This window comes from Oncorhynchus tshawytscha, linkage group LG12 (assembly GCF_018296145.1).
Source record: "Oncorhynchus tshawytscha isolate Ot180627B linkage group LG12, Otsh_v2.0, whole genome shotgun sequence".
Lineage (NCBI taxonomy): Eukaryota > Metazoa > Chordata > Actinopteri > Salmoniformes > Salmonidae > Oncorhynchus > Oncorhynchus tshawytscha.
The window spans coordinates 26,210,046-26,281,121 of NC_056440.1; the positions used below are offsets into that span (position 1 = coordinate 26,210,046).

The window sequence follows — 71,076 nt, forward strand, 5'->3', positions numbered from 1 at the left end:
GATGCACCTGAGCTCAATTTCGAGTCTCATAGCAAATGGTCTGAATATTAATGTAAATCAAATATTTTTTAATTAATTTGAAAAAATTATAATTGTCATTATTGGGTATTGTGTGTAGATTGATGAGATGTTTTATTTATTTAATCAATTGAAGAATAAGGCTGTAACGTAACAAAATGTGGAAAAGGGGAAGGGATCTGAATACTTTCCAAATGCACTATTCATGTCAGTACATACACACAAGTAAGTCACTCTTTTGTCTCTCCTGTGTGTGTAGGGAGTCTGAGGACACTGCTCTGCTGCTGCTAAAGGAGATCTACGACAAACTGGGTGTGGCCTTTGAGCAACCACAGCAATAACAAAGGCTTAATAAACACAGAGACCGGTATAAGGCTTCATAACAACACATGAATTCCGTGGAGATGCACCAATGAGGCCCTTTGCTTTATTAGGAGCTGAAAGGAGTAAGGCAAGTAAGTCAGTAAAAACACAGAGATATAAATATTGAATAACCACAGAGTTTTAAAGGCTTTATAAACACACAGAGAGGGCTATAAAGTCTTTATACATACACAGAGCGTTATCTATAAGTTACTAAAATGTAATGAAAGCAACATGAAAAAGGACATGCAGCCACTGCTCTCTCCCAGAATTCCTTGTGTCTGAGCCTCACAAAACCGTTGAGTCACCTCCTCGGACAGATGGCGTCTGCCTCTGAGTGTGTGTGTGTCAAGGGTGTGACAGAGAAGTGCTCCGTGAAGAACCAAACCTGTCCCAGCTGACATGAAGAGGACTGGAGAACCCATTGGAGATGAGCTCTCTAGTGCATTTCTATCTCTGAAATTTCTCATCCTGTGACCACATGGGCAGCAACATTGAATACTATCCAAGTGAGCCCTCTACCCAACTCTATGGGAGAACCATAGTGAAGACTGGTTTTCGATTTTCTTAAAACCACACTGAAGGATCTGGGTTTGAGCCGCTGGATCCTCCTGTTGAAGGGGCAGACTGCATTTAACATGTGTGTTTCTAAAGAATCAGATCCTGTTTGATCATGTCTGGATCATAACTTTTATATATGTCATTTTCAGGTCATTTCTTTTTACTTGGCCTTAGACTTGACATGTCCTATAATACATTTACAACGACAGATCATGCAGGATGATAATTCCTCTTCTGTGTGTTTAGTGCATGTCTCCAGAAGGTTGTATACCAGTACGTATCAGTACGTACTTGACTACCAAAAAGGTAGCACTTTACTTAGGTGCTGCTTAAGGCTTAGAAAAGCATTTTATAAAGGGCATTACAACTCTTTACGTCATGCATATGAAGGCTGCATATGAAGGCTGCATGTCACTCTTAAGTAAAGTGTTACCATAAAAAGTACTCAACCCATAATTCCAGTGCAATGTGATGTTCTGATAATCTCACTCCTCTCTAGATGAACTGACTGACTATAGATAATTACATTTTTGGATTTATTTGTATCATGTAAAAGCTAAGTATTAAAATTATTGTAGAAAATAACATGATATATCTTTAATGGAACTGACAAGACATTTTTCCCCCAAGTACTTATCTTAGAGGAAGGTATGTATGAGGAGAGAAAAGGGACAGGGTTGTTTTCTTTCTATGAGTGTGTGTATAAATCCCCCCCTCTGGTGTGTGCCAACCAACCTCTTTAAACTGTGGTTAGGGCCAATTTTGCTCGTCAAACATCTCATTCCCAAATCATGTGCGTTAATATGGAGTTGAGTTAGTTCCCCCCTTTGCCTCCACTCTTCTGGGAAGGCTTTCCACTAGATGTTGAAACATTTCTGCGGGGACTTGCTTCCATTCAGCCACGGGCATTAGTGAGGTCGAGCACTGATGTTGGGCGATTAGGCCTGGCTAGCAGGCGGCGTTCCAATTCATCCCAAATGTGTTCAATGGGGTTTGAGGTCAGGGCTCTGTGCAGGCCAGTCAAGTTCTTCCACACCGATCTCAACAAACCATTCTGCATGGACGTTGCTTTGTGCACGGGGACATTGTCATGCTGAAACAGGAAAGGGCCTTCCCCAAACTGTTGCCACCAAGTTGGAAGCACAGAATCGTCTAGTGTCATTTTATGCTGTAGCGTTAAGATTTCCTTTCACTGGTACTAGCCTGAACTATGGAAAAACAGCCACAGACCATTATTCCTCCTCCACCAAACGTTACAGTTGGCACTATGCATTGGGGCAGGTAGTGTTCTCCTGTCATCCGCCAAACCTAGATTCACCAGTTGGACTGCGAGATGGCGAAGCGTGATTCATCACTCCAGAGAATGTTTCCACTGAGTCCAATGGCGGTGAGCTTTACACCACTCCAGACGATGCTTGGGATACCCCTGTTTTCAATACCTCACCTTGCGAGGATAATGGCACTGAGCCTTTTTCTAAAAGGCTTTATGAGATTAACAAAATGGTTAATTGACCACAAAATCAACATTTTGCAATGGCCATCTCAGTCTCCGGATTTAAATCTCATTGATAACCTGTGGTTTGAATTGAAGGGAGCAGTCCATAAGAGAAGATGAATGATATGCAGGATCTGGAAAGATTATGTATGGAGGAATGGCCTAAGATCCCTCCCCATGTAGCCTCCAATCTAAAACATTTTAGAAAAAGTCTCAATGCTTTAATACTCGCAGGGTAAGGTGTTGAAAACGGGTGTCAATGCTTTTGACCCATATCTTTTTTAGATAAAAACATATATATTATTATTACATTTGTACATGTGTGAAATATGACACATATAAGCACCCACCTAATTATTATTATAATATAATTTCCCTTTTTTTGATTATACAATATAGCTCAGTATTTTAATTGTAATTGTAATCTTTATCAAGGGTGCCAATCATTTATGTCCCTACTGTATCACTGACACTGGTTTCACTGTCAGTCAACCAGCAACAAACCTGCAGTCCTTTAACATGGCATGAATCATCACTGTGGTCCAATCAGACCATGGACCTCCTCCCTCCAGCTAGCTCTGTCAGCAGAGGGGAGACAATAGCTTTGGTCCAGGGTGTTAGGTGTGGCTTACTGCGACAGCAAGCCACATGTAAACGCCCTGGACAGGACCTAGCTGAACAATAGATCTTAGTTTTCTAATCATTCTACAACCACAGAAGAGGCTTTGAGGTTCTGATTAGGCAGCTTGACTCCCTGCTTAAAATGTGCTGTGTGAGATATCCCTCTGACCCCTAAACCCTGCTTTGTGAGCACTCATCCTCTCTGCTTCACTCCTGAATGATGTATTTTGTTCTGTTAACCTCAAGTTTTGCACTTAGTGACATTGTATATTCAAACCGCCCCCAAAATATAATATTAATGACATTTAATGTCAGCTGACAAGTATACTTTAATACTTGAAATAAGCATGTATGAGCCCTTATTATGTCTTATTATAATAGTTTTACTGACTCAATGGTTGTACTTTAGTCAGGATTATTATGAGATAAGATGTTTATAAGGAGGTCATATAGCATCGTAATGCATTAAACCTGTCATGTTACCATTTTTTATTTTTTATTCAACCACAGTACCATACATAGGCTATACAGTGTGCTTACATATTGTTTATGTCATAATAAAACTTTAAAAGAGTCTTTTTGTCACAAGTGTTTTTTATTTCATTGTTTGACAGGCTATCGGATTGACTTATTCATATAAACTGGTTTACAATTTAATCTTACAGAGACTAAGAACCATATATAGTCGTGGCCAAAAGTTTTGAGAATGACACAAATATTAAATTTCACAAAGTCTGCTGCTTCAGTGTCTTTAGATATTTTTGTCAGATGTTACTATGGAATACTAAAGTGTAATTACAATCATTTCATAAGTGTCAAAGGCATTTATTGACAATTACATGAAGTTGATGCAAAGAGTCAATATTTGCAGTGTTCACCCTTCTTTTTCAAGACCTCAGCAATCCGCCCTGGCATGCTGTCAATTAACTTCTGGGCCACATCCTGACTGATGGCAGCCCATTCTTGCATAATCAATGCTTGGAGTTTGTCAGAATTTGTGGGTTTTTGTTTGTCCACCCACCTCTTGAGGATTGACCACAAGTTCTCAATGGGATTAAGGTCTGGGGAGCTTCCTGGCCATGGACCCAAAATATTGATGTTTTGTTCCCCGAGCCACTTAGTTATCTCTTTTGCCTTATGGCAAGGTGCTCCATCATGCTGGAAAAGGCATTGTTTGTCACCAAACTGTTCCTGGATGGTTGGGTGAAGTTGCTCTCGGAGGATGTGTTGGTACCATTCTTTATTCATGGCTGAGAAGCAACCCCACACATGAATGGTCTCAGGATGCTTTACTGTTGGCATGACACAGGACTGATGGTAGTGCACACCTTGTCTCCTCTGGATAAGCTTTTTTCCGGATGCCCCAAACAATCGGAAAGGGGATTCGTCAGAGAAAATTACTTTACCCCAGGCCTCATCAGTCAAATCCCTGTACCTTTTGCAGAATATCAGTCTGTCCCTGATGTTTTTCCTGGAGAGAAGTGGCTTCTTTGCTGCCCTTCTTGACACCAGGCCATCCTCCAAAAGTCTTTGCCTCACTGAGATGCACTCACACCTGCCTGCTGCCATTCCTGACCAAGCTCTGTACTGGTGGTGCCCTGATCCCGCAGCTGAATCAACTTTAGGAGATGGTGCTGGCGCTTGCTGGACTTTCTTGAGCGCCCTGAAGCCTTCTTCACAACAATTGAACCTTTCTCCTTGAAGTTCTTGATGATCCGATAAATGGTTGATTTAGGTGCAATCTTACTGGCAGCAATATCCTTGCCTGTGAAGCCATTTTTGTGCAAAGCAATGATGACGGCACATATTTCCTTGCAGGTAACCATGGTTGACAGAGGAAGAACAATGATTCCAAGCACCACCCTCCTTTTGAAGATTCCAGTCTGTTATTCGAACTCAATCAGCATGACAGACTGATCTCCAGCCTTGTCCTCGTCAACACTCACACCTGTGTTAATGAGAGAATCACTGACATGATGTCAGCTGGTCCTTTTGTGGCAGGGCTGAAATGCAGTGGAAATGTTTTTGGGGGATTCAGTTCATTTGCATGGCAAAGAGGGACTTTGAAATTAATTGCAATTCATCTGATCACTCTTCATAACATTCTGGAGTATATACAAATTGCCATCTTACAAACTGAGGCAGCAGACTTTGTGAAAATTAATATTTGTGTCATTCTCAACTTTTGGCCACGACTGTATATGTGTTTAGAAAAATATTAGACTTCATGAATCATGTTTTGATAAGGAAGCATGTGTCAGTGGTTTATAGTCCTTCTTGCACCTGACCCTTTGGTTAGGGTTATTGTAGTTTCTCACGCCAGATCAGGGGTGCTCTGCATGCTCCACCCCAGCTGAGGGAATAACTGTCAGAGAGACCAGAGGAATGTGTATCTGAGCCTTACCAGGAGGCAAACATGTACCCACTGCTGCCCAATGTCTAGAGGAACGTTCAGAGGAAAGTTCAGAGTTAGTTTATCAGCATCTCATCCACTGCAACGATATTCACATGCTACTGCTGGTCTTTGTGTGTGGGAGCCGGGGTTCACAGAGATTAACTACATGTTATAAGAATGGCGGTGAACTGTGAAACCTGTCTGACTGTTAGTTATTATTAAAGAGAGTTAAATGAGAACTAGGACAACTTCTTTCATTCAACAACACAACAGTTGACATGAAGCAGTGTTAAGGGCTGCCGGGTTTATGAGTAGAGATGCAGTTTACTCATCTCTCCAGTTGGGGTTCAGGCTTCACATAAAGGAAAGGCGGATGGATGTGTTTCCTAAACAACAGAGACATTGGGGGCCCAGTACTCAACCATCTACACTGAACAAAAATATAAACACAACATGCAACAATTTCAAAGATTTTACAGTTCATTTAAGGAAATCAGTAAATTGACTTAAATTCATTAGGCCCTAATCTCTGAATTTTACATGACTATGAATACAGATACTTATTTTCCACCATAATTTGCAAATAAATTCATTAAAAATCCTACAATGTGATTTTCTGGATTTTTTCTCTCATTTTGTCTGTCATAGTTGAAGTGTACCTATGATGACAATTACAGGCCTCTCTCATTTTTTTAAGTTGGAGAACTTGCACAATTGGTGGCTGACTAAATACTTTTTTGCCCCACTGTACATGTTGAAGGTCTTCGTTGGGTATCTCTGTTGGGCCCAGGCATTCGTGGAAAGGGTTCCGCTTTGTGAGGAGGGTTGATTGGGCCTTCTCCTTTGGACAGCGTTCTCCTTCGTTCTCAGGTGTAAGTCTCTGATTGTCCACAAGAGGTCACAATGTCCTTCTTAGTTGTCTGTTTACTTGCACTCGTTCTGGAAGAGTGGACAGCTAATCAGCCGTGTCGATGATCGATGTTTTGTTCCGGGCTCGTCACTATCGTAGAGCTCACTGCAGCCTGTGTTCAATTTAAATATATATATATTTTTTATTACCCCTTTTCTCCCCAATTACGAGGTATCCAATTGGTAGTTACAGTCTTGTCCCATCGCTGCAACTCCTGTAAGGACTTTGCATCCTCCAAAAGACAACCCAACCAAGCGTCACACTGCTTTTTGACACAACCCGGAAGCCAGCCGCACCAATGGGTCAGAGGAAAATCCGTGTGAGCATTGCGCCTGGCCCGCCACAGGAGTCGCTAGTGCGCGATGGGACAAGAACACCCCTGCCGTCCAACCCTCCCCTAACCCAGACTGTGCATCGCCCCATGTGTCTCCCGGTCACGGCCAGCTGCGACAGAGCCTGGACTTGAACCAAGATCTCTAGTGGCACAGCTAGCACTGCGTCACAGTGCCTTAGACCACTGCGCCACTTAGACCACTGTGCCACTCAGGAGGCCCGTGATATGTTAATTCTTAACTCCATCTTTGATACCCTTGGATAAAAAGGAGCGTTTATGTCATACTTGACATGCTCTTTGGGCTCCCTTGGGTGTGGCTAGTTACGAGAAAAGGTATCATAATTCACTATGATCTCATTAGAGAACTAATATCACAATCTTATCATCACAAAAACATTCTCTTTATCCTTAATATTTTCTACACAATGTAAAGGATGTAAACCAGATATACACAGTGTAAAAGTTCTTCAAGTTACAATGACATCACAAAATAGACATTCCCAACATTCGGATGTTGAAATACATTGTCCAAGTGTTCATTGTTTGATGTTGAAGTTTTGGGTGGGAAACTCTTCTGTAACAAAGACATTCCATTCGCCCAAACTAGAAACTAAAAGGAATCGTCTGATGCCTACAATTTAAGATCGACGTGAGATGTCATAGAACCCCCACATCCATCCCTCCCACCTCTGCGGGTGAGAGGGCTCTATTGAACGCTGATCCACTGTAACTTGATCCTTGGATCCTCACAGGAGAGTCATGACAGTAGTGTTAACTCTTATTTTATAACCTGTTAGCTGGCTCTGTGCTGTGAGAACAGTCTCCATTGCAAATGGCACCCTATTCCCTATGTACACCGGAAAAAAAGCTTATTTGGCTTTCCCCATAGGAGAACACTTTGAAAAACCCTTTTTGGTTCCAGGTAGAACCCTTTTAGTTTTCATGAAGAACCCTTTCCACAGAGTGTTCAACATGGAACCCTAAAGGGTTTTACTTGAAACTAAAAACAGTTCTACTTGGAACCAAAAAGGGTTTTCCTATGAGGACATCCAAAGAACCCCCTTAAAACCCTTTTTTTCTAAGAGTTTAATGCATTACTTTTGACAAAGGCCCATATGTTATGAACAAAAGCTTTTTGTGACAGTGTTTGTAAGCGTGCAAAAACTGTCACATCCTAACAGGAGGAGATCTTAGTCGCACAATTTTAAGTAAGGTGTTTGGTGCAGTGTTCCTCAATGAAAAAATGTGCATGAAAACGAGTCGTCTCTCGTTGAATGACAATAAAGACTTTATTGAAGAATCCCTACTGTTGACCAATCACCGACGAAGGGGCGTAGACTTCGGATCCGAACTTCAGCTTGCCTCCATAAAATATGTGCCTTAACAGCTGAAAAAAACCCTCATCGAAGTCCAAAATGAACAAAAGCATCACAAAATGTCATCATAATATATGCGCAAACTCTTCCGAACTGTTTCGGCTGGGAAGCATACTTAAGGATTGAGGACCTTATCTACTTCCCCAGAGTCAAATGAATGTGTGGATAACATTTGTATGTCTCGTTGTCCAGTATGAAGGAAGCTAGAGGCAGTGTTGCCAACTCCTCAGTAAGGAAAGTAGCTATTGGCTGTCCTAAAATTCGCTAGAAGTTGCTAAATTACTTCATGACGTCATTAATAATTTCTGTGCACTTTGAAGTGGGTAGCAGCAGTGGAGTCTGAGAAAGCAGCTCTACATGCTTCTCCAATGTGATCACATGCCATCATGGAACAGTGTTCAGCGATGGCTAATGCCATGGTGGCCTCAGCCTTTTTTGCAGAGTACATTTTTTTAACCTTAAATGGCAGCTTGTTTTGGGTGGAACTGTTATAAGGCTTTGCCTTTTGAGTATGTTTTTGAGTTTTCATGTGTTATTTTACATCACTAAGTTTGGCGTAGAACCAGCCTTTACAATACAGGCAGGATGCCCGTGTATCATCTCCAATAAACAGCTTCAACCAGCCTTTACAATACAGGCAGGATGCCCGTGTATCATCTCCAATAAACAGCTTCAACCAGCCTTTACAATACAGGCAGGATGCCCGTGTATCATCTCCAATAAACAGCTTCAACCAGCCTTTACAATACAAGCAGGATGCCCGTGTATCATCTCCAATAAGCAGCTTCAACCAGCCTTTACAATACAGGCAGGATGCCCGTGTATCATCTCCAATAAACAGCTTCAACCAGCCTTTACAATACAGGCAGGATGCCCGTGTATCATCTCCAATAAACAGCTTCAACCAGCCTTTACAATACAGGCAGGATGCCCGTGTATCATCTCCAATAAACAGCTTCAACCAGCCTTTACAATACAGGCAGGATGCCCGTGTATCATCTCCAATAAACAGCTTCAACCAGCCTTTACAATACAGGCAGGATGCCCGTGTATCATCTCCAATAAACAGCTTCAACCAGCCTTTGAATTCAGGGTTTGATTCCCACTCCTTTCTGTATTTTTGAGTGTACAGTTTAATGATGAGCTAGGCAGCTAGATGTTTAGCTTATGTCACAGAGCGGCGCACACACAGTGGACAAGGTAAGTAAGTGATTGAGGCTGTGTGAGTCAAATGCAGCAATTTATTTTTGTGCATTGATTTATTTTAGACAAAGATCATTTTACATTTACATCCCTCCCTGAATGTAAGCCAGGGCTAGATCAGCCAGCGTCAGCTTCCCGCATGCGCGATTAATTTGCAGTCTGGACGTGGAGGGGTGAACATCTCCTGCTCTGACTGCAGCTGGGAGGGACTGCTGCGCAAGGACTGTGAGTGCTTTGGGCGGTGTGGGGCCCATTGCAGCACCCAAGCTGCTCTTTGAGAAGAGTAAAAACGATACGTGCTCTCACGTCAGTCTCCAAAAGTCTCCAATAACACCAGAAAAAGTCACTAGATTTGTCGCTAGTCATTTTTTAAAAATGTGTCGCTAGAGGGGTCTGAATACTTGTTAAATATAGCGACAAAGTTGCTAAGTTGGCAACACTGGCTAGAGGTAGTTTTGCAAGCCAATGCTAACTAGCGTTAGCGCAATGACTGGAAGTCTATAGGTATCTACCAGCATGCTCACCCCTCTTTTCTTTCCCTCTCTCTTTCTCTAATGCAGTGGGCTTTATCGGCATGGGAAACATGTTTACATTGCCAAAGTAAGTGAAATAGATAATAACAAAAGTGAAATAAACATCAACATTTTTAAAAATGATTTCAGTAAAAATTACAGACATTTCAAATGTCATTATGGCTATGTACAGTGTAATAACAATGTGCAAATAGTTAAAGTACAAAAGGGAAAATAAATATGGGTTGTATTTACAATGGTGTTTGTTCTTCACTGGTTGCCTTTTTCTTGTGGCAACACGTCGCAAATATTGCTGCTGTGATGGAACACTGTTGTATTTCACCTAACCGATATGGGAGTTTATCCAAATGTGATTTGATTTTCTAATTCTTTGTGAGTCTGTGTAATCTGAGGGAAATGTGTGTCTCTTATATGGTCATACATTTGGCAGGAGGTTAGGAAGAAAAGCTCAGTTTCCACCTCAGTTTGTGGGCAGTGTGCACATAACCTGTCTTCTCTTGAGAGCCTGGTCTGCTAACGGCGGCCTTTCTCAATAACCAGGCTATATTCACTGAATCTGTACATAGTCAAAGTTTTCCTTAGTTTTGGGTCAGTCACAGTGGTCAGGTATTCTGCCACTATGTACACTCTGTTTTAAGGGCCAAATAGCATTCCAGTTTGCTCTGTTTTTTTGTTATTTCTTTCCAATGTGTGAAGTAATTATCTTTTGTTTTCTCATGATTTGGTTGGGTCTAATTGTGTTGCTGTTCTGGGGCTCTGTTTGTATTTGTGAACGGAGCCTCAGGACCAGCTTGCTGAGGGTACTTTTCTCTAGATTCATCTCTCTGTAGGGGATGGCTATGTTATGGAAGGTTTGAGAATCGCTGGATTTTGATCATTAGCGGGTATCGTCCTAATTCTGCTCTACATGCGTTTGGTGTTTTACATTGTACACAGAGTATATTTTTTGTAGAATTCTGCATGCAGTCTCAATATAGTGTTTGTCCCATTTTTGTGAATTATTGGTTACCCCAGACCTCACAACTATAGAGGGCAATGAGTTCTATAACTGATTTCAAGTATTTTTAGCCAGATCCTAATTGGTCTCTCTCTCATCTCACCACCCCCCTCTCCCTCCTCCCATCTCTGTCTGTTGTTCAGTGACTAACAATAGGGCCGAGACTCCCTCCGGACAGTACCCTCACCCATACCAGGCTAGCCACACCTCCCCATCCCCCTCCCCTCTGCCAAGCTATCCTCCCCCGCCCTCACTCCCAGAGCTTAGTGGCCTTTAACACTACCCCCTCCTTCCCACTTTCCCTCTCTATCTCTTTCTCTAGAGAATCTCTGTAATTCCTTACAAGTGACTGTAATTGTGACAAGTGACTGTAACCAAATTTGCTCCTTACATGAAGCAAACCAGATGACATAATGTTCTTGTTTTTACATTTACAAACAAACGGGCACACAGACATAATTTACAAAAGCAGTATTTTTGTTTAGTTAGTCCGCCAGATCAGAGTCAGTAGGGATAGCAAAGCTTTATATTGTTAGGTATGTGAATTGGACCATATTGCTGTCCTGTCTGAGCATTTGAAGTGTAAGTGTAGTACTTCTGGGTGCCAGGGAAAATGTATGGGAGTAAAAAGTACATATTTTCTTTAGGAATGTAATGGAGTAAAAGTAAAAGTTTAAAAAATATAAAAAGTAAGATACAGATACCTCCAAACAGTACTTAAGTAGTACTTCAATACCACTGCATGCACACGAACACACACGCACAATGTCTGTCTATAGACAGCAAGTTGTAATGTTGGCGATTTAGTACTGACAGAGAGGTGGAGAGGAACAGAGGAAGAGGAGAAGAGGTGGAGAGGAAGAGGGAGAGCTTCAGGCCAAAGATAGATCAACGTTCTACATTCTGAATAGGCTCTAAAGATCTGATAGGGGGTGCTTATATTTGTCCTGTTTCACACATGTATAAGTGTGTAACCTGTACAAGTGTGTGGTGTGAAATGGAAGTGAATTTTTTTGTATATCCCACTCCCCCTGAGAAACCCTCCAAATGCAGGTCACTCTCAACTCACAATAGGAATGAAAGAGATGGAGGAGGGGCAGTGAGGGAAGGGGGATGAAGAAATTAGGAGTCAGATTTCTGTTCCACTTAAAAATGATGATTTGCTTGAAATAGATCAGCAAATAAGAGCCACAATCTTATCCCTCATAGCCACACGCAACTGCTTGGCATCCGACCGAAAAGCGCTATAGGGTAGTACGTATGGCCCAGTATATCACTGGGGCCGAGCTCCCAGGCCATCCATGACCTCTATACCAGGCGGTGTCAGAGGAAGGCCCCATAAATTGTCAAAGGCTCCAGCCACCCAAGCCACAGACTATGCTCTCTGCTGTAACATGGCAAGTGTACCAATGCACCAAGTCTAGAACCAACAGGACCTTGAACAGCAAGACTGCTAAATAGCTCATTAAATGGCTACCCAAACTACCTGCATTGACCCTTTTTTGCACTAGTTCTTTTGCAACGACTAATCACACACACTGGACTCTAAACACACACTCACACACACTTACACTGACACCTCAACACACACACACACACACACACACACACACACACACACACACACACACACACACACACACACACACACACACACACACACACACAGTAATACAGTCATGGTTTGAGTACATGTTCAGCACACACAGATTGAGGGGGAAAAATATTTTTAATCAATAAGGTTGTAACGTAACAAAATGTGGAAGAGTGAAGGGGTCTGAATACTTTCCGAATGTACTGTAAATTGTTTGTCCTTCCCATTCACCCTCTGAATGGCACACATACACAATCCATATCTCAATTGTCTTCAGGCTTAAACATCTTTCTTTAACCTGTCTCTTCCCCGTCATCTACACTGATCTGAAGTGGATTTAAAAAGTGACATCAATAAGGGATCATAGTTTTCACCTGGTCAGTCTAAGTCATGGAAAGAGCAGGTGTCCTTAATCTTTCAAGATAATATGTCTAGACCTCTGTGTAGTAGAGGTTGTACTGATCCTTTCATCTATCATTTGTGTGTCAGTATGTGTTTTCTGGGGCCTAAATTAAATGTGCAGATGTTAGTTATCTGCAAACTATCTCGGGGATGCCTCCCAAATTCACCATCAAAGGACTGATTGTAGCACTATCTGCACTTGTCTTTCCTACTCATGTCTCTCTCTCCCTCTCTCTGTCCCTCCCCTCTCTCTCTCTATCTCTCTCTCTCTCTCTCTCTCCCTCCCTCTTTCGCTCTTCTCCCTCCCTCCCTACCTCCCTCCCTCTCTCGCTCGCTCTCTCTCTTTCTCTCACCATCTAGCACAATTACAAGGGCTGTTGTTGGAGTATAAGATGATGCAATGCACTTCAGACTACATCCCCAGGATGATGATGTAATGTCAGCTGGCCTGGTTACTTGTAACCATGCCGACAATAGTCATTTATATTTAAACACCCGTCATGATGATGCTCTACACACACGCACATACACAAGCATGGGAGAAACTAGGTTAAAGCATTACTGCATTCAGAACAGAGTTGTACAACAGTATTCAAATTTCAAACATGGTTAGTACTGCCTGAGGGGGACTGAGAGAGACATAGAGAGACTGAGAGGTACTGAGAGAGAGAGAGACAGAGAGGGACTCGTAGAGACAGAGAGGGACAGAGGGGGACTCAGAGAGACAGAGGGTGGGTGTACTTAGCACTCTAAACAGTGATTTTCTCTCTCATTCCTGTGTGTTTCTGTCTGACTAAAACAGAGCCTCTCCTCCAGACTGACAGTTAAGAGACTGGACCTGGTCAGAGACCACTGATCACCATTAGATGGAGCTCTCCTCTTGCACAAGACAGACAACATTCATGTGTATCCACCACAAGTTCACATGGACAGTTTGAGTGTTGTGTTTTGTGATCAAACCATGAATAAAACTGTTAGGGTGCTGTAAGGTGCTCAGTGTTTAGGTATGTATGGCCTTAGACTGGAGGGACTGTATCACCAATGCCGTGGTTCACCACTACATTATAGTATGTAGGCCTACTTGCCCAGAAGGGAGATATGTTGACTTCTATTGACCACCAGATGGGGTTGTTGAACCTGTTTTTGTCTCAGTGCCACGGCTTCACCAGGCAGGCCTGCTATTATAGGAAAGGCAAATTTACTGTTCAGATCATCATTCAGAGTCATGGAAGGGATTAAAACGCTTTTGGTAATCCCCATCTGTGTGTCCTAGCCTGCTCAATTATCTCATACGGTATATCATTCCTCATGTGGCTACAATGAATGTTTATCATACTAGTTATATTTAGCTCCTAACCACACACACACACACACACACACACACACACACCTGTCACTTTCAGTCACATCTTAATTAAATGAAAAGGGATGATAGACTAGGCTGTTCGCACGTACACAACACACACACACTAGTCTGCTAGTTGTCTGGGGGATAGGGTTAGGATGTGGTCAGACTTCCAGACACAGGGAATGTTACCATCTGTGTTTACTCAGGGAATGTTACCCTCTGTGTTTACTCAGGGAATGTTACCATCTGTGTTTACTCAGGGAATGTTACCATCTGTGTTTACTCAGGGAATGTTACCCTCTGTGTTTACTCAGGGAATGTTACCATCTGTGTTTACTCAGGGAATGTTACCGTCTGTGTTTACTCAGGGAATGTTACCCTCTGTGTTTACTCAGGGAATGTTACCATCTATGTTTACTCAGGGAATGTTACCATCTGTGTTTACTCAGGGAATGTTACCATCTATGTTTACTCAGGGAATGTTACCATCTGTGTTTACTCAGGGAATGTTACCATCTATGTTTACTCAGGGAATGTTACCATCTATGTTTACTCAGGGAATGTTGCCCTCTGTGTTTACTCAGGGAATGTTGCCCTCTGTGTTTACTCAGGGAATGTTACCCTCTGTGTTTACTCAGGGAATGTTACCCTCTGTGTTTACTCAGGGAATGTTACCCTCTGTGTTTACTCAGGGAATGTTACCCTCTGTGTTTACTCAGGGAATGTTACCATCTGTGCTTACTCAGGGAATGTTGCCCTCTGTGTTTACTCAGGGAATGTTGCCCTCTGTGTTTACTCAGGGAATGTTGCCCTCTGTGTTTACTCAGGGAATGTTACCCTCTGTGTTTACTCAGGGAATGTTAGCATCTGTGTTTACTCAGGGAATGTTACCATCTATGTTTACTCAGGGAATGTTGCCCTCTGTGTTTACTCAGGGAATGTTACCCTCTGTGTTTACTCAGGGAATGTTACCCTCTGTGTTTACTCAGGGAATGTTACCCTCTGTGTTTACTCAGGGAATGTTACCATCTGTGTTTACTCAGGGAATGTTACCATCTGTGTTTACTCAGGGAATGTTACCATCTGTGTTTACTCAGGGAATGTTACCATCTGTGTTTACTCAGAGAATGTTACCCTCTGTGTTTACTCAGGGAATGTTACCATCTGTGTTTACTCAGGGAAAGTTACCGTCTGTGTTTACTCAGGGAATGTTACCCTCTGTGTTTACTCAGGGAATGTTACCCTCTGTGTTTACTCAGGGAATGTTACCATCTGTGCTTACTCAGGGAATGTTGCCCTCTGTGTTTACTCAGGGAATGTTGCCCTCTGTGTTTACTCAGGGAATGTTGCCCTCTGTGTTTACTCAGGGAATGTTACCCTCTGTGTTTACTCAGGGAAGCTGAAGTTATCTATAGTCATAAATGTGACTGGCTGTATGTCTGTTACAATTCTAATATCCTTCTTTACTCTATAGAAACAGCCTCTGTTTGGTTTAAGCTCTGTGAAGCTTCATGGAGTTAGACCTTTGGTGTTGTTCTAGAAGTGTCAGTGTGAAGTGTCAGTGTGACGTGTCAGTGTGAAGTCTCAGTGTGTTCCAGACTGCATGGGTTCTAGACTAGAGTATGGCTATATGTCTGTGGCTCCGCCAGTGTTCCATGTGTGCTGGTCTATTTCTGGATGCAAGGAAAGGAGTTACGTAAGACCTGACTATTCTTTCTTTCACTCTGTCTTCTCTTCATCTCCTTCTCTTTCCTTTCCTCTGCACATTTTCCTGCCTGTGAGTCAAGGCACTCTCAACCTCCGCTCTGTCAGACCTAACTGTGTTTGTGTGTGCATGCGTACGTGTGCTTGTGTTTAAAGTGGACTGTTTATCCCACATGTAGTCTGGGTGTAGCCTTGTGAAACCAGCCTGAGCTCGCAATAGCTCACATTCTGAAACAAATCTTGTGTCTGCTTGACCAGGCTAGTGTGAGTGGACCCTGGTCTATACAGATGTAGAGAGAGGGTGTTGACATGGTGATAAGGGATGTGAAGGCTGTGATAAAAATGGTTGAATAGCTCCCCCAACAGGTCTGTCCTGCCTGCCACAGACAGCAGACAATAGAGAGGGGAGGGAAAGCTATGCCAGGCATTCCTGATAGACATGACAAAAAGTCCTACCAAAATATAGAGAATACGCAGTACCCACCCTCGCGCTCTCTTCTGCCCTTCCTCTCTCTTTCTCAAAGGTCTACAGTGGGGTTTGGTCTGAGAGGTTGAGACGGAGAAGGTGTCAGAGGGAGAGAGGGTACCCTTTGTGTGTCTTTGTGTGTTCTCCATCTTGCTGATCACGTCTGAGCAGAAGAGAGCAGAGTAAAGAGGACATGAAATTGGAGATAAAAGAGAAGCTGCCAACTGTTTCCTCTCTCTATCCATCCCTCGCTCCGCTCTTCCACAGTAGAAAATGGTTATTAGATTAGTCATGGTTGATGTTTCTCATACAACACATCTCATTTGGCTTGGACTAGTTTGTGTGTTTGCGTGTTTGTGTACAGTGGGGCAAAAAAGTATTTAGTCAGCCACCAATTGTGCAAGTTCTCCCACTTAAAAAGATGAGAGAGGCCTGTAATTTTCATAATAGGTACACTTCAACTGTGACAGACAAAAAAAGAAAAAAAAATCCAGAAAATCACATTGTAGGATTTTTAATGAATTTATTTGCAAATTATGGTGGAAAATAAGTATTTGGTCAATAACAAAAGTTTATCTCAGTACTTTGTTTTTTACCCTTTGTTGGCAATGACAGAGGTCAAACATTGTCTGTAAGTCTTCACAAGGTTTTCACACACTGTTGCTGGTATTTTGGCCCATTCCTCCATGCAGATCTCCTCTAGAGCAGTGATGTTTTGGGGCTGTTGCTGGGCAACACAGACTTTCAACTCGCTCCAAAGATTTTCTATGCGGTTGAGATCTGGAGACTGGCTAGGCCACTCCAGGACCTTGAAATGCTTCTTACGAAGCCACTCCTTTGTTGCCTGGGCGGTGTGTTTGGGATCATTGTCATGCTGAAAGACCCAGCCACGTTTCATCTTCAATGCCCTTGCTGATGGAAGGAGGTTTTCACTCAAAATCTCACGATACATGGCCCCATTAATTCTTTCCTTTACACGGATCAGTCGTCCTGGTCCCTTTGCAGAAAAACAGCCCCAAAGCATGATATTTCCACCCCCATGCTTCACAGTAGGTATGGTGTTCTTTGGATGCAACTCAGCATTCTTTGTCCTCCAAACACAACGGGTTGAGTTTTTACCAAAAAGTTATATTTTGGTTTCATCTGACCATATGACATTCTCCCAATCTTCTTCTGGTTCATCCAAATGCTCTCTAGCAAACTTCAGACGGGCCTGGACGTGTACTGGCTTAAGCAGGGGGACACGTCTGGCACTGCAGGATTTGAGTCCCTGGCGGTGTAGTGTGTTACTGATGGTAGGCTTTGTTACTTTGGTCCCAGCTCTCTGCAGGTCATTCACTAGGTCCCCCCGTGTGGTTCTGGGATTTTTGCTCACCGTTCTTATGATCATTTTGACCCCACGGGGTGAGATCTTGCGTGGAGCCCCAGATCGAGGAAGATTATCAGTGGTCTTGTATGTCTTCCATTTCCTAATAATTGCTCCCACAGTTGATTTCTTCAAACCAAGCTGCTTACCTATTGCAGATTCAGTCTTGCCAGCCTGGTGCAGGTCTACAATTTTGTTTCTGGTGTCTTTTGACAGCTCTTCTGTCTTGGCCATAGTGGAATTTGGAGTGTGACTGTTTGAGGTTGTGGACAGGTATCTTTTATACTGATAACAAGTTCAAACATGTGCCATTAATACAGATAACGAGTGGAGGACAAAGGAGCCTCTTAAAGAAGAAGTTACAGGTCTGTGAGAGCCAGAAATCTTGCTTGTTTGTAGGTGACCAAATACTTATTTTCCACCATAATTTGCAAATAAATTCATTAAAAATCCTACAATGTGATTTTCTGGATTTTTTTTCTTCTCATTTTGTCTGTCATAGTTGAAGTGTACCTATGATGAAAATTACAGGCCTTTCTCATCTTTTTAAGTGGGAGAACTTGCACAATTGGTGGCTGACTAAATACTTTTTTGCCCCACTGTATGTGTTTCAGTGATTGGGATGGTTGTTAGTCAGATTTTGTCACGACATGTGGTACTCAGTGCTGTGTGTCAGTGTGAGTGTGTCTGTGTGTGCACATTTTGTGAGTTATGTAAGCCATCATGAGCACCCTTCAGGCTTGTGGGTGTATATATTCATGTGTTTTTGCATGTGTGGTTCATGTTGTGTGTGTGTGTCTGCAGAGATGGGAAAGAGAGAGTTTCCATATGGTTGACAAACCACTATAGAGAGAACAGGTCTGGGGGGTTGTAAGGATGGTTGTTGTCTATTCATGAGAGGAACTAAATGTTTTAGTTGGATTTGTTTTGATGTGACAGATGTAGTAAACTGTAATGATGAGGATAGAAGAGTCAGTGGAACAAATACAGCAGTAGCAAACTGAATGTTGTTAATGTTATAGAGATAGATGGATCTATCTATCTATCTACAGTTGAAGTCAGAAGTTTACATACACTTAGGTTGGAGTCATTAGAACTCATTTTTCAACCACTCCACAAATTTCTTGCTAAGTCGGTTAGGACATCTACTTTGTGCATGACAAAATCATTTTCCCAACAATTGTTTACAGAGAGATTATTTCACTTATAATTCACTGTATCACAATTCCAGTGGCTCAAATGTTTACATACACTAAGTTGACTGTGCCTTTAAACAGCTTGGAAAATTCCAGAAAATGATGTAATGGCTTTAGAAGCTTCTGATAGGCTAATTGACATGATTTGAGTCAATTGGAGGTGTACCTGTGGATGTATTTCATGGCCTACCTTCACTCAGTGCCTCTTTGCTTGACATCATGTGAAAATCAAAAGAAATCAGCTAAAGATTGTATAAAGATAAAAATTGTAGACCTCCACAAGTCTGGTTCATCCTTGGGAGCAATTTCCAAATGCCTGAAGGTACCACGCTTATCTGTACAAACAATAGTATGCAAGTATAAACACCATGGGACCACTCAGCTGTCGTACCGCTCAGGAAGGAGACGCGTTCTGTCTCCTAGAGATGAACATACTTTGGTGCGAAATGTGCAAATCAATCCCAGAACAACAGCAAAGGACCTTGTGAAGATGCTGGAGGAAACAGGTACAAAAGTATCTATATCCACAGTAAAACGAGTCCTATACCGCTCAGCAAGGAAGAAGCCACTGCTCCAAAACCGCCATAAAAAAGCCAGACTATGGTTTGCAACTGCACATGGGGACAAAGATCGTACTATTTGGAGAAAAGTCCTCTGGTCTGATGAAACAAAAATATAACTGTTTGGCCATAATGACCATCGTTATGTTTGGAGGAAAAAGGGGGAGGCTTGCAAACCGAAGAACACCATCCCAACCGTGAAGCACGGAGGTGGCAGCATCATGTTGTGGGGGTGCTTTGCTGCGGGAGGGACTGGTGCACTTCACAAAATAGATGGCATCATGAGGAATTGAAAATTATATGGATATATTGAAGCAACATCTCAAGACATCACTCAGGAAGTTAAAGCTTGTTCGCAAATGGGTCTTCCAAATGGACAATGACCCCAAGCATACTTCCAAAGTTGTGGCAAAATGGCAACAAAGTCAAGGTATTGGAGAGGCCATAACAAAGCCCTGACCTCAATCTTATAGAAAATTTGTCGGTAGAACTGAAAAAGCATGTGTGAGCAAGGAGGCCTACAAACCTGACTCAGTTACACCAGCTCTGTCAGGAGGAATGGGCCAACGTTCACCCAACTTATTATGGGAAGCTTGTGGAAGGCTACCCGAAACGTTTGACCCAAGTTAAACAATTTAAAGGCAATGCTATCAAATACTAATTGAGTGTATGTAAACTTCTGACCCACTGGGAATGTGATTTAAGAAATAATAGCTGAAATAAATAATTCTCTCTACTATTATTCTGACATTTCACATTCTTAAAATAAAGCGGTGATCCTAACTGACCTAAAACAGAGATTTTTACTAGGATTAAATGTCAGGAATTGTGAAAAACTGAGTTGAAATGTATTTGGCTAAAGTGTATGTAAACTTCCGACATCAACTCTATCTATCTAACTCTCTATCTATATTGTGTCTGGTCAGGTCTGACAGAAACATGTGTACTACCTGTCGTCCTAGTTGTGTTAGGTGTCTTCCTCTCTCCTCCTCCTCCTCCTCTCCCTTCTTCCTCCCTCTCTTTCCCACTCCTTGGGACACTCGGGATCTACCACTCTGTGTAAACAGTCAGCTGACTCTTAAAAATCCAACGGCTCTTTTGAAACAGGAAACTTGCTCCCTTCCTTCTCTAACCCCCTTCCTTCTACCCTCCCTCTCTTCTCCCTCCTCTCACAACATGCCTCTCTCCATTTCACAATAGAACAGCCTGAGAGAGATGGGGGAAGGGGTGGAGGGCTAGGCAAACTCTCTTTGGGTGGGAGTGAGAGCAGACGAGGGAGGGAGCGGGGAGAGGAAAGAGGAGGGAGCAGTCTGGCAGCCAGCTGATTGCTGGTCTAGCATTCAGAGTTGGAGCGGAGGATAGAGAGAGGCAGAGAGAAACCGAGAGAGGCAGAGGAAGAAGAGAAGAGGCTACTGATGCTACATTAATCTGTAATCTGACAGAGAGTCAGAAACCAACAGCGTCATCACAGAACTGTCAGCCTCTGTCACAGTTTGTTCCGGAAATCAACAATGTAAAAGAGCAGGCTGGGAAACTAGAGCAAGAGGAGGAAGTGAAGAGAGAAGAGAGAAACGAGAGATGCCATAAAACCAACATCCTCTCAAAGAGAAAGAACACACACAACAGCTCAAAGAGAGAGCTAGACAGAAGGAGAAGAGAGAGAGGTAAACATACTCTGTGGTGAGTCACTCCTCCTCCCCCTCTGCTTTCCTTTCCGCTCCTCTCCTCTGGTGTGTTGATGCTGATGCACAGAGGAGCAGCAGAACTAAGAAAAGAGTCCGATCCAGAACACTAGCTGAAGACGAGAACTGGACTCTGTGTGGGAGTAGCAGAACCGACAATGGAACTGTAGAACCATCAGGTTACCAGAACTAGAACCAGGAGTATCATCAGAGCCAGAGCGGTGGAACCGTACCTAAAGGGTTGTGTACTGTATAAAGGAGTGGTAGTGGACCTGGTGTGTCTCAATAAAGATGTCCTGGGGGTCTCTGCTGTCTCCGGTCCAGTGGGCCAAATGGACCTGGTCAGCTGTACGGGGAGGAGGGGAGGAGGAGGACGGAGGGCCCAGAACCAAGGATGAAGGCGGAAAGTAAGTAGGCTACAGGTGTGTATGTGTGTGTGTGTGATGCCTGTCTGGCACACGAGCGAGGGAGAGGAGAGACATTGTGTGTGTGATGCCTGTCTGGCACACGAGCGAGGGAGAGGAGAGACATTGTGTGTGTACATGTGCAGAGAGATTATCAGCAGACTGAAGTAACCTGTCCGGATGACTGGGGGGAATTTTATGTTTTTATTCATACAGACAGAGAGAGAGAGAAAGAGAGGAGGGAGAGGGCAGAAACCTAGAGGGAAGGAGAGAGAGACAGAAACCTAGAGGGAAGGAGAGATAGACAGAAACCTAGAGGGAAGGAGAGAGAGACAGAAACCTAGAGGGAAGGAGAGAGAGACAGAAACCTAGAGGGAAGGAGAGAGAGAGAAAGAGAGGAGGGAGAGGGCAGAAACCTAGAGGGAAGGAGAGAGACAGAAACCTAGAGGGAAGGAGAGAGAGAGAAAGAGAGGAGGGAGAGGGCAGAAACCTAGAGGGAAGGAGAGAGAGACAGAAACCTAGAGGGAAGGAGAGAGAGACAGAAACCTAGAGGGAAGGAGAGAGAGACAGAAACCTGGAGGGAAGGAGAGAGAGACAGAAACCTAGAGGGAAGGAGAGAGAGACAGAAACCTAGAGGGAAGGAGTAAGAGACAGAAACCTAGAGGGAAGGAGAGAGAGAGAGAAAGAGAGGAGGGAGAGGGCAGAAACCTAGAGTGAAGGAGAGAGAGACAGAAACCTAGAGGGAAGGAGAGAGAGAAAGAGAGGAGGGAGAGGGCAGAAACCTAGAGGGAAGGAGAGAGAGACAGAAACCTAGAGGGAAGGAGAGAGAGAGAAAGAGAGGAGGGAGAGGGCAGAAACCTAGAGGAAAGGAGAGAGAGACAGAAACCTAGCGGGAAGGAGAGAGAGATAGAAAGAGAGGAGGGAGAGGGCAGAAACCTAGAGGGAAGGAGAGAGAGACAGAAACCTAGAGGGAAGGAGAGAGAGACATAAACCTAGAGGGAAGGAGAGAGATTAGAAACCTAGAGGGAAGGAGAGAGAGACAGAAACCTAGAGGGAAGGAGAGAGAGACAGAAACCTAGAGGGAAGGAGAGGCAGAGACCTAGAGAAAGAGAGTCAGAAAGAGAAAGAGGGAGATGTGATGTTGTTTTGACGTGGTCTCTTGTTCTTTGCTGCCGCTCTGCGTAACCGTGATTAGATCATGTCATGTCTAAAAGCAGGTGACCACTCATACACACTCAGACAGCCCCTCCTTCCTTCTGGTAAAACTGTTTTTGTAGGTACTGTAGCTCTGTTTGCTTTCTTATGGGACAACAAATAATCTGTCTGCTTTCATAATATGTCTGTCTGTGAGAGAGGGCCAGGAGGAGAGGGTTGGTGGAAGGTTAGGGAAGGTTGGAGGAGGGTTGGGGGAAGGGAGGTTGAGCTTTCTAAAGATGTGGGATTTTTTTGTGCCAGTTTCTAGTTTCCAAGTAACTGTCCAAGATCGCAGTGTAGAGGCCATCGCTGGGACTGATTGTCTGGGACTGCTTAGTGTGTGTTTTTTAAGGATTACCTCTGTGTGGTTTAGATGTGATGTGTGTGATATATATAGAGAGAGGGAGGGAGGGCTGACTGTCTGTGTTTCAGGAGCCTGTGTCTTTGTTCCCCTGAGCTGTTTTTCATTAGTGTGTGGACGGTCTGATGTGCATTTAAGTGCCTGGGAAAACACACACAAACACACCCGTCTCTGGGTCCCAGACACCAGGCCCAGACTTATTTCCAAGCTGTGTCTGTGTGGACGTGTTTAACTATTCTTGTGGGGACCAGATGTCGACAAGTGTGCCGACAAGGTTAGCTATACAAGACTCTGTGTGTGTGTGTGTGTGAGAGAGTGAAAGAGACCGAGAGAGAGAAAGTGGAAGAGAGCGAGAGACTGCGACACAATCTGTCCTTGTGTATTGAGGACACGTTGGCAGGGTGAGGAGGAGGCTAGTGGAAGCAGGTGGCCAGGCAGGGTTCATCTCCCTTCCTCCCTCTTTCCCTTTCCTCCCCCTTTACTTCTCTTACTGTGACACTCCTTATAAACTCTATTGGCGGGCTGTTGAAGGAGCCATACAGAGCAGCAGGTGGTACACTAACATGACAGGATATGAGAAGATACCATACCATCATAGAGAAGGTATGACCTTACTCCACCAGACATCCTGAAAGTTCCAAGGAAATAGATCAGTGTACTGACCTGTAATCTCTCTCTCTCTCGCTGTCTCTCTCTCTCGCTGTCTCTCTCTTGCTGTCTCTCTCTCTCTCTCTCTCTCTCTCTCTCTCTCTCTCTCGCTGTCTCTCTCTCGCTGTCTCTCTCTCTCTCGCTGTCTCTCTCTCTCGCTGTCTCTCTCTCTCTCTCGCTGTCTCTCTCTAGTTCAGATTCAGAAGGGAACTTTGAGACACCAGTGGCGGAGTCTCCAGGTCTGCAGAATGACCTGACCCAGCTGGATAACTCTGCCGACAAAGGTGAGACTCCATCCTCAGCTCACTACCTATGTATCAAACCCCTATCCTGCTCAGAGGGAAAAAATTGACAGATGGCCACTGGTCATAAGCTAGTCTATTATTGCTCAGTAATGCCACAGAGACCAATAAAGACAACTCTTTTTTGGGTCAGTGGCAACAACAGAAATGAGAGTGCCCCTCTAACAAACACACACACACAGACGCACGCACGCACATACACACACACACACACACACACAGACGCACGCACGCACATACACACACACACACACACACACACACACACACACACACACACACACACACACACACACACACACACACACACACACACACACACACACACACACACACACACACACACCAAACCTACAGCACACACGGGTCATATGAAACAGATTGTTGACCATTGTGGAGTTTGTAGACACACAATGTTATCCTATTAAAATGAACTGCTCTGTGGCGTCTTGGACCGGATTAGTTGATTTTGTTTTGGATTCATTATCCTATATCTAGACACAATGCAATCAGAAGATGGCATTCTATGATCCAAATGTACTACATCTCTGTCTCTGTAGACAATAACAACCCCTCCTCTTATAGAACAGCAGCCAATCACATGCTGCTTGTGTATATTTGGGTTAGTGCCCTAAATAAAACATTCACTGAGAGACAATTCAGTCTGGAGGAATAATCACAGTCTACTTGACTACGTCACCTCAGGGAGCAATCTGCATGGTAACAACAACACTAGATGTCTGATGTCTGCCCACATGAAAAAATAGTATACTATGGTTGAATACAATAGTATTCACTGTAGTGTTTTTGTGGCCTTTACTGTAATATACTGTACTATTTACAGTTTACTATAGTAGAAGTACTGCAGTAAGAAAAATAATAGTATATACTATAGTAATTACAGTAGTGTTTTTGCAGACTGTAGTATTTACTACAGTATACTACAACATTATATAGTAAGTACTACATATGATCGAGGCATACTACAGTGTGTAGTATAGTATTCTGTAGTATACTACAGTTTACTATAGAATTCTATATTAAGTACTCTCTCTCCCTCTCATCAGTGTGGTACCCTGTTAAAGACTAGTAGATATTTTTTAAACGTCCCACGTTGGGCTGGATGTGTCAGTATGTAGTTCATACATGCATAATCTATGAGCAGGATTTACTACTAGCAAGATGCACACACTGCAGAGCGAGCGAGAGAAAGCACTGGCGTGGTGCACATGTCTGCATTTATGTGGCGTAGTACGCCATTTTTGTGGGCCACTTTTGTCTCAAGAGCCAAACTTCTGGCTAAAAAGATGACAAAAGTACCGGAGAATCTCTTTAAAATGTTTAGAAGCTGGTGTAGGCTACAGTGTGAGGCCTGTTCTAAAGGGCAGGGGTGAGGTTGTCCTGCTCTACTCCCAGATAATTCTGGTTAGTTAGGGTTAAGGAACGTTTCTTCGTTCTGACAGAGCATACATTTGGGATTGTCATAATGACTCTGTTTTACACATCCACAGAGGGCACTTTAACTGTGACATGTTATTGATATCTCTGAGAAAGGACAATTGAAAGATGATCTGACACACCCTATCTCTCTGAGAAAGAGAGAGCAATATCACAAGGGTGTGTGTCTGTGTGTCTGTGTGTCTGTGTGTGTTGGTGTGCGTGCGTGTGTGGATGGCTGTGTAGTCTCATTGTTCTGTGTTCCTGAAATCTGCTGGATTTCTCTGTAACAGCGAGATCACTGTACAGCAGTATGAGTCTGCAACCCTGATGCGCACGCACACGTGCACACACACACACGTAATAACCCAAGGACACTGACTTGTGTCTGTAGAGCTGCATGTATCCCAATGTTAATGAGACATGCAGGACATAGTGGCAGGACTGCTCAGCGATGCCTTCTCTCTGGAGCCTAACCCCTCAAATGTGGTTGATGGGGGCCTGGGCTAGAGCCCCTCTCAGCCCAGACTGGAATGAGCAGCCCCGGCCCCCAGAGAACAGAAGCACATCAGGGGCCTGGGCTAGATCCCCTCTCAGCCCAGACTGGAATGAGCAGCCCTGGCCCCCAGAGAACAGAAGCACATCAGGGGCCTGGGCTAGACCCCCGCTCAGCCCAGACTGGAATGAGCAGCCCCGGCCCCCAGAGAACAGAAGCATGTTAGCAGCATTGCAGGCTGTCCTAAACACAACAGGGTCCTGGGCTGAACATGTACTCAAACCATGACTGTATTACTGTGTGTGTGTGTGTGTGTGCGCGTGCGCGCACGTGTGTGTGTGTATCAGTGTTTGCTTTTGACGAGGTGTTTGTTGACACAGGGATCATTGTAAGGTACCATTCTTAGCATTCTAGAAGTGAGGAGCCATTGTGAGTGTTCTAACAGGAAGTGAGAGGATATTCAAACATACCTCAGTCCATACATGCTTTTAAATAGCCATGAACTGAGGCGGTGGAGCTGCAGTGGTCTGAGTCACTGTAGGGTTTAAAGATGAGACACCATGCGTCCCAAATGTCACCCTATATAGTGCACTATGTAGGGAACAGGGTGTCATTTGGTATACATACACCGAATGCCCCATCCTATTCCAGAGATGTTTTCCACCCTGCGCACTGGGGACTGAGGAGCACTCCCACACATTTTATGAATGTGTTTTACAGCAAGACTTTAAATGCAGAGATGTTTCTGAGAATGGGAGAGTGCCCCACAGTCACATCTAATAGTGATTACACAGGAAGCTCTTACAGCCCAGGGTCACTGTGTCCTTGGTGGAGAGAACGCTGGCAGGAAATCTGTAGCACATTAAGGGAGAGAGACTAACACACACATAGACACATAGAGATGCACGCACGCACACACACAAAAGAGAGAAGAGGACAAACGTCTTGCTTTTCTCGATAACATGACAGCAGATTTACGCTTGGAGAGAGGGAATAGGCTTTAGAGAAAATATAAGCTATAGAGGGATTGGTGAAGAGAGTGTGAGAGAGAGATGTACACTTTCTGTAGTATATTATCTGAAACAAGATACAGAGAAATCTTATATCCCCGAAAAAAACTTTTGAAGAAAGGTTGCTGTCTTGCTTGTCTCCAGCGTGAGATACTGACTCTGCCTCTCCTCTCTGCAGCCCTCACCAGAGATGACGGACAGCTGACGCCCCGTGCCTTCCTGGACAGGAACTCCAATCAGGATGTTTATCCCGCCTCCCTCCAGGAAGTCCAGGATGCCCTGAACAACCTCAATAGCCCCTCCCCCTCCCAGAGCAGAGCAGGTTTGGACCAGAACCTGAACCTGATGTTTACCTCCAGACCTGGAGAAGATGGTATCTCCCCGTCCCCTCTGCCTCAGCCCCGCGCCTTACGTCCCCCCTCGCTCCCCGTCCACAACCCCCCCGTCCCCGCTGAGTTTGAGGATCTCGCTCCTATGACCTCTGACCCCAATGGCAACATCAACTCTCACCCCAACAGCCTGACTCCTGAAATGGACAGACCAGAGGACTCAGACAGACAGTCACCTATGAAGAGCACAGGCATCACGTGAGTAACACTGTTATAAGACATCTTATCTTACAGTATCTTGTGTTGCCTATCATTCAGTCCTAACACCCTCCCCTTCTGGTTTAAGGAACCAAACTAACCATCCTGGCTCTACGAGTACAGTTCCCTGCCTGACCACTTAGCATAAAATCACATGATCTTATCTCTCCCTTCCTCAACCAATCCCCCCACCCCCTCTCCTGTCTCCCCCATACTCTGTCCTGACCTGTCTCTGAGTCTCTTTCTGTGTGGCATCAGGACCGCTGAGCAGGTCCGTTTCCTCTGTATGACGCTGTAAGTACTGTTTACTGTATGTCTATGTAGGCCCTCCACTAGGCCTCAACCACATCCCCAGACTCTTTGTCTCCCCCTGCCCAGTTGAGCTACCTCTCCCCCTGCCTGTTCCTCTCCCTGCCCCCATGCATGTTCTCCTACACCACAATCCTACAGAGAGCAGCCCTGGTCAGCACTCTCTACTGCAGTCTCAGGTTGTCGCAGTCATCAGCTTCTCCCAGGCGGGGCTAGTCAATTACATCATCTACCTGACCTCAATACCGAGAAAAGGAGAGAGGTGACCTCATAATACCCTACAGCAATTTCACAGATACTCTCTGTATAAGCATAGTCATGCTCTGTGCAGTGGTTTGGTGACCCTGCTCTTATTCTATTAGGCAACAGCCTGTCATCTGCTTTCTGCTGCAATTGAGCAGTTTAGCAGCAGACGCACAGAGCAACGCAACAGAGAGAGCACAGAATGAGGGCTGATTTCAAAGCCTGCTTTCTCTTGTATTTCCTCTGCTTTTATCCTACTGTACTCTCTCTCTATGCTCAGTACATTGATTCAGTCTCACATCACAGGAATCCTATACCTTTAGGTCTAGCTGCTTCCCCTGACACACACACACACACACTCAAACTCTCACACATACACACACACACACACACACACACACACACACACACACACACACACACACACACACACACACACACACACACACACACACACACACACACACACACACACACACACACACACACACACACACACACACGGTCGGTGGGTCAGCTACGATCTGGGTAGGGTTAGCGTTAGGATTGGTCTCAGTAGCTCTGACCTCAGTGCTTGTCTTCAGGAACTCCTGTAAAATGAAGAAGCTGGACAACCAGACTCCATTACAGAACAACTGCGGACAGGTAAGGGTTCTTTACCAACTCCTCAAACAGGAAATGCTTCACTTGCCTCCTTTACTCATAAAGACTGCAAACTTTATTTAAGTTTAAAATAATGTTTTTCAAATAAATGTGTGTATATTGCTGTCCTTGGCTATCATTGTATTACATATTTATTTTATGTTTTATTTTACCTTTATTTAACCAGGTAGGCAAGTTGAGAACAAGTTCTCATTTACAATTGCGACCTGGCCAAGATAAAGCAAAGCAGTTCGACACATACGACACAGAGTTACACATGGAGTAAAACAAACATACAGTCAATAATACAGTATAAACAAGTCTATATATGATGTGAGCAAATGAGGTGAGAAGGGAGGTAAAGGCAAAAAATGGCCATGGTGGCAAAGTAAATACAATATAGCAAGTAAAACACTGGAATGGTAGTTTTGCAATGGAAGAATGTGCAAATTAGAAAGAAAAATAATGGGGTGCAAAGGAGCAAAATAAATAAATAAATAAAAATTAAATACAGTTGGGAAAGAGGTAGTTGTTTGGGCTAAATTATAGGTGGGCTATGTACAGGTGCAGTAATCTGTGAGCTGCTCTGACAGTTGGTGCTTAAAGCTAGTGAGGGAGATAGGTGTTTCCAGTTTCAGAGATTTTTGTAGTTCGTTCCAGTCATTGGCAGCAGAGAACTGGAAGGAGAGGCGGCCAAAGAAAGAATTGGTTTTGGGGGTGACTAGAGAGATATACCTGCTGGAGCGTGTGCTACAGGTGGGAGATGCTATGGTGACCAGCGAGCTGAGATAAGGGGGACTTTACCTAGCGGGGTCTTGTAGATGACATGGAGCCAGTGGGTTTGGCGACGAGTATGAAGCGAGGGCCAGCCAATGAGAGCGTACAGGTCGCAATGGTGGGTAGTATATGGGGCTTTGGTGACAAAACGGATTGCACTGTGATAGACTGCATCCAATTTGTTGAGTAGGGTATTGGAGGCTATTTTGTAAATGACATCGCCAAAGTCGAGGATTGGTAGGATGGTCAGTTTTACAAGGGTATGTTTGGCAGCATGAGTGAAGGATGCTTTGTTGCGAAATAGGAAGCCAATTCTAGATTTAACTTTGGATTGGAGATGTTTGATATGGGTCTGGAAGGAGAGTTTACAGTCTAACCAGACACCTAAGTATTTGTAGTTGTCCACGTATTCTAAGTCAGAGCCGTCCAGAGTAGTGATGTTGGACAGGCGGGTAGGTGCAGGTAGCGATCGGTTGAAGAGCATGCATTTAGTTTTACTTGTATTTAAAAGCAATTGGAGGCCACGGAAGGAGAGTTGTATGGCATTGAAGCTTGCCTGGAGGGTTGTTAACACAGTGTCCAAAGAAGGGCCAGAAGTATACAGAATGGTGTCGTCTGCGTAGAGGTGGATCAGAGACTCACCAGCAGCAAGAGCGACCTCATTGATGTATACAGAGAAGAGAGTCGGTCCAAGAATTGAACCCTGTGGCACCCCCATAGAGACTGCCAGAGGTCCGGACAGCAGACCCTCCGATTTGACACACTGAACTCTATCAGAGAAGTAGTTGGTGAACCAGGCGAGGCAATCATTTGAGAAACCAAGGCTGTCGAGTCTGCCGATGAGGATGTGGTGATTGACAGAGTCGAAAGCCTTGGCCAGATCAATGAATACGGCTGCACAGTAATGTTTCTTATCGATGGCGGTTAAGATATCGTTTAGGACCTTGAGCGTGGCTGAGGTGCACCCATGACCAGCTCTGAAACCAGATTGCATAGCAGAGAAGGTATGGTGAGATTCGAAATGGTCGGTAATCTGTTTGTTGACTTGGCTTTCGAAGACCTTAGAAAGGCACAGTAGGATAGATATAGGTCTGTAGCAATTTGGGTCAAGAGTGTCCCCCCTTTGAAGAGGGGGATGACCGCAGCTGCTTTCCAATCTTTGGGAATCTCAGACGACACGAAAGAGAGGTTGAACAGGCTAGTAATAGGGGTGGCAACAATTTCGGCAGATAATTTTAGAAAGAAAGGGTCCAGATTGTCTAGCCCGGCTGATTTGTAGGGATCCAGATTTTGCAGCTCTTTCAGAACATCAGCTGAATGGATTTGGGAAAAGGAGAAATGGGGAAGGCTTGGGCGAGTTGCTGTTGGGGGTGCAGTGCTGTTGACCGGGGTAGGAGTAGCCAGGTGGAAAGCATGGCCAGCCGTAGAAAAATGCTTATTGAAATTCTCAATTATGGTGGATTTATCAGTGGTGACAGTTTCCTATCTTCAGTGCAGTGGGCAGCTGGGAGGAGGTGTTCTTATTCTCCATGGACTTTACAGTGTCCCAGAACTTTTTTGAGTTAGTGTTGCAGGAAGCAAATTTCTGCTTGAAAAAGCTAGCCTTGGCTTTTCTAACTGCCTGTGTATAATGGTTTCTAGCTTCCCTGAACAGCTGCATATCACGGGGGCTGTTCGATGCTAATGCAGAACGCCATAGGATGTTTTTGTGTTGGTTAAGGGCAGTCAGGTCTGGGGAGAACCAAGGGCTATATCTGTTCCTGGTTCTAAATTTCTTGAATGGGGCATGTTTATTTAAGATGGTTAGGAAGGCATTTAAAAAAAAATATCCAGGCATCCTCTACTGACGGGATGAGATCAATATCCTTCCAGGATACCCCGGCCAGGTCGATTAGAAAGGCCTGCTCGCAGAAGTGTTTCAGGGAGCGTTTTACAGTGATGAGTGGAGGTCGTTTGACCGCTGACCCATTACAGATGCAGGCAATGAGGCAGTGATCGCTGAGATCTTGGTTGAAGACAGCAGAGGTGTATTTAGAGGGGAAGTTGGTTAGGATGATATCTATGAGGGTGCCCGTGTTTAAGGCTTTGGGGAGGTACCTGGTAGGTTCATTGATAATTTGTGTGAGATTGAGGGCATCAAGTTTAGATTGTAGGATGGCTGGGGTGTTAAGCATGTTCTAGTTTAGGTCGCCTAGCAGCACGAACTCTGAAGATAGATGGGGGGCAATCAGTTCACATATGGTCCAGAGCACAGCTGGGGGCAGAGGGTGGTCTATAGCAGGCGGCAACGGTGAGAGACTTGTTTTTAGAGAGGTGGATTTTTAAAAGTAGAAGTTCAAATTGTTTGGGTACAGACCTGGATAGTAAGGACAGAACTCTGCAGGCTATCTTTGCAGTAGATTGCAACACCGCCCACTTTGGCAGTTCTATCTTGTCTGAAAATGTTGTTTTTTGGTGGTCTTCCTAAGCCAGGATTCAGACACAGCTAGAACATCCGGGTTGGCAGAGTGTGCTAAAGCAGTGAATAGAACAAACTTAGGGAGGAGGCTTCTAATGTTAACATGCATGAAACCAAGGCTATTACGGTTACAGAAGCCGTCAAAAGAGAGCGCCTGGGGAATAGGAGTGGAGCTAGGCACTGCAGGGCCTGGATTCACCTCTACATCGCCAGAGGAACAGAGGAGGAGTAGAATAAGGGTATGGCTAAAAGCTATAAGAATTGGTTGTCTAGAACGTCTGGAACATAGAGTAAAAGGAGGTAAAATAGCATCAAGGTATAATGTACAGACAAAGGTATGGTAGTATGTGAATACAGTGGAGGTAAACCTAGGTATTGAGTGATGAAGAGAGAGATATTGTCTCTAGAAACATCATTGAAACCAGGAGATGTCATTGCATGTGAGGGTGGTGGAACTAATAGGTTGGATAAGATATAGTGAGCAGGACTAGGCCATCGGTAGCAAGCTAGCATAGGATGGAGGTCTGTTGTTAGCCACCTCTTGCGTTCCGTCAGTAGATTAGTGGGGTTCCGTGTGGTAGAGGGGATTAATCCAAATCACACAACAACAACAAAAATAAAAACAATAGATATAGTTATAGAGGCCCAAGAAGAAAACATAATAATAATAAAACTAAATAAATTGTCCGATTGTCTATTCAGATAGCAGCCGGTAAGACAGCTAACGTTTAGCAGGCCGCAGATGGGCGTTCAGGTAACGTCGCGACGGAGGAGCCAGCCGGATCTCCTTCGGGTAGATAACGTCGGCAGTCCAGTTGTGAAGGCCCGGTGGGGCTCCGCGTAGGCAGTAAAACGGGTCCGGATAGGTGACTGCAGCCCAGGAGTGATTGATGGAACTCAGGAGTGATTGACGGAGCTGGCTAGCTCTGGAATAATTGATGTTTGCTCCGGAATCGACGAAGGCCGATAGTCACACGGATAGCAGCTAGCTAGCTGTGAGATCCGGGTATGAATGTCCAGAGAGCAGTCGAAATCCAGGGACATGGAGAGAAAAATTGGTCCGGTATGTTCCGTTCCGAGCCGCGCTGCGCCGTACAGAACTGGCGATAGATTTTCGAGCTAAAGGATAGCTGATGACCACAAACCGTGGTTAGCTGAATACTAACGATTTGCCAGTAAAGAAGCTAACTAGCTTCTGAACTAGCTTCTGATTAGCTTCTGGATTAGCTTCTGGCTAGTTTCAGGCTAGCTTCTTGGAGTTTCTGGCTAGCTTCTTGGAGGATTACAGATTTGAGGTAAATAATACTTTTTTATAAATATAAATTGGTGAGGCGGGTTGCAGGAGAGTGTTTTGAAGATGAGTTGATGGAAAATAAAAATAAAATGTATGTGAAAAAAGTTGTAAATATATATATATATACAGGACACGACAAGACGATGACAAAAGACGTCTGAACTGCTATGCCACCTTGGAGTACATATGCATGCGTGCGTGCGTGCGTGTGTGTGTGTGTGTAATGTAGTGTTATAGTGTTTTCCACTCTGGTGCAATTTCTCTGTGTATCTGACCGTGACCCTGGTTAACCTGGGCATTCCTCTCTGAGAGACTGAGCCGTTCCATCAGTATACATCAGCCCTGTCCTCTACTCTACCTCAGCCCTCAGTATACATCAGCCCTGTCCTCTACTCTACCTCAGCCCTCAGTATACCTCCGCCCTGTCCTCTACTCTACCTCAGCCCTCAGTATACATCAGCCCTGTCCTCTACTCTACCTCAGCCCTCAGTATACATCAGCCCTGTCCTCTACTCTACCTCAGCCCTCAGTATACCTCCGCCCTGTCCTCTACTCTACCTCAGCCCTCAGTATACATCAGCCCTGTCCTCTACTCTGCCTCAGCCCTCAGTATACTTCAGCCCTGTCCTCTACTCTACCTCAGCCCTCAGTATACATCAGCCCTGTCCTCTACTCTACCTCAGCCCTCAGTATACATCAGCCCTGCTCTGGCACAGCACCAGGGAGCAAAGGGAGACGGCCCCATTAAACAGATTAAAATGTCCCTGTCTGTCTGTAGGAGAATGACCACGGCGAGGGCCACGCCACAGATGAGGAGAAGCTAGCCAGCACAGCAGGAGTCAGAGCAGACAGAGATCACAACGGTGAGTGGGGGTTGAGGGGGATCAGACACTCCCAAACATCAGTGTCTGTGTGAACTCATGTGTTGGTTAATCAATGTCACAGGGAAGGTCATGGTTGTTTTTCATAGAGCCCCGCAGGAACAGTTATCAATTAGTAACTCATTGTCAACATCCACAAAAGCTTCATTGGATCCAAGGAATCTGTATGAGTGTTCCTAAGTTCTTGTGCTCTGATCTGGGCTCCCTCCCCTCCCTCAGTGCAACCACTAGTGTAGGCTATATGAGTCATGTAGCTTGCTGTTATGTATGACTGGTGGGTCTGTGTGCTTATGAGCCCAACAGCAGAACCCCAGCAGTGTGACAGGAAGTAGACAGACTGTACCAGATCAATAGTCCCTCAGGCTGCATGTAACACACTTCTACTGTAGCTCGGTTCTGTTGAGCTGAGTTTACCTTATTGTCTGTTCTAATCTGCTCTGCTCTGTTCAATTCTTCTCTGTCTAGTCTGGGGAGATGTATACAGTAGATTCTGTCTGTCAACTCACAGATTTATTATGAGACAGAATTGTGTCATCATGCACTCTGTGCTGCAGGCATACACTGCCCCCTTCTGGTCAGGCAGCAGCAGTAGCACATGGAGCTCCCAGTGACTGGAGTCAGAATAGAATAGTTCCTTATGAGAATACAGTGTGGGATATTTCACACAGATATTTTTGTGACATTCCATTTTCTCTCCCAGGGACAGAACTGAGTGTGTCAGGCAGATCAGAGGAGTCAGACTGCTGTTCTATGGTGAGTACCACAAAATGCCTTGTTAATAGCTCACAGAAAGCTTGGCCTACTTCAGAGACCAAGGACCTAGTGATGGTTCCATCAAAATCATGTGATCTCCCTGGTGACTACTAGATGGAGACATTAGTGAGCCAGAAGTTTAGAATGCTGTCCTCAGAACACATTATGTCACTGTAGTTAGGAGGGTTAGTCAATGACTTAATCACCATCTCATCTAGCTGATCTTGGCCCATCATTATTATCATCATGTTTCTAGTAGATGTAGTGGATTAGAGCTGGGTTGACAGTGATGTTGAGGAGCTAGTGCTATTGTACCTGGTTGTCTGGGATGGTGATGGTGACTGGCTTCATTGGTCTACTCACCGGGTGTTTAACAGTGATCTGTTGCCCACTACTGTACAGTACTGTACCATGGTAGCTTTACTCCCACACTGTACATGAACTGACCACGAGCTCCTCAGCCTGTCATCATCTCCAGCTCATCAGGTGATAGAGGGATTGAGATTACCAGACCCATAGGATTAGTATATGACTGAGTTATAATCCAGGGAAGGACAACAGGAGGGTGAGGGTTGAGGGGTAGGGCGAGAGAAAGAGATGAAGTAACCACTCTTAACTCTGCCACTGAGGAACTAGACCTCAAGTTCAAACTACCATCTCCCTCTCAGTCTGTGTTTAGACAGGCAGCCCAATTCATTTTTTTTCTTCACTAATTGACTAATCAGATGAGCTCTGAAAAATATCTGATTTGATTGGGGCGGCAGGGTAGCCTAGTGGTTAGAGTGTTGGACTAGTAACCGGAAGGTTGCAAGTTCAAACCCCCGAGCTGTCGTTCTGCCCTTGAACAGGCAGTTAACCCACTGTTCCTAGGCCGTCATTGAAAATAAGAATTTGTTCTTAACTGACTTGCCTAGTTAAATAAAGGTAAAAAAAAAATTTTTTTTTTAAAGGACCAATTAGTGGAAAAACGATCAGAATTGGGCTGCCTGTGTAAACAGCCTCAGAGCTCCTGTGCATCAGGCTGATGAAGCCTTCATCAGCCTGATGCACAGGAGCTCTGAGGGCCAATACAGAGATGTCTTTGTATGGCTCTGAATGGAGGAGATGACAATATCACCACAACCCTCCAATAAACACGATATTGCATTGTACTATAATCACTTTATTATTGAGTGAAACACGCAGATGGAAAGGACCTATAAACAGTTTGAACCTGCCACACACCACACTGACATTGTGACTAAATCAGGATTAGGGTCACGTTAATCTAACATCCAGTCAGGAATTTATGGAACTTCTCTCCTGCTCTTTAATTTATTCTTATTTACAATGACGGCCTACCAAAAGGCAAAAGGCCTCCTGTGGGGACAGGGCTGGGATTAAAAATTAAAAAGATCTAAATATAGGACAAAACACACATCACGACGAGACAACACAACACTACATAAAGAGAGACCTAAGGCAGCAACACAGCATGGTAGCAACACAACATGGTAGCAGCACAAAACATGGTACAAACATTATTGAGCACCGACAACAGCACAAAGGGGAATAAGGTAGAGACAACAATGCATCACACAAAGCAGCCACAACTGTCCGTACGAGTGTCCGTGATTGAGTCTATGAATGAAGAGATAAAACTGTCCAGTTTGAGTGTTTGTTGCAGCTCGTTCCAGTCGCTAGCTGTAGCGAACTGAAAAGACGAGCGACCCAGGGATGTGTGTGCTTTGGGGACATTCAACAGAATGTGACTGGCAGAATGGGTGTTGTATGTGGAGGATGAAGGTTTCAGTATATATCTCAGATGGGGGGGGAGTGAGGCCTAAGAGGGTTTTATAAATAAGCATCAACCAGTGGGTCTTGCGACAGCTATACAGAGATGACCAGTTTACAGAGGAGTATAGAGTGCAGTGATGTGTCCTATAAGGAGCATTGGTGGAAAATCTGATGGCCGAATGGTAAAGAACATCTAGCCTCTTGAGAGCACCCATACCTACTGATCTATAGATTATGTCTGATTAATCTAGCATGGGTAGGATTGTCATCTGAATCAGGGTTAGTTTGGCAGCTGGGGTGAAAGAGAAGCGATTACAATAGAGGAAACCAAGTCTAGATTTAACTTTAGCCTGCAGCATTGATATTTGCTGAGAGAAGGACAGTGTACCATCCAGCCATACTCCCAAGTACTTGTATGAGGTGACTACCTCAAGCTCTAAACCCTCGGAGGTAGTAATCACACCTGTGGGGAGAGGAGCATTCTTCTTACCAAACCACATGACTTTTGTTTTTGAAGGTGTTCAGAACAAGGTTAAGGGTGTAGAAAGCTTGCTGGACACTAAGAAAGCTTTGTTGTAGAGCATTTAACACAAAATCCAGGGTGGGGCCAGCTGAGTATAAGACTGTATCATCTGCATATACAGAAGTCGGAAGATTTCATACACCTTAGCCAAATACATCTAAACTCAGTTTTTCACAATTCCTTACATTTAATCCTATTAAAAAAAATATTTGTCTTAGGTCAGTTAGGATCACCACTTTATTTTAAGAATTTGAAATGTCAGAATAATAGTAGAGAGAATAATTTGTTTCAGCTTTTAATTCTTTCATCACATTCCCAGTGGGTCAGAAGTTTACATACACTCAATTAGTATTTGGTAGCATTGCCTTTAAATTGTTTAACTTGGGTCAAACTTTTTCGGGTAGCCTTCCACAAGCTTTTTCAGTTCTGCCCACATATTTTCTATAAGATTGAGGTCAGGGCTTTCCAATACCTTGACTTTGTTGTCCTTATGCCATTTTGCCACAATTTTGGAAGTATGCTTGGGGTCATTGTCCAATTGGAAAACCTATTTGCGACCAAGCTTTAACTTCCTGACTGATATCTTGAGATGTTGCTTGAATGTATCCACATAATTTTCCTGCCTCATGACGCCATCTATTTTGTGAAGTGCACCAGTCCCTCCTGCAGCAAAGCACCCCCACAACATGATGCTGCCACCCCTGTGCTTCACGGTTGGGATGGTGTTCTTCAGCTTGCAAGCCTCCCCCTTTTTCCACCAAACATAACAATGGTCTTTATGGCCAAACAATTCCATTTTTGTTTCATCAGACCAGAGGACATTTCTCCAAATAGTACGATCTTTGTCCCCATGTGCAGTTACAAACCGTAGTCTGGCTTTTTTTATGGTGGTTTTTAGAGCTTTTGTACCTGTTTCCTCCAGCATCTTAACAAGGTCCTTTGCTGTTGTTCTGGGATTGATTTGCACTTTTCGCACCAAAGTCCGTTCATCTCTAGGAGACAGAACACACCTCCTTCCCGAGCGGTATGATAGCTACGTGATCCCATGGTGTTTATACTTGCGTACTGTTGTTTGTACAGATGAACGTGGTACCTTCAGGCATTTGGAAATTTCTCCCAAGGATGAACTAGACTTGTGGCGGTCTACAATATTTTTTATTAAGTCTTTGCTAGTTTCTTTTGATTTTCCCATGATGTCAAACAAAGAGGCACTGAGTGTGAAGGTAGGCCTTGAAATACATCCACAGGCGTACCTCCAATTGACTCAAATGATGACAATTAGCCTATCAGAAGCTTCTAAAGCCATGACATTTTGTGGAATTTTCCAAGCTGTTTAAAGGCACAGTCAACTTAGTGTATGTAAACATCTGAGAAACTGGAATTGTGATACAGTGAATTACAAGTGAAATAATCTGTCTGTAAACAATTGTTGGGAAAATTATTTGCCATGCACAAAGTAGATGTCCTAATCGACTTGCCAAAACTATAGTTTATTAACAAGAAATTTGTGGAGTGGTTGAAAAACTAATTTTAATGACTCCAACCTAAGTGTATGTAAACTTCCGACTTCAACTCTAAAATGATGAGAGCGCCTCCTACTGCCCGAGCTATGTTGTTGACACCTATGTTTCTGCAGTATGAGGACACCTGCCAGCTGAAGAACGCCAAGCTGGGAGGAAGTGACACGGAGAAGAAGACAGGAAGTGAGGTTCTAGACTCGATTTGCATCAGCGAGGCAGAGAAGACGACTGTTCTCACCCTCATCAGAGGGGAGGTAAGTTAAACAACAGACCACACACACACACACACACACACACACACAGGGTAACATAGTAATAACTGTCTCCTGTGCCAGATCATCACTAAGGAGATGGAGGCCAATGACTGGAGGAGGAAGTATGAGGACAGCAGACAGGAAGTCATGGAGATGAGGTACTGTAGGCCAATTCACATGTACCATTCTGTTACCATTCACCTCAACTATACTGTGAGGTTAGTAATGACGTGATGTGTGCTGAGCAGTGAACAGACTGATTTTTAGCTAATCAAGATTCATAAGTAATCATTCCTCTCTCACAGAAAGATAGTGGCAGAGTATGAGAAGACCATCGCCCAGATGATTGGTGAGTGGCTTAGGTCAACCAAACCTCTTCAAACATTCCTCTACATAAATGTAGTGGTGGCCTCGATGCACGGAATCATAAAATGACCTGTCTGTGTGACCTCTCTCTCTGTCAGAGGACGAACAGCGCAACACCATGAGCTCCCAGAAGTCTTTGCAGGCTGTAAGCATGGAGAAGGAGTCGGCCCTAACAGACCTGAACTCAGTAGAGCGCTCGCTGTCCGGTATGTTCCGCCGCTACGAGAACATGAAGAGCACCCTGGACGGTTTTAAGAAGGTTAGGGGTCAGAGTTCAGGGATCAAGAATAGTCTGACCTTACTACGATTATTGAGCTCATATATTAGTTATGTGTAACATTGTGGTTCTACTATTATGTGCATGTAGAATGAGGAGGTGTTGAAGAAGTGTGCTCAGGAGTATCTGGCCAGAGTCAAGCAGGAGGAGCAGAGATACCAGACGCTCAAACTCCACGCCGAGGAGAAACTAGACAAGTATGATTAGACACACACACACACACACAGACACACACACAGAGGAGTCTATCAGTAACTACCAACCCCTACTATTCCCTTCAGGGCTAATGAGGACATAGCCCAGGTACGCAGCAAGGCCAGCTCTGAGAGTGTTGCTCTGAACGCCAGCCTGAGGAAGGAGCAGATGAGGGTAGAGTCTCTGGAGAAAGCTCTGCAGCAAAAGGTAAGGGCTAACATTACCTAGCTACATGCTAACGCCCACTGCTAGGACTAGAGCAGAAGGTAGCACACTACCATAGAGATAGTTAGAGGATGCAACACTGTATCTGTACCATTATGGCGTCTGTTAGAGCATGGGCAGCTCCATTGAGGCCATCTCCATTTCGAAGTAGTCAATGTTCTTCCTCTACTTCTATGAGTTGGTAAACAAACAGAAAGGGAGCATACTGCCACCTGGAGTGTGTTTGAACAGGTATAAAGCCAAGGTTAGTGATTTACTGCCACCTGGAGTGTGTTTGAACAGGTATAAAGCCAAGGTTAGTGATTTACTGCCACATGGAGTGTGTTTGAACAGGTATAAAGCCAAGGTTAGTGATTTACTGCCACATGGAGTGTGTTTGAACAGGTATAAAGCCAAGGTTAGTGATTTACTGCCACATGGAGTGTGTTTGAACAGGTATAAAGCCAAGGTTAGTGATTTACTGCCACCTGGAGTGTGTTTGAACAGGTATAAAGCCAAGGTTAGTGATTTACTGCCACCTGGAGTGTGTTTGAACAGGTATAAAGCCAAGGTTAGTGATTTACTGCCACCTGGAGTGTGTTTGAACAGGTATAAAGCCAATGTTGGTGATTTACTGCCACATGCAGTAATGGAATGTTTGCTCAAGAGTATAATTCATTGGCTGATCCCTTCTGATGAACTGGATGGAATTATGTGATCCTTCCTTAACCCCAGTGGTGTAAAGTACTGAAGTAAAAATATTTGAAAGTACTACTTAAGTAGTTTTTTGGGGAATCTGTACTTTACTATTCATATTTTTGACAACTTTTACTTCACTGCATTCCTAAAGAAAATTATGTACTTTTTGTACTCGTTACGTTTTGAATGGACAAGAAAATTGCCTAATTCACACACTTATCAAGAGAACATACCTGGTCACCCCCTACTGCTGATCTGGCAGACTCACTAAACACAAGCTTCGTTTGTAAATTATGTCTAAGTGTTGGTGGATGCCCCTGGCTATCCGTAAATGAAAGAAAATTATGCCATCTGGTTTGCTTGATATAAGGAATTTGAAATTATTTATACTTTTGATACTTAAGTATATTTTAGCAATTACATTTACTTTTGATACTTAAGTATATTTAAAACCAAATACTTTTAGACTTTTACTCAAGTAGTATTTTACTGGGTGACTTTCACTTTTACTAAAACTGCCTTTTGGGCACGAGAGTCCCATACGCACAACCCTAACGCTACATGCTAATGCTAACCCTGCAACAAAAGGTAATGGCCAACGCTTTTTGCTGACTAGGTGACCTGAACAGGAAAAACTCCAGGCCTAAGTCCTGAGTCACCAGTCTCCCTGACAAGGGTCTTCTGTCTATTCACAGACCGAGGAGATCGAGGAGCTCACCAAGATCTGTGATGAGCTCATCGCAAAGATGGGCAGAACAGACTGAGAGAGATTCCATACTTCCGAATCGACCAATCTTGACCCTCCAAGCCAACCCTGCCTACAACATATAGTGTACTCCTGTGCATGCCTCCAGCCAATGAGCAGCTAGCTCTATTTCCCCACAGGGCGCCTGCACCTAGTGCTGCTGTACTGGTCAAATGTCATACGATAACCCATTTCTCTTAGTCAACATTAGTGCAGTATTTGGAAAATAGGGTGTAATTTGAGCCTGTGTTATGTACATGTGGACTCGCCTTTTTGGCTTGGTCATTATTTACCATGCAAGACCCCACACCCGTTTGTCTTTCTGTACTGTAACATAAACACAATATAATGTGCTGTCTTGGCATTGCATAGGTTTGTGCTTATTTAACTTAGGATAACATTTTGTTAAGCATTTATTCATATATTATACACATAAACCCACACTTACAAAACACCCTGGCTGAGATGTACTGTACATATGGTACTGTACATATGGCACTGTACAAATGGTATTTATTCTGAACACTAGGAGACTAGGGCAGGACCAGGTAGACACTCTCTAGGCTCCAGGACAGTCAGGGGTCAGGGGTGAGCTATGCTTGACCCCTTTGTATAACTGCACTATTATAGGGAGGGGGGATGTGGGAGTAGGTTCAGGGTCAGGATGCACTACTATAGATAGGGGTGGGGTGGGGGGTAGTCCTGGGAAAAATAAAGCTTTTCTCCTGTCTGTATATGAGGTGATGTGTTAGCAGAGGAAGAGGAGCTGTACAGTGACTGTGTATTCTGTACGACTTCAGCACAACTGCACAGGGGAGGGTTTCCCACTGTCCTCAGCTGTACCTGGTTAGTCTCTTTCTCAGGCCAGAGGGGTGGAGCAGAAAGTAGTACACTCAGTAAGTGGAAATCTGGATATGGTGAAGTTAATACAAAGACTATATATTTGTATATGCACAAACAAATACCGTAAACTGGGAGAGTGTTTTATTTGGTTTTTCAAAATCCAAAATTGTTTAAAATCTCCTGTGGCCATGGATACCTGTAGTATTTGGGTATGAAACATTACAGCATGGAGGTAGAGAGAACTGTTCAGGGATTATGTGAGCTCCCATGAGCCCTGCTCAAAGGTAGACCACTATATAGGGAATAGGGTGCCATTTGGGATGGAATCACTGTGTTTTACTGCAGCACCTAGTTAGTGGCATAGAAAGTTACAGTGTGTTTCTCATATTCACTGTTCTCAGCTAACCTGGTTCTGGTAAATACTCTTCCACAGTGGAGAGTTTCACACCAGCTCACAGTACTAGTTCCCCCTCCACCATACTGCACTGTGGATGACATAGTTAAACAATATAACACGCATGCATGCAGTGAAACCCCACGTAGACATACATACATGTGCCAGTGTCTATAATACACATCTTTGTGCCATTCTGAAGTTGTAGCTTCATTGAAAGTTTCTTTAGATAATATTGTTTTTAACGGTTTGTACATCACCAATGATCCCTTTTTGCATTGTCATTAATATTTGTAAAGTGAATAAGAAGCATTCAGCTGTACTGACTTTTACTGTACAGACTATGTTGACTATTATGTGCAGTGTGTGTGCTGAGTAAACATGACTAGTAATAAGGGAGTGTGTTCTCATGGCTTCTGTGTTCTCATGGCTTTCTCTGTTCACAGCTACACAGGTTGGGTCTGATATCACAGCTACACAGGTTGGATCTGACATCACAGTTACACAGGTTAGGTCTGATATCACAGCCACACAGGTTGGATCTGACATCACAGTTACACAGGTTGGGTCTGATATCACAGCTACACAGGTTGGGTCTGACATCAAAGGTTGGGTCTGATATCACAGCTACACAGGTTGGATCTGACATAACAGCTACACAGGTTGGGTCTGACATCACAGGTTGGGTCTGACATCACAGCTACTCAGGTTGGATCTGACATCACAGGTTGGGTCTGACATCACAGCTACACAGGTTGGGTCTGATATCACAGCTACACAGGTTGGGTCTGATATCACAGCTACACAGGTTGGATCTGACATCACAGCGCCCTCTATTCATGAGGTCCAACCTGTGTAGCTGTGATGTCAGATCCAACCTGTGTAGCTGTGATATCAGACCCAACCTGTGTAGCTGTGATATCAGACCCAACCTGTGTAGCTGTGATGTCAGAGCTACACAGGTTGGGTCTGATATCACAGCTACACAGGTTGGGTCTGACATCACAGCTACACAGGTTGGGTCTGACATCACAGCTACACAGGTTGGGTCTGACATCAAAGGGTGGGTCTGATATCACAGCTACACAGGTTGGGTCTGACATCAAAGGGTGGGTCTGATATCACAGCTACACAGGTTGGAATTGACATCACAGCTACACAGGTTGGATCTGATATCACAGCTACACAGGTTGGGTCTGACATCACAGGTTGGGTCTGACATCACAGCTACTCAGGTTGGATCTGACATCACAGGTTGGGTCTGACATCACAGCTACACAGGTTGGGTCTGACATCACAGCTACACAGGTTGGGTCTGACATCACAGCTACATAGCACACTCACAATCTCTGACTTTACTGAATGTTCAGTTTCTGCCATCTTCTCTCTGCCAGAGTGAACTGTAACCTTGCCCCGGGCTAGCAGCTGAACAGGGAACAGTGTTCAGCTGACACAGCACTAATGACCTCTAACACACTCACAGAAACGCACACATTGCTAAATGGATGTTACGAGGCTCTGACCTTGAGTTAGAGGGCAACTGCATGCGAGTGACATATTTTGAAGTTGAATTTCCCTGTAGTTGGTGAGAACGGTTTGTGACAACCCAGCGTGGTTGTACTATTTCACTGATCACACTGATTTCACCCACCAAGGTGTGTGTGTGTGTGTGTGTGTGTGTGTGTGTGTGTGTGTATTTGAGTGACTGAGTACAGTACAGACACCGGCACTGAGAGTTTACCTGACCCTGTCAAAACTACTCTGGGTAAGTCCACACATGAATAGAGGGCGCTGGGTGTGCAGGGTTGATAGGGATTAGGGCTAAGATGTTAATGCCCCAAGACACCCCTTCTCTTTTCTCTCCTGTGTATTTACCTGTTCTCTGCTCCCACTACTGCACTGGACTCCCAAACGTACACTGACACACACACCGTCCATCCAGCACTATGAAGACTGTCCTGGCTCTGCTGATGTTGGTATGCCTGGCCTGCCACAGTAAGTCTCTGTACATGTAGCTGGCAGGATTATTTACTCAACTAGAGGGGGACCTTCTAGGGGTTTCAGGGTTTTCTAAGAGTTTATAAGGGGATAAACGGTGGGTCTGAATCTAGTCTACTGGGTAGTGTTAAAGCTGGGTTCAGGTTAGAAATGATGTCTTGTTTATCTGATGGGAGGCAAAGGAATGATAAGAGCTTATTTGGATCACGGAACTGACCCAGAGAGAAGTCGATGCTAACCCTAACCATAGGTCAACACTATTCATAACTGTACCAGATGGTCATATTTCAGTTTTAGTCATCATATTGGTAGGGGTTGTGTGGAACGCTTTCGACACCTTCTACAGTCCATGCCCCAATGAATTGAGGCTGTTCAGAGGGCAAAAGGGGAGGTGCGACTCAATATTAGGAAGGTGTGCCTTGAAGGGCTGTGTTCACCTGTCTGTCTGGTTGTCTGTGTGTTTTGCTGTTTCAGCGTGGTCTTTTTTGTTCATAAAAGCCCAAGGGTTGACAGGACAGGAAACATGGCCAGGGTCAGTCTGAGTTGTCACAGACACAGCCTTAGAGTTATTTGTACATCATCAGATATCAGTTTGTTGTTATGGGCTCCTAGTTCCTCAGAGACACCGTGTGCATGGTGAGACAGAGAGGTAGGATTATGTTGAGCGGTAGCCTGGATACAACTTCTTTCAGAGTGAGTGCTAGTCTGTCTGTGAGTGCTAGTCTGTCTGTGAGAGCTAGTCTGTCTGTGAGTGCTAGTCTGTCTGTGAGTGCTAGTCTGTCTGTGAGTGCTAGTCTGGCTGTGAGTGCTAGTCTGTCTGTGAGTGCTAGTCTGTCTGTGAGTGCTAGTCTGTCTGTGAGAACTAGTCTGTCTGTGAGTGCCAGTCTGTCTGTGAGTGCTAGTTGTAAGTACTGCTTAGTCTCATCTCAGATGTTCTCTCCTGTTTCATGTCTAAAGGTCATGCACTGAAGTGTCACTCATGCGTAGCGTCCAATGAGGGTGATTGTATCAAACAAGGCTCCACCACCTGCCCTCAATTCGCCGACGCCTGCTCCACCATCACAGGACAGAGTAAGCACACACACAAACTCTCACCCCCTGCACAAAAATAACTTTCATGACCAAAGCTTGCAGCATTCTTTTCAGACTCTAGATGTCAGGCTAGTTCTAGGACAACACCCCCATCACCACTATATGATTGGATAGGTATAAGTTATATGTAATTAGACTAAAGCATTCCCCCCATTGAGGCTGTATAGGGTGTATATTAGCAGTGTTCTAGCTACTGTGGAACTGACATGAACACATATTGTACAAAACTGATTTTAATGCTAAATAAATATGTCTTTATGCTACTATAATACATCACACACTAAATTAATGGCCACACAAATTTGATGACTACATACGTATATCTTTCTCTCTCTCTTTTGTCAGCAGTCTCTCTCCTTTCCCCTGTAATCAGTATGTGTGTGTGTGTGTGTTCTCTCATCTCTGAGGTTTCTGGATAAGTTCCCAGCAGCTTTTGTCAACCACAACCCGCTGTGTCTGTGGGAGAGAAGGGGGAAGAGTGGGAGGGAGTGAGGCAGGGGCTAGGGCCAAGAAGAGGGAAGAGTGGGAGCGGGGCAGGGGCAGGGGTTAGGGCCAAGAAGAGGGAAAAGTGGGAGCGGGACATGGGCTAGGGCCAAGAAGAGGGAAGAGTGGGAGCAGGGCAGGGGCTAGGGCCAAGAAGAGGGAAAAGTGGGAGCGGGACATGGGCTAGGGCCAAGAAGAGGGAAGAGTGGGAGCGGGGCAGGGGCTAGGGCCAAGAAGAGGGAAGAGTGGGAGCGGGGCAGGGGCTAGGGCCAAGAAGAGGGAAAAGGGGAGCGGGGCAGGGGTTAGGGCCAAGAAGAGGGAAAAGTGGGAGTGGGGCAGGGGCTAGGGCCAAGAAGAGGGAAGAGTGGGAGCGGGGCAGGGGTTAGGGCCAAGAAGAGGGAAAAGTGGGAGCGGAGCAGGGGCTAGGGCCAAGAAGAGGGAAAAGTGGGAGCGGGGCAGGGGCTAGGGCCAAGAAGAGGGAAGAGTGGGAGCGGGGCAGGGGGAGGGTTAGGGCCAAGAAGAGGGAAAAGTGGGAGCGGGGCAGGGGCTAGGGCCAAGAAGAGGGAAAAGCGGGAGCGGTGCAGGGGCTAGGGCCAAGAAGAGGAAAAGCGGGAGCGGGGCAGGGGCTAGGGCCAAGAAGAGGGAAAAGTGGGAGCGGGGCAGGGGCTAGGGCCAAGAAGAGGGAAAAGTGGGAGCGGGGAAGGGGCTAGGGCCAAGAAGAGGGAAAAGTGGGAGCGGGGAAGGGGCTAGGGCCAAGAAGAAGGAAGAGTGGGAGCGGGGCAGGGGCTAGGGCCAAGAAGAGGGAAGAGTGGGAGCGGGGCAGGGGGAGGGTTAGGGCCAAGAAGAGGGAAAAGTGGGAGCGGGGCAGGGGTTAGGGCCAAGAAGAGGGAAAAGTGGGAGCGGGGCAGGGGCTAGGGCCAAGAAGAGGGAAAAGTGGGAGCGGGGCAGGGGCTAGGCCAAGAAGAGGGAAAAGCGGGAGCGGTGAAGGGGCTAGGGCCAAGAAGAGGGAAAAGTGGGAGCGGGGCAGGGGCTAGGGCCAAGAAGAGGGAAAAGTGGGAGCGGGGCAGGGGCTAGGGCCAAGAAGAGGGAAAAGTGGGAGCGGGGCAGGGGCTAGGGCCAAGAAGAGGGAAAAGTGGGAGCGGGGCAGGGGCTAGGGCCAAGAAGAGGGAAAAGTGGGAGCGGGGCAGGGGCTAGGGCCAAGAAGAGGGAAGAGTGGGAGCGGGGCAGGGGCTAGGGCCAAGAAGAGGGAAAAGTGGGAGCGGGGCAGGGGGAGGGGTTAGGGCCAAGAAGAGGGAAAAGTGGGAGTGGGGCAGGGGCTAGGGCCAAGAAGAGGGAAAAGTGGGAGCGGGGCAGGGACTAGGGCCAAGAAGAGGGAAAAGTGGGAGCGGGGCAGGGGAGGGGTTAGGGCCAAGAAGAGGGAAAAGTGGGAGTGGGGCAGGGGCTAGGGCCAAGAAGAGGGAAAAGTGGGAGCGGGGCAGGGCTAGGGCCAAGAAGAGGGAAAAGCGGGAGCGGTGAAGGGCTAGGGCCAAGAAGAGGGAAAAGTGGGAGCGGGGCAGGGGCTAGGGCCAAGAAGAGGGAAAAGTGGGAGCGGGGCAGGGGCTAGGGCCAAGAAGAGGGAAAAGTGGGAGCGGGGCAGGGGCTAGGGCCAAGAAGAGGGAAAAGTGGGAGCGGGGCAGGGGCTAGGGCCAAGAAGAGGGAAAAGTGGGAGCGGGGCAGGGGCTAGGGCCAAGAAGAGGGAAGAGTGGGAGCGGGGGCAGGGGCTAGGGCCAAGAAGAGGGAAAAGTGGGAGCGGGGCAGGGGGAGGGGTTAGGGCCAAGAAGAGGGAAAAGTGGGAGTGGGGCAGGGGCTAGGGCCAAGAAGAGGGAAAAGTGGGAGCGGGGCAGGGACTAGGGCCAAGAAGAGGGAAAAGTGGGAGCGGGGCAGGGGGAGGGGTTAGGGCCAAGAAGAGGGAAAAGTGGGAGTGGGGCAGGGGCTAGGGCCAAGAAGAGGGAAAAGTGGGAGCGGAGCAGGGGCTAGGGCCAAGAAGAGGGAAAAGTGTGAGCGGGGCAGGGGCTAGGGCCAAGAATAGTGGGAGCGGGGCAGGGGCTATGGCCAAGAAGAGGGAAGAGTGGGAGCGGGGCAGGAGCAGGGGCAGGGGCTAGGGCTAAGAAGAGGGAAAAGTGGGAGCTTGGCAGGGGCTAGGGCCAAGAAGAGGGAAAAGCGGGAGCGGTGCAGGGGCTAGGGCCAAGAAGAGGGAAAAGTGGGAGCGGGGCAGGGGCTAGGGCCAAGAAGAGGGAAAAGTGGGAGCGGGGCAGGGCTAGGGCCAAGAAGAGGGAAAAGTGGGAGCGGGGCAGGGGCTAGGCCCAAGAAGAGGAAAAGTGGGAGCGGGGCAGGGGCTAGGGCCAAGAAGAGGGAAAAGTGGGAGCGGGGCAGTGGCTAGGGCCAAGAAGAGGGAAAAGTGGGAGCGGGGCAGGGGCTAGGGCCAAGAAGAGGGAAGAGTGGGAGCGGGGCAGGGGCTAGGGCCAAGAAGAGGGAAAAGTGGGAGCGGGGCAGGGGAGGGGTTAGGGCCAAGAAGAGGGAAAAGTGGGAGTGGGGCAGGGGCTAGGGCCAAGAAGAGGAAAAAGTGGGAGCGGGGCAGAGACTAGGGCCAAGAAGAGGGAAAAGTGGGAGCGGGGCAGGGGGAGGGGTTAGGGCCAAGAAGAGGGAAAAGTGGGAGTGGGGCAGGGGCTAGGGCCAAGAAGAGGGAAAAGTGGGAGCGGAGCAGGGGCTAGGGCCAAGAAGAGGGAAAAGTGTGAGCGGGGCAGGGCTAGGGCCAAGAATAGTGGGAGCGGGGCAGGGGCTAGGGCCAAGAAGAGGGAAGAGTGGGAGCGGGGCAGGAGCAGGGGCAGGGGCTAGGGCTAAGAAGAGGGAAAAGTGGGAGCGGGGCAGGGCTAGGGCCAAGAAGAGGGAAGAGTGGGAGCGGGGCAGGGGCTAGGGCCAATAAGAGGAAGAGTGGGAGCGGGGCAGGGGCTAGGGCCAAGAAGAGGGAAAAGGGGAGCGGGGCAGGGGTTAGGGCCAAGAAGAGGGAAAAGTGGGAGCGGGGCAGGGGCTAGGGCCAAGAAGAGGGAAGAGTGGGAGCGGAGCAGGGGCTAGGGCCAAGAAGAGGGAAAAGTGGGAGCTTGGCAGGGGCTAGGGCCAAGAAGAGGGAAGAGCGGGAGCGGGGCAGGGGCTAGGGCCAAGAAGAGGGAAAAGCGGGAGCGGGGCAGGGGCTAGGGCCAAGAAGAGGGAAGAGTGGGAGCGGAGCAGGGGCTAGGGCCAAGAAGAGGGAAAAGTGGGAGCGGGGCAGGGGCTAGGGCCAAGAAGAGGGAAAAGTGGGAGCGGGGCAGGGGCTAGGGCCAAGAAGAGGGAAGAGTGGGAGCGGGGCAGGGGCTAGGGCCAAGAAGAGGGAAAAGTGGGAGCGGGGCAGGGGAGGGGTTAGGGCCAAGAAGAGGTAAAAGTGGGAGTGGGGCAGGGGCTAGGGCCAAGAAGAGGGAAAAGTGGGAGCGGGGCAGGGACTAGGGCCAAGAAGAGGGAAAAGTGTGAGTGGGGCAGGGGCTAGGGCCAAGAAGAGTGGGAGCGGGGCAGGGTCTAGGGCCAAGAAGAGGGAAGAGTGGGAGCGGAGCAGGGGCAGGGGCTAGGGCCAAGAAGAGGGAAAAGTGGGAGCGGGGCAGGGGCTAGGGCCAAGAAGAGGGAAAAGTGGGAGCGGGGCAGGGGTTAGGGCCCAGAAGAGGGAAAATTGGGAGCGGGGCAGGGGCAGGGGTTAGGGCCAAGAAGAGGGAAAAGTGGGAGCGCGGCAGGGGCTAGGGCTAAGAAGAGGGAAAAGTGGGAGCGGGGTGGGGGCTTGGGCTAAGAAGAGGGAAAAGTGGGAGCGGGGCAGGGGTTAGGGCCAAGAAGAGGGAAGAGTGGGAGCGGAGCAGGGGCTAGGGCTAAGAAGAGGGAAAAGGGGAGCGGGGCGGGGGCAGGGCTTAGGGCTAAGAAGAGGGAAAAGTGGGAGCGGGGCAGGGGCTAGGGCCAAGAAGAGGGAAAAGTGGGAGTGGGGCAGGGGCTAGGGCCAAGAAGAGGGAAAAGTGGGAGTGGGGCAGGGGCTAGGGCCAAGAAGAGGGAAGAGTGGGAGTTGGGCAGGGGCAGGGGCTAGGGCCAAGAAGAGGGAAAAGGGGAGCGGGGCAGGGGTTAGGGCCAAGAAGAGGGAAAAGTGGGAGCGGGGCAGGGGCTAGGGCCAAGAAGAGGGAAGAGTGGGAGCGGGGCAGGGGCTAGGGCCAAGAAGAGGGAAAAGTGGGAGCGGGGCAGGGGGAGGGGTTAGGGCCAAGAAGAGGTAAAAGTGGGAGTGGGGCAGGGCTAGGGCCAAGAAGAGGGAAAAAAGTGGGAGCGGGGCAGGGACTAGGGCCAAGAAGAGGGAAAAGTGTGAGCGGGGCAGGGGCTAGGGCCAAGAAGAGTGGGAGCGGGGCAGGGGCTAGGGCCAAGAAGAGGGAAGAGTGGGAGCGGGGCAGGAGCAGGGGCTAGGGCCAAGAAGAGGGAAAAGTGGGAGCGCGGCAGGAGCTAGGGCTAAGAAGAGGGAAAAGTGGGAGCGGGGTGGGGGCTTGGGCTAAGAAGAGGAAAAGTGGGAGCGGGGCAGGGGTTAGGGCCAAGAAGAGGGAAGAGTGGGAGCGGAGCAGGGGCTAGGGGCTAAGAAGAGGGAAAAGGGGAGCGGGGCGGGGGGGGCAGGGCTTAGGGCTAAGAAGAGGGAAAAGTGGGAGCGGGGCAGGGGCTAGGGCCAAGAAGAGGGAAAAGTGGGAGTGGGGCAGGGGCTAGGGCCAAGAAGAGGGAAAAGTGGGAGTGGGGCAGGGGCTAGGGCCAAGAAGAGGGAAGAGTGGGAGTTGGGCAGGGGCAGGGGCTAGGGCCAAGAAGAGGGAAAAGTGGGAGCGGAGCAGGGGCTAGGGCCAAGAAGAGGGAAAAGTGGGAGCGGGGCAGGGGCTAGGGCCAAGAAGAGGGAAGAGTGGGAGCGGAGCAGGGGCTAGGGCCAAGAAGAGGGAAAGTGGGAGCGGGGCAGGGGCTAGGGCCAAGAAGAGGGAAAAGTGGGAGCGGGGCAGGGGCTAGGGCCAAGAAGAGGGAAAAGTGGGAGCGGGGCTAGGGCCAAGAAGAGGCAGATTGAAGGACGAGGAGGAGAGTATGAAACCATGGTTCAACAGGGCTGGAATAAGCCAATACTGACTCTCCTTCCTCACACCTTTCCTGTCCCTCCCCACTCACTTTCTCCTTACTCCTCCCTCCCTTCCTCCTGTTTCAGACACGGTGATGAAGTCATGCTCCTACAAGGCGTTCTGTGATCAGGCCCGCAATGGCAACTCTGAAGCCAAGATGGAGTGTTGTTTCTCGGACGACTGCAATGGGCCCCATAAGGGCCACCGCCACGGGGAGCACAATAACACAGCTAGTGGTCTGGGAGCCAGCCCTGCTCTACTACTTGGGGCTCTGATGCTCCGCATGGCCCTCAGCAGGCTCTAAACTCCTGATTATTATATATATATATATATATATATATATACACACACACACAGTGGGGGGAAAAGTATTTAGTCAGCCACCAATTGTGCAAGTTCTCCCACTTAAAAAGATGAGAGAGGCCTGTAATTTTCATCATTTTACCTTTATTTAACCAGCCAAGTCAGTTAAGAACACATTCTTATTTTCAATGACGGCCTGGAAACAGTGGGTTAACTGCCTGTTCAGGGGCAGAACGACAGATTTGTATCTTGTCAGCTCAGGGGTTTGAACTCACAACCTTCCAGTTACTAGTCCAACACTCTAACCACTAGGCTGGCGTTGATTAGGGAAACATTCCCACTGTTCTTAGTGCCAGTCTGTTTTAGTTTGAACGTGCAATGTAAATAATGATAACATCTTTATGCTTTCGTTAATAAAAGAATGATAAAAACTCTTTCAAAATACCGATGTTTATTTAGTTATGGATCCATAACGAATTACTATGGGAATAAATAATCACTGAATTGCAGAAATATTGGAACAAAGTGGTCTAATGAAGATAAACAAATTGTTGCTTACGGTCAGGACTAATCTTCGAAAGAGGTGTTTTCCCCACAATTCTATTTTTAAATGCATTTTTCTCTTGAGCACATGTGGGAGAGGAAAGTGGCTCGTTCATCACAATAGCAGGCCTCAGCGAGGGCACAGGGCAGACACTTTCGTTACAGGAATCATGAGAATAATGTTCTTTACTGTTTGACCAAATCATGGTCTAAGCCACCCATAAAATAGCTGAAGACAGAGTCGGAGCAGGTTTCTTTGCTGATGCCCGTGTTTGACTTTGAATTTGCGTGACCTCCGGTATTAGAAAACCAGGCTGGTCTGTCTTGGTAGGGGGGCCAGTCTTTGCCCACTGATCAGCAAAAGACTCATTATAGATTAGTATAACAGATAAAAATCTTAATAGGCCCATGTCACCTTTTTTTAAAAATTGTTTTATTTCTGTATGTCAATTTCAACCAGCCCATCCAACTAAATAATGGTCCAGCCAATCCGCCCCTGTGCAGCATGCTAGCATGAGACTGTCAGTGGGTGGCATCACTGGAAATGTTGAGTCCGTAGATTTAGACTCTCTCCGCTGTTTGTGACCTCTGACCTAGTTACAGCCCACAGGACGTGAGGTCACTCAGGTAACATTTTGCTCGCTTGTGGTTAACAGACCCCACTTACTTCCTCCTCTGACCTCCAGTCTTCTCCATAGAGAGAGCACACAGGTCCATGTTTTTTCTACTGAACACTGGCTTCCTTTCTGTCTCTGTCTCAGACTATATAATAACTCTATGTATGGGAGGCTCAGGTAAGGACAGTTGGATATGAGGCAGAGAAAACAACTGGTCTAGACAAGGATACAGATTGCGTCCCCTGATCATTCAATTCAGACAGAATATCTACCCCATACAGGCTAATCACAGTAGCTCTGTGCACCATAGCAGACTTAACTTCTATTTCCTGTCAGCCTAGTCGCCATCTGGGGGGGGGGGGGGGAGAGACAGAATGAGACACACGGAGAGAGAGAGAGAGAGAGAGAGAGAGAGAGACACACATACAGAGGGGGGGGGGGGGTGAAATCCTGAATCATATGATGTGACTTTGACCCAGTTCCCATAGCGATGCTGAAAGCTGAGAGAGGGAGGAAAGAATGATAGAAGACAACAAGGGAAGAAGGAAAGAGATAAATGGTTAGAATATCTTGCTCTGTTTATGAGAATGTATCATAAATGCAGGGAACTAGCATATTTAATAGCCTAGGTAGGCCCTATAACCTACAATAAATAAAGCATAGGTCCACAATCAATTAGACTGTTTTCGATATACATGAAGCCTAGTGAGTGGTAGACCAATTAATGTTTGAGACAGTGTCTGCTGTTAGTCTGGCTCAAGGCCATACACCAACCTTTTGGGGGGTATGTATTTACACAAAACAAAACAAAAAATTCCTGCAACCATGGTCACGGATTGAGCAATTTTAAGGGAAAGCAGCACAATCTGATGAGTAAATTTGCCTATTTTACAAAACTATTTTGAACGTATTAAGAACTACCAATACAATTCCAGTAAAAATAGAAGATTACGAAATACTGGCCAGCCATTACTATATCCAACCCCTCTCCATGTGTTGCCTCTATCATGTATCCCAGTGGTTCACACTTTTTGACCCACAACACCCAAAAAGAAGTGGTACAAAACTTGTGACCCCCACGCACACATCTGCTGTGTATTTATTTACATTTTATTTAACTACTAAAGTCAGTTAAGAACGCAATCTTGTTTACAATGGACGGCATACCCCAGTCAAAGTAACCTGGATGATGCTGGGCCAATTGTGCACCACCCTATGGGACTCCCAATCACGGCCTGTTGTGATACAGCCTGGAATCGAACCAGGATCTGTAGTGATACCTCTAGCACGGAGATGCATTGCCTTAGACCGATCCGTCACTCGGGAGCATAAATGTTGCCTGTCATTATACCCATAAACGCTGATACATTTTCAAAAAGCAGAAATAAATTTCATTTTAGACCTGCATTTGGAACTGAAAGTCATTCATGTTAGCAGCCAATATCAACTAGGGATATATCATGTCACTTCTCTAGAGTCCAGAGCAGGCAAAATATGGTCTGCTTGTAGCAGAGGTTGCAGGATTGTTAGATGGAAGGCATGTTCTGTCTGCGCAGCTTGGTCTCCAAGACTAGACGTAACATTGTTAATGTATATTCAGGACATTCAAATTAATATGATACAGTGGGGGAAAAAGTATTTAGTCAGCCACCAATTGTCCAAGTTCTCCCACTTAAAAAGATGAGAGAGGCCTGTAATTTTCATCATAGGTACACTTAAACTATGACAGACAAAATTAGGGAAAAAATCCAGAAAATCACATTGTAGGATTTTTTATGAATTTATTTGCAAATTATGGTGGAAAATAAGTATTTGGTCACCTACAAACAAGCAAGATTTCTAGCTCTCACAGACCTGTAACTTCTTCTTTAAGAGGCTCCTCTGTCTTCCACTCATTACCTGTATTAATGGCACCTGTTTGAACTTGTTATCAGTATAAAAGACACCTGTCCACAACCTCAAACAGTCACACTTCAAACTCCACTATGGCCAAGACCAAAGAGCTGTCAAAGGACACCAGAAACAAAATTGTAGACCTGCACCAGGCTGGGAAGACTGAATATGCAATAGGTAAGCAGCTTGGTTTGAAGAAATCAACTGTGGGAGCAATTATTAGGAAATGGAAGACATACAAGACCACTGATAATCTCCCTCGATTTGGGGCTCCACGCAAGATCTCACCCCGTGGGGTCAAAATGATCACAAGAACGGTGAGCAAAAATCCCAGAACCACACGGGGGGGACCTAGTGAATAACCTGCAGAGTGCTGGGACCAAAGTAACAAAGCCTACCATCAGTAACACACTACGCCGCCAGGGACTCAAATCCTGCAGTGCCAGACATGTCCTCCTGCTTAAGCCAGTACATGTCCAGGCCCGTCTGAAGTTTGCTAGAGAGCATTTGGATGATCCAGAAGAAGATTGGGAGAATGTCATATGGTCAGATGAAACCAAAATGTAACATTTTGGTAAAAACTCAACAAAGAATGCTGAGTTGCATCCAAAGAACACCATACCTACTGTGAAGCATGGGGGTGGAAACATTATGCTTTGGGGCTGTTTTTCTGCAAAGGGGCCATGTATCGTGAGATTGAGTGAAAACCTCCTTCCATCAGCCGGGCATTGAAGATGAAACGTGGCTGGGTCTTTCAGCATGACAATGATCCCAAACACATTGCCTGGGCAAAGAAGGAGTGGCTTCGTAAGAAGCATTTCAAGGTCCTGGAGTGGCCTAGCCAGTCTCCAGATCTCAACCCCATAGAAAATCTTTGGAGGGAGTTTGTGTTGCCCAGCAACAGCCCAAAAACATCACTGCTCTAGAGGAGATCTGCATGGAGGAATGGGCCAAAATACCAACAACAGTGTGTGAAAACCTTGTGAAGACTTACAGAAAACGTTTGACCTCCGTCATTGCCAACAAAGGGTATATAACAAAATATTGAAATAAACTTTTGTTATTGACCAAATACTTATTTTTCACCATAATTTGCAAATAAATTCATTAAAAAATCCTACAATGTGATTTTCTGGATTTTTTTCTCATTTTGTCTGTCGTAGTTGAAGTGTACGATGATGAAAATTACAGGCCTCTCATCTTTTTAAGTGGGAGAACTTGCACAATTGGTGGCTGACTAAATACTTTTTTGCCCCACTGTATGTTACATTTGGTATGCTTACATAGGACAGCTTGTTACTTAAGGAAAAAACGAAAGTAGGGTGGTTGGTTGGGTGGGCGTATAAACCCAAAGGTTGCAAGTTCGAATTTGATCACTGACAACTTTAGCAACTTTTCAACTACTTTTTAAGCACTTTGCAACTACTTGTTGGTTACTGCTTGGTTACTGCTTGGTTACTGATGGTGGTGTAAACTACTTGTTAGCTAACCCTTCCCCTAACCTTAACCCTTTAACCTAACTCTTAAACTTAACCCTAACCCCGCTAAAGTTAGCCACCTAGCTACAATTTGTAACATATGATACGTTTTTCAAATTCGTAACATATTGTATGTTTTGCAAATTCGTAACATATAATACAAATTGTAATATATCATATGAAATGGGTGATGACATCCAGAAATGAATACATCCCATACTAAAATGGAGGTCTCCGATGTATTTACAGAATAATATGAAATGCTCTGAGCCCAGGTTGGTCTGCACCGCACCAACACTTGAGGGTTAGCCCTGTTCTTCCTAACAAATATCATAATAAATTCACCAAAATATATTACATCTTCATCTCGTAATATAGAAGGCAGTGCGATGTAACAGCTGCTTATTTAGACACAGAGGACTTGTTTGGTTGGCTACTGGCTATCTGCAAAATGATCAATGAAATCACCAGGTAGCCTATTGTTCAGGCAATAATAAGTCACTAGTAGATTGCTAAACTGTATTTTATATGGATGATAAACATAGGCCTACTCATTTCCTCCAAACAAGTTCTTTCTGGTCACTAATTTGGATATTTGAACCAGCCTTTGTGCCAATGATCAGAGAGGTTGGGTTAAATGCGGAAGACACATTTCAGTTGAATACATTCAGTTGGACAACTGACTAGTATCCCCTTTTCAATGCTGATCATTGACAGTACCACAGTAAGAGTCATAATACCCATAAAACCTAGCGGTCAAACAAGGAAATGGTTCTAATAGTTTCCCCCCATTAATTTTTCCCATAAGAGATTTTAGAAACACTTAAAATAAGGGCTTGGTTTCATGTAGGTTTACCCTGGTGTGACGTTTTGATAACCATGCAAATCTCTCTAGGACAAGGTGAATTTTATCAATATATTTGCCTGTATCCCCCCCAAAAATGAAACGCTAATTAGCTGCTAATGTGGCTAACATAAAGAACTACAAATGCCATGATCTGGACGAGTCTGCCGATTCGAGGGAAAGTTAAGAATATCTGGATTAACTATCTAATGTAGTAATGAATAAAATGGCTTCATTTCTGTAAATTGACAATTCTGTGAACTGTTTTGTGCAAGTTCTAAATTGACACAATACCTTTTAGCAAAGGTGTCTGCTAGAGATGACGTGCAAGAGTTTGCAGGGATTTGTAGTCTTGCATGATGTCTACTTTGATGCTAATTAGTATTTTCAGATCTGAGAGTAAATAGAGCTGAATATATTGATAAAAGTCACCTTGTCTGGGAGAGATTTACACGTTTATCAAAACATCACGCTAAGGTAAGCCTACAAGAAACACAGCTTTTATTTTAAGTGTTTAAGTGTTTCTAAAATTTCATAAGGGAAAAATGTATGTTTGAAAAACAATTGGAACTATTTCCCTGTTTGACTGCTAGGTTATGGGTATTATGACACCTCCACTGTGGGGCACTATTGGTCTACAATCAAGATGCGCAACTTTTCCGCTCTGTAGCATAGATCATTTAACCACGACTGTGATGTTTAGGCTAATAAAGGCCGGGAAAATAAGACAGTGGCAGAATAAATTCAACCACACCTTTGTTTTTATCACAATACCGGATAGCAACCTCTGCCCAGTGAAGTCCACGACACATATTGCATGTAACAGGCATGACCTACAGCATGATTAAGCAAGTTAATGTTTCTGACATTTTCAGACCACTAAACAACTATTGATTTAGAACCACAGAGAGTTACCACAAGTTACAAAGAAAACAGGAGCTGCCTCCACTATTCCAGCAACATTTTAAATTCATCAAATCACCTCTGTTTCATCTAATACCGTGACAACTAAAAGATACCAAAAACAATTCAGTCCAATCAATGTAAGCTAAATATGTGGCTATCCATGGTTCTAATCTGTTTACACGCATGTCCGTGGAAGTAGAAAAACATGTTGACTCAACCTACTTCTAGAGAAACACCAATGCCATCCTGCTCTCTTTCATGTTGATGAAACGGTCTATCACTCCGTCATACAGTACGCTCTTATTTTTTGTTCTCCTAGGCTACCTGGCTAAAATGCTTGCTCGCTATAAAATGCGTGCTCGCTAGCCTACCTTTCATTCATGGGCAACGTTAGCTAGTTAACAGCCTTCTACATCCAGCTACTGTACATATTGAACTTCCATCCTCTCAGGCCAGGGGCACAACAATGTATGAATTAATGGTTGGATCAGAATCACAGTTATAATCATTGGCCAGTACGGAGAATTAAGTAAAACCAGAAGTCCAAATCCCTATCTCCATCCATGGCTAATTTAGTAAAGGGCCCATTTTAGCTAGCTAGCCACCAGCGGACAACACAACAAGATGCAACAATTCAAGTTGTTTCTGTTAATGACGTATGTTCTCAAAGCAATTTGATAGGAGAGACACCAAATCCAAGCTGGCTTCCCAGGACACTTTTTTTTTTCCTAAGCTAGGACCATTCACAGTGGAGCTCACTCAGTTTGGCTCAACGTTGATTGGTACATTTTTTGTACATTTTCTTTTATACCAAATGCTCACTGGCTTCCCTTTCATTCAATGCTACAGCCAGCAACAATTTCATACTCGTTTGGACCAGACAGTATCAGATAGATGGCCTACACATAGAGAGACAGAGGGGTGCTGTTTTGCTTGCTCTGATGCTTTCTCCTGTGAGTTACATTCAGCCTCCAGGCTAGCCAGGAGTGTATTCATTAGTCCAATTCCACTGCAAAACGTTTTTGTCTGCTGCAAAACGTTTTGCAATGGAAACCATTGATTGTTTACTCTATGAACAAAACAGTAAGGGACTTACCTGAATTTGTCCAAAAGAAACTGTTGTTTTTGTTGAATAACATTTTACATTTGGAGTAAAGGGTTTCTGTTGCAAAACATTTTGCAACCGAAAAATGCTTAGCAACAGATTCTGACTATTGAATACAGCCCTGCTGTACCATACAGTAGTTGAAGGTATCAAGCAGATCCTACCCACTTGCTTACAGCTACAGTAGGGTCATGGCTCAGAAATGTACCTCAATCCAGGGATGAGAATTGTCCCATTATCCAAACAGTTACTCAAAATTGTCCCTTTATCCCAACTGTTACACCAAGAAGATTGAACCACTGCTATTAAACCTTGGAAAAACAGTTGGGATAATGGGACAATTGAGTACAAACTCATTTCTCATGCCTGGATTGAGGTATGTTTTCTGAGCCATATCTCTCACCTGCTCCAATGTGTCAATCTACACAGGAAGCCTGTCTGACCCTATTGCAGCTGTAAGCAAGCGGTTCGGATCTGCTGGCTAAATTGACAGCTGCTGCAGAAAGTTACATTGTAGCGCAGAGCACAATGACAGTCATGAGGACAATTCAAACACGAAGCAACAACCGAGAGATCAGAGCCAGTCAAGAGTTCAAGTCAACGCAGTTCTTTAATGCCAGAGAGGTATATAGATGACGTTTTTGTCCAGTAACAACGAGCAAGAGACTAGATCATTTCCGGGGTTGGTTCTAGGTCGAAAATATATTATAATTGCGAGCTCTACCCGGAAAGAAGCCACAGCGGTGTTCGGGTGCTGCACACATACATTTCAGATGTCAGGCTATGTCATGTAAACTCAGAGTAACAGCGGATTTAAACTTCCATTTTACCCTGGTGAGACGCGTTTTACTCTTCCACTTCGGACGCACTGGCGCACACTGACCAGTTAAAACGGGTAAGTTTTCGCGGAATTTATGTCTGCGTGTGTATGTGTGTGCGCGCTTGCGCGCGTCTTGTTGGGAAGGGGGGGTTGTGGTCGGCAGATAATTGAATCATGAAACTTTCATGTCATCTCAACCTGATGCTAAATCATGCTTTAATGGCTGACGAAGTTATCCATACGGGTCGACAACTAGTGAAATAACTGACAGACAGTTTATCTATGGAACAAAGCCCACTGAGCACCTGACGAAATAATGTATATATGATACAGGATGGGTTCCGTCTGTATATGATCCTATAGATAGATAGTATCAATATAGTATAAGTATCTATCTATCTATCTCCTCATTTGGTTTGGAGAATAACTGTGCATTTAAACAAAACGAAATATTTACAGGAATCAGGCCTATATAGAACAATCAGCATGGAACCACACACAAATCACCATGTATTGTAAAGATGGATAACGATTTTAAGTTTTCCATCTATGCCAACATGTAGCCTAATTTCAGACTTGGTTACTGCTGGTGGTGTAAAGTAACTAAGTAAAAAATACTTGGGGTATCTGTGCTTTACTGTTTATAATTTGGATAACTTTTACTTTTTCTCCACTATATTCCTAAAGAAAATATGTACATTTTACTCCCATACATTTTCCTTGACACCCAGAAGTACTACACTTACACTTCAAATGCTCAGACAGGACAGCAATATGGTCCAATTCACACACTTATCAATATAATGTATTGTCATCCCTACTGTCTCTGATCTGGCAGACATACTAAACACATACTGCTTTTGTCAATTGTGTTGGAGTGTGCCCTGGCTGTCTGAAAGTCAGGTTTACTTAATGTAAGAGGTTTGATGTACAGGATTAACTTTTTACTTTTACTCAAGTATGACAATTGGGTACTTTTTCCACCACTGTACTTAAGTACATTTAAAACCAGATACTTTTGGGGGACTTTTACTTGAGTCATTTTCTATTAAGGTATCTTTACTTTTATTCAAGTATAACAATTGAGAACTTTTCCCACCTGGTTACTGCTGCTATGCTTAATGCCAAAAATATATTATTTGTTTTATACCAAGCATTGGCTGTGTGTCTGCATGTGTGTGTTTTTCTTTCTTTATTTCCTAAAACAAAATGTTGTTCATATTGCCTGTTCCAGAGGGGAAGTTGTCTTTGTATGCTCATGTGACCAGGTAGGTGCAATAACTGCACAGATGATGTCATGATGATGTTATGTCCTCAGCATGTCAGTCTCTCTGACAGTTCGGTTAGGTTGTCCTCTGATGTTCATTCCCTTGTCACTCTCTCTCTGCCCCCCACCCCCCCACCCCTGCCGTTCTCTCTCTCTATCTGGCCAGATGAAATGTGCCTGTATGCAGATCTGTTCAGTAGTCTATAATTTCCAGCTGTGGTGAATCCTCTGGTTAGCAGCACAGCCTCGGGCCTTAGGCTTAGCTAGGCTGCCTCAATAACGTCACATGAAAAACTGCTGAGTGTGTGTGTGACATGCCCCCCCCCCAGTGATGTGGTAGCAGGCAGCAGTATGCCGTACGTGGACAGACAGAACCGTGTCTGTGGCTTTCTAGACATCGAGGAGAAAGAGGGCAGCAACCGCTTCCAGAGACGCTATTTTATACTGGACACACAGGGCAACACACTGCTGTGGTACATGGACAACCCCCAGGTACACACAAACACGCACATCATACTGCCTGTACAAACACACATGATCTCTGATGTGTCTGAGGCAGAGTGTGGTCAGATAGTGGTTGTGTTCCGCCACTAGCAGAGTAGAAACACACCTCCTATAGAGGAAGTGAGACTAGGTGTAGAAGGCTTCTGTGTCTTGAACTATCTCTGCCTGCAGAAGTCTTTGTTATATTGAGTGTTGTGTTACTGTGTCTTACATTGGTGTGTTGTATCACTGCCTGTAGAACCTGCCCAGTGGAGCGAACGCAGTCGGGAGTCTGCAGCTGACATATATCTCCAAGGTAACAACACCCTAAAACAGATGACTTATTAAGGGCAATGTTTTTGACTAATTCCAGACTCTCATCTTCTCTCTCTTGCCTTCTCCTCCTCTGTTTGGGGGTTAGGTGAGCGAGGCCACGGGGAAACAGAAGCCCAAGACTGAGTTCTGCTTTGGTGAGTCAACGTGTGTGTTAGTGTGTGTGTGTGTGTGTGTGTTCTCATGGCCCTGGTGAAACACGTACAGTAAAATGTGTTCCTATTTTTATCATACCTGTTCTGTCTTCTTTGCAGTGATCAATGCTATTATAGCCTCTGTATTTATGTTCTGTATTGCTATATAATATTATATATTTCTACATACAGTACCAGTCAAGAGTTTGGACACACCTACTCATTCAAGGGTTTTTCTTTATTTTTACTATTTTCTACATTGTAGAATAATATTGAAGACATCAAAACTATGAAATAACACATATAGAATCATGTAGTAACTAAAAACTAAAACAAATTGTTAAACAAATTCAAAATATATTTTATATTTGAGGTTCTTCAAAGTAGCCACCCTTTGCCTTGATGACAGCTTTGCACACTCTTGACATTCTCTCAACCAGCTTCATTAGGTAGTCACCTGCAATGCATTTCAATTAACAGGTGTGCCTTAAGTTAATTTGTCATTTCTTTCCTTCTTCATGCGTTTGAGCCAATCAGTTGTGTTGTGACAAGGTAGGGTTGGTATACAGAAGATAGCCCTATTTGGTAAAAAAGACCAAGTCCATATTAGGACAAGAACAGCTCAAATAAGCAAAGAGAAATGACAGTCCATCATTACTTTAAGACATGGTCAGTCAATCTGAAAGTTTCTTTAAGTGCAGTCGCAAAAACCATCAAGCGCGATGATGAATACGGCTCTCATGAGGACCGCCACAGGAAAGGAAGACCCAGAGTCACTTCTACTGCAGAGGATACGTTCATTAGAATTACCAGCCTCAGAAATTGCAGCCCAAATAAACTCTGGGAAAAAAACAAACGTCCCTTTTTCAGGACCCTGTCTTTAAAGAATGCGTAAAAATCCAAATAACTTCACAGATCTTCATTCTAAAGGGGTTAAACACAGTTTCCCATGCTTGTTCAATGGACCATAAACAATTAATGAACCTGCACCAGTGGAATGGTCATTAAGACACTAACAGCTTACAGACGGTAGACAAATAAGGTCACAGTTATGAAAACTTGGGACACTAAAGAGGCCTTTCTACTGACTCTGAAAAACACACAAAAAAAGATGCCCAGGGTCCCTGCTCATCTGCGTGAACGTGTCTTAGGCATGCTGCAAGGCGGCATGAGGACTGCAGATGTGGCCAGGGAAATAAATTGCAATGTCTGTAGTGTGAGACGCCTAAGACAGCACTACAGGGAGACAGGACGGACAGCTGATCGTCCTCGCAGTGGCAGACCACGTGTAACAACACCTGTACAGGATCGGTACATCCGAACATCACACCTGCGGGACAGGTACAGGATGGCAACAACAACTGCCCGAGTTACACCAGGATTGCACAATCCCTCCATCAGTGCTCAGACTGTCCGCAATAGGCTGAGAGAGCCTGGACTAAGGGCTTGTAGGCCTGTTGTAAAGGCTGGTCCTCACCAGACATCACCGACAACAACGTTGCCTATGGGCACAAACCCACCGTCGCTGGACCAGACAGGACTGGCAAAAAGTACTCTTCACTGAGGAGTCGCGGTTTTGTCTCACCAGGGGTGATGGTCGGATTTGCATTTATCGTCAAAGAAATGAGCGTTACACCGAGGCCTGTGCTCTGGAGCGGGATCGATTTGGAGGTGGAGGGTCTGGGGCGTTGTCACAGCATCATCGGACTGAGCTTGTTGTCATTGCTTGTTGTCAGGCAATCTCAACGCTGTGCGTTACAGGGAAGACATCCTCTTCCCTCATGTGGTACCCTTCCTGCAGGCTCATCCTGACATGACCCTCCAGCATGACAATGCCACCAGCCATTCTGCTCGTTCTGTGTGTGATTTCCTGCAAGACGGGAATGTCAGTGTTCTGCCATGGCCAGCGAGGAGCCCGGATCTTAATTCCATCTGCTGTGTCCTCAACAGGCTGTTGGCGACGTCGGAGCAGACGCTTCTACCTACCCCGGCCTGCTAACTTTAAAAGCTGTGTCTCCCGTGTGCTAACGTGGTAACGACTACACTGCGGCTTCCCTGCTACATCTATTGCTGTTCATTGGACCATATGACCACTTGGCTACATAGCTGATGTCTGCTGGACTGTTCATTTATCACGGTACTCCATTTTGTTTATTTAAAAAAAAATGTCGGCCTTAGCCCTGAACTCAGGCCCTATGTGTAGTTAACCGACCCTCTGCCCATTCATCACCATTTTACCTGTTGTTGTCTTACTTGGTTAGCTGTTGTCTTAGCTCTCCCAATCAACACCTGTGTGTTACGTCCATTGTTCAAAGGAGACCAAGGTGCAGCGTGGTAGGCGTATATTTTACTTTATTTTCAAATTACAACAAAACACGATACGAATGTAAAGCTCTAGCGCTAAACAGCAACTATACAAAGACATGATCCCACAAACTAGGGTGGAAACAGGCTGCCTAAGTATGATTCCCAATCAGAGACAACGACACAGCTGCCTCTGATTGGGAACCAGACCTGGCCAACAAAGAAATAGAACACATAGATTTTCTCACCCAAGTCACACCCTGACCTAACCAGATAGAATAAAAAAGGCCCTCTAAGGTCAGGGCGTGACACTGTGATTGCTTTATGCCTCGCTTTATGTCTCTCTCAAATGTCAATATTCCTTGTATACTGTTGTTTAGGATAGTTATCATTGTTTTAGTTTACCATGGAGCCCCTAGTCCCATTCTACATGCCTCAGATTCCTCCTTTGTCTCACCCCTCACACATGCGGTGACCTCACCCAGTATAACCAGCACGTCCAGAGATGCAACCTCTCTTATCATCACTCAGTGCCTGGGCTTACCACCACTGTACCCGCACCCCACCATACCCTGTCTGCACATTATGCCCTGAATATATTCTACCACGCCCAGAAATCTGCTCCTTTTATTCTCTGTCCCCAACGCACTAGACAACCAGTTTTGATAGCCTTTAGCCGTACCCTCGTCCTACTCCTCCTCTATTCCCAGGGTGATGTGGAGGTTAACCCAGGCCCTGCGTGTCCCCAGGCACTCTCATTTGTTAACTTCTGTAATCGAAAAAGCCTTGGTTTCATGCATGTCAACATCAGAAGCCTCCTCCCTAAGTTTGTTTTACTCACTGCTTTAGCACACTCCGCCAACCCTGATGTCCTTGCCGTGTCTGAATCCTGGCTTAGGCCACCATACCCAACTACAACATTTTCCGTAAAGATAGAACTGCCAAAGGGGGAGGAGTTGCAATCTACTGCAGAGATTGACAGAACTTTGCAGGCTTACTTTCCAGGTATATGCCCAAACAGTTCTAACTTCTCATTTAAAAAATGAATCTCTCCAGAAATAATTTGTTGGCGCCTGTTATAGAGACCCCTCAGCTCCCATCAGTGCCCTGGACACCATATGTGAATTGATTGCATCTATCTTCAGAGTTCGTTCTGTTAGGTGACCTAAACTGGGATATGCTTAACACCCTGGCCGTCCTACAATCTAAGCTAGATGCCCTCAATCTCACACAAATCATCAAGGAACCCACCAGGTACAACCCTAAATCCGTAAACATGGGCACCCTCATAGATATTATCCTGACCAACTTGCCCTCCAAATACACCTCTGTTGGGTCCACGGTCAAACGACCACCCCTCCCCTCATCACTGTCAAACGCTCCCTAAAAAACTTCTGCGAGCAGGCCTTTCTAATCGACCTGGCCCGGGCATCCTGTAAGGATATGGACCTCATCCCGTCAGTCAAGGATGCCTGGTCGTTCTTTAAAAGTAATTTCCTCACCATCTTAAATAAGCATGCCCCTTTCAAAAAATGTAGAACTAGGGGCGGCAGGGTAGCCTAGTGGTTAGAGCATTGGACTAGTAACCAGAAGGTTATTCAAATCCCAGAGCTGACAAGGTACAAATCTGTCGTTCTGACCCTGAACAGACAGTTAACCCACTGTTCCTAGGCCGTCATTGAAAATAATAATTTGTTCTTATGTTCTTAACTGACTTGCCTGCTTAAATAAAGTTAAAATAAAAAGAACAGATATAGCCCTTGGTTCACGCCAAACCTGACTGCCCTTGACCAGCACAAAAACATCCTGTGGCGGACTGCAATGGCATCGGATAGTCCCCGCGATATGCAACTGTGCAGGGAAGTCAGGAACCAATACATGCAGTCAGCCAGGAAAGCAAAGGCTAGCTTTTTCAAACACAAATTTGCATCCTGTCGCTCCAAAAACTCCAAAATGTTTTGGGACACTGTAAGGTCCATGGAGAACAAGAGCACCTCCTCCCAGCTGCCCACTCTGAGGCTCTGAGGCTAGGTAACACGGTCACCACCGATAAATCCATGATAATTGAAAATTTCTATAAGCTTGCCCGAGCTTCCCCAGCTTCTCCTTCACCCAAATCCAGATAGATGCAAAACCTGGACCCGTACAAATCAGCTGGGCTAGACAATCTGGACCCTCTCTTTCTAAAACTATCGGCCGCCGTTGTTGCAACCCCTGTTACCGGTCTCTCTTTCGTATCGTCCGAGATACCTCAAGATTGGAAAGCTGCCGCGGTCATCCCCCTCTTCAAAGAGGGTGACACTCTAGACACAAACTGCTACAGACCATCCATCCTGCCTAACCTCTCAAGTCTTCGAAAGCTAAGTTAAAAAACAGATCACTGACGATTTCGAATCCCACCGTACCTTCTCCGCTGTGCAATCCGGTTTCCGAGACGGTCACGGGTGCAGCTGAGCCACGCTCAAGGTACTAAACGATATCATAACCGCCATCGATAAAAGACAGTACTCTGCAGCCGTCTTCATCGACTCTGTCAATCACTGTATTCTTATCGGCAAACTCAATAGCCTTGATTTCTCAAACGACTGCCTCGCCTGGTTCACCAACTACTTTGCAGACAGATCTCAGTGTGTCAAATCGGAGGGCCTGTTGTCCGGACCTCTGGCAGTCTCTAATGGGCGTGCCACAGGGTTCAATTCTCGGGCCGACTCTTTTCTCTGTACATTGTACATATCAATGATGTCGCTCTTGCTGCGGATGATTCCCTGATCCACCTCTACGCAGACGACACCATTCTGTATACATCTGGCCCTTCTTTGGACACTGTGTTAACTAACCTCCAAACGAGCTTCAATGCCATACAACACTCCTTCCGTGGTCTCCAACTGCTCTTAAACGCTAGTAAAACCAAATGCATGCTTTTCAACTGTTCGCTGCCCACACCCGCCTGCCTGACTAGCATCACTACCCTGGACTGTTCTGACCTAGAATATGTGGACAACTACAAATACCTAGGTGTCTGGCTAGACTGTAAACTCTTCTTCCAGACTCATATTAAACATCTCCAATCCAAAATCAAATCTATAATCAGCTTTCTATTTCGCAACAAAGCCTCCTTCACTCACGCTGCCAAACTTACCCTATTAAAACTGACTATCCTACCGATCCTCGACTTCGGCAATATCCTCTACAAAATAGCTTCCAATACTCTACTCAGCAAACTGGATGCAGTCTATTACAGTACCATCTGTTTTGTTACCAAAGCCCCTTATACCACCCACCACTGCGACCTGTATGCCTTAGTCAGTTGTCCTTCGCTACATATTCGTCGCCAGACGCACTGCTCTAGGTAATCTATGCTAGGTAAAGCTCCGCCTTATCTCAGCTCACTGGTCATGATAACAACATCCACCCGTAGCACGCGCTCCAGCAGGTATAACTCACTGGTCATCCCCAAAGCCAACACTGCTTTTGGCCGCCTTTCCTTCCGGTTCTCTGCTGCCAGTGACTGGAACGATTTGCAAAAATCACTGAAGCTGGAGACTTACATTTCCCACACTAACTTTAAACGTCAGCTATCTGAGCAGCTAACCGATTGCAGCAGCTGTACATAGTCCATCTGTAAATAGCCCACCCAATCTACCTACCTCATCCCCATATTGTTTTTATTTACTTTTCTGCTCTTTTGCACACCAGTATCTCTACTTGCACATCATCATCTGCTCGTTTATCACTCCAGTGTTATTCTGCTAAATTGTAATTACTTCGCTACTATGGCCTATTTATTGCCTACCTCCTCACTCCGTTTGCACACACTGTATTTAAAAGATTTTTCCTATTGTGTTATTGACTTGTTAATTCCATGTGTAACTCTGTGTTGTTTGTGTTGCACTGCTTTGCTTTATCTTGGCCAGGTCGCAGTTGTAAATGAGATCTTGTTCTCAACTAGCTTACCTGGTTAAATAAAGGTGAACAACAAAAAAAAACATCTCAATCCCATTGAGCACTTCTGGGACCTGTTGGATCAGAGGGTGAGGGCTAGGGCCATTCCTCCCAGAAATGTATGGGAACTTTCAGGTGCCTTGGTGGAAGAGTGGGGTAACATCTAACAGCAAGAACTGGCAAATCTGGTGCAGTCCATGAGGAGGAGATGCACTGCAGTACTTAATGCAGCTGGTTGCCATACCAGATACTGACTATTACTTTTGATTTGGATTTTTCTTCCCTTTGTTCAGGGACACATTAATCAATTTCTGTTAGTCACATGTCTGTGGAACTTGTTCAGTTTATGTCTGTTGTTGAATCTTGTTAAGTTTGCTGAAAATAAACACAGTTGACAGTGAGAGGATGTTTATTTTTTTGTTGAGTTTAAATGCTTCAAAAAAACATGAGCTGGCGCACACCCAGAATAAAAGTTTGTGTGGAGGTGCTGACTAACGGCGAATAAGCTATCAAAATAAAGAAAGTCGCTATGTCACAGAGTTCAAGTAACATCAACTGTTCAGAGGAGACTGTGTGAGTCAGGTCTTCATGGTCGAATTGTTGCAAAGAACTACTAAAGGACGCCAATAAGCAGAAGAGACTTGCTTGGGCCTAGAAAGATGACTGAGTCCAAATTTTAGATGGTGGTTCCAACCGCCGTGTCTTTGTGAAATGCAGAGTAGGTGAACGGATTATCTCTGCATGTGTGGTTCCCACCGTGAAGCATGGAGGAGGAGGTGTGGGGGTGCTTTGCTGGTGACACTGTCAGTGATTTATTTTGAATTCAAGTTACACTTAACCAGCATGGGTATAGCATTTTTCAGCAATACGCCATCCCATCTAGTTAGTGGAACCCTCATTTGTTTTTCAACAGGACAATGATCCAACACTCCTCCAGGCTGTGTAAGGGCTATTTGACCAAGAAAGAGAGTGATGAGTGCTGCCTCAGGTGACCTGGCCTCCACAATCACCCAACCTGAGTTGGACCGCAGCTTCACCTGGAATGCAGAGTGGAGGAAAAGCAGCCAACAAGTGCTCATCATATGTGAGAACTCCTTCAAGGCTATTGAAAAAGCATTCCAGATTAAGCTGGTTGAGAGAATGCCAAGTGTGCAAAGCTGTCATCAAGGCAAAGGGTGGCTACATTGAATTATCTCAAATATATGTTGATTTGTTTAACACTTTTTGGTTAATGTGTGTGTGTGTGTTTTCATAGTTTTGATGTCTTTACTATTATTCTACAATGTAGAAAATAGTAAAAATAAAGAGAAACCCTTGACTGAGTAGGTGTGGTACTGTATATTACTATGTCTGCAGTGATCAATGCAGTATCTCGGCGGTATTTCCTCCAAGCCAACGATGCTGCTGACCTCAGAGACTGGGTCATTGCTCTCAACAAAGCCACCAAGATCACTGTGAGTACCCCAACTCATGTAGCTTCAAATCAACTTTTACATTCAGCCATCTAATCAATACACGTATAACGTTCCATCAAACTGAGAATTAGCGATATTAAATTGCTACAAACAGCACTGCATATGTTGCAGATGAGCGTGATGCAAGACAATGCACTCCCCAGAGCCGCTGGAAAACATGTGGCGAGACAGCATCTGCCCCAGTACTTTTCAATCGCACACCACTTTCAAAGCAGCAGCACCAACCGGGCCAGTAACTTCTCAAATTTTTGCCTGCTCTGTTGCCGTCTACCATTGACAAACCATTGAAGACTACACACAGAAAAGTTGTGCTGTTTTTATTTGAGCAATATCATAGGCCGTTCATTCCAGCACCACTACACTCTCGCGAGTCACCACTTCTTGAGCAGTACAGAAGTTGATGGCTACGTTCACATTGCAGATGCGAGCTGGCCTGAGCAAAAATAAGCGCCCATCAATCTACTCACTGAGTTATTTATTTTTAGGGAAAGTGATTTACAAAAGTAAACTTTCACTAGTGAACATATATGCTGGCTACTGTTGATAGTCTGTATAAAGAAAGATACAAAAAGACACTTAGCATTAGTCTAGGCTTGTCTACTGTTGCCAGTCAATGTCTCTTTTGGAACGTTTGTCTTAAAGGGGCAGCATCCTATTTTGAGATGTGAAAGGCCCCAGAAAAGACATGTAACACATTTTGCCAAACCACTTTAGAACCAATGGTGTTACCTTTGGCACTCAGAGTATCACAGGGCGTCTGCACGGATGCGCTTCAATAGCTACAAGCTGATTGCTGCAAATCAGAAAGACCAGAGAAGTTTAGGTTTGCGTTTCACTACTTTTGGTTATTGTGGCAATGGGCCTAACATTGCTGTTTACTTCGTGCATACAGTTGTACTGTAATATATTGGCATCCATGCACTTTACAGTGAAGTGGTATGGAGCGGAATGTTCCATTTTCTCTTCTCAAAACTGGCTGAATTGTTATTTTTACCTTGTGCGCACCTGCAACTGTTGCTGTGTATTAGATATTACTGCACTGTTGGAGCTACTGTAGGAACCCAAGTATTTCGCTACACCCGCAATAACATCTGCTAAATATGTGTCTGCGACCAATAAAATTGGATTTGATTTGACCCGCAACTTCTCACAGGTGAGAGAAATTA

General features: G+C 45.3%; 4 protein-coding genes across 14 annotated transcripts in view; all 4 read left to right on the forward strand.

Moving 5' to 3' along the window:
• Positions 1–1,361, forward strand: part of LOC112262813 (phospholipase DDHD2) — a 28,232-nt gene extending 26,871 nt beyond the window's left edge. For all 9 annotated transcript variants that reach the window (XM_042331502.1, XM_042331504.1, XM_042331500.1 and 6 more), the window contains one exon: positions 278–1,361. In XM_042331502.1, coding sequence (XP_042187436.1) covers positions 278–359 — 82 coding nt within the window. In that variant the 3' untranslated portion in view covers positions 360–1,361. The remainder of the gene's footprint in view (positions 1–277) is intronic.
• A 19,363-nt stretch (positions 1,362–20,724) lies between these two features.
• Positions 20,725–43,113, forward strand: LOC112262814 (transforming acidic coiled-coil-containing protein 1). Of its 2 annotated transcripts, XM_042331509.1 has the most exons (14): positions 20,725–21,531; positions 23,924–24,015; positions 27,155–27,563; positions 27,822–27,857; positions 28,700–28,760; positions 34,065–34,149; positions 34,868–34,920; positions 38,856–38,993; positions 39,075–39,151; positions 39,299–39,342; positions 39,458–39,618; positions 39,727–39,833; positions 39,918–40,038; positions 41,430–43,113. In XM_042331509.1, exons 1-14 carry the CDS (start codon positions 21,416–21,418, stop codon positions 41,496–41,498), a joined length of 1,569 nt encoding a protein of 522 aa, XP_042187443.1. In that variant the 5' UTR covers positions 20,725–21,415; the 3' UTR covers positions 41,499–43,113. The 2 variants fall into 2 exon arrangements, with proteins under 2 accessions (XP_042187443.1, XP_042187444.1); XM_042331510.1 differs by lacking the exon at positions 27,822–27,857 and having other exon boundaries at positions 20,727–21,531.
• Positions 43,114–44,453: 1,340 nt separating this feature from the next.
• On the forward strand, positions 44,454–51,849 carry si:ch211-113d22.2. Its single transcript, XM_042331131.1, has 3 exons — positions 44,454–44,711; positions 45,672–45,785; positions 51,550–51,849. Exons 1-3 carry the CDS (start codon positions 44,663–44,665, stop codon positions 51,765–51,767), a joined length of 381 nt encoding a protein of 126 aa, XP_042187065.1. The 5' UTR covers positions 44,454–44,662; the 3' UTR covers positions 51,768–51,849.
• A 7,819-nt stretch (positions 51,850–59,668) lies between these two features.
• Positions 59,669–71,076, forward strand: part of LOC112262815 (pleckstrin homology domain-containing family A member 2) — a 21,609-nt gene continuing 10,201 nt past the window's right edge. The window contains exons 1-5 of one of the 2 annotated variants that reach the window (XM_024438591.2): positions 59,669–60,047; positions 61,569–61,731; positions 61,982–62,038; positions 62,144–62,192; positions 69,792–69,889. In XM_024438591.2, the coding sequence (XP_024294359.1) occupies positions 61,591–61,731; positions 61,982–62,038; positions 62,144–62,192; positions 69,792–69,889 (345 nt within the window). In that variant the 5' untranslated portion in view covers positions 59,669–60,047; positions 61,569–61,590. The remainder of the gene's footprint in view (positions 60,048–61,568; positions 61,732–61,981; positions 62,039–62,143; positions 62,193–69,791; positions 69,890–71,076) is intronic. The other variant, XM_024438592.2, reaches the window with a different exon arrangement.

Coding starts and splice junctions, on each gene's coding strand:
- LOC112262814 (XM_042331509.1), top strand. CDS start 21,416: ATGTCCTGGGGGTCTCTGCTGTCTCCGGTCCAGTGGGCCAAATGGACC. Junction 21,532..23,923: donor ACCAAGGATGAAGGCGGAAA/GTAAGTAGGCTA, acceptor GTCTCTCTCTAG/TTCAGATTCAGAAGGGAACT. Junction 39,834..39,917: donor GCCGAGGAGAAACTAGACAA/GTATGATTAGAC, acceptor TATTCCCTTCAG/GGCTAATGAGGACATAGCCC.
- si:ch211-113d22.2 (XM_042331131.1), top strand. CDS start 44,663: ATGAAGACTGTCCTGGCTCTGCTGATGTTGGTATGCCTGGCCTGCCAC. Junction 44,712..45,671: donor GGTATGCCTGGCCTGCCACA/GTAAGTCTCTGT, acceptor TCATGTCTAAAG/GTCATGCACTGAAGTGTCAC. Junction 45,786..51,549: donor CTCCACCATCACAGGACAGA/GTAAGCACACAC, acceptor CTCCTGTTTCAG/ACACGGTGATGAAGTCATGC.